This window comes from Polypterus senegalus, chromosome 6 (genome assembly GCF_016835505.1).
Source record: "Polypterus senegalus isolate Bchr_013 chromosome 6, ASM1683550v1, whole genome shotgun sequence".
Taxonomy (NCBI): Eukaryota; Metazoa; Chordata; class Cladistia; order Polypteriformes; family Polypteridae; genus Polypterus; species Polypterus senegalus.
This window is the reverse complement of record NC_053159.1, coordinates 48,489,844-48,561,932: the sequence shown is the minus strand read 5'-3', so window position 1 is coordinate 48,561,932 and position 72,089 is coordinate 48,489,844. Positions and strand designations below refer to the sequence as shown.

The 72,089-nt window shown below is 41.1% G+C and overlaps 2 protein-coding genes across 2 annotated transcripts; one reads left to right on the top strand and one right to left on the bottom strand.

Annotated features, from left to right (window-relative positions):
- Positions 1-20,277: 20,277 nt before the first annotated feature.
- b3gnt7l (UDP-GlcNAc:betaGal beta-1,3-N-acetylglucosaminyltransferase 7, like) lies at positions 20,278-22,206 on the bottom strand. The gene has a single exon (XM_039754949.1). It carries the CDS (start codon positions 21,934-21,936, stop codon positions 20,698-20,700), a length of 1,239 nt encoding a protein of 412 aa, XP_039610883.1. The 5' UTR covers positions 21,937-22,206; the 3' UTR covers positions 20,278-20,697.
- Positions 22,207-30,441: 8,235 nt separating this feature from the next.
- smim1 (small integral membrane protein 1) lies at positions 30,442-56,867 on the top strand. The gene is made up of 4 exons (XM_039754948.1): positions 30,442-30,507; positions 42,780-43,019; positions 45,317-45,435; positions 56,292-56,867. The coding sequence occupies exons 2-4, from the start codon at positions 42,945-42,947 to the stop codon at positions 56,416-56,418; spliced, it is 321 nt and encodes a 106-aa protein (XP_039610882.1). The 5' UTR covers positions 30,442-30,507; positions 42,780-42,944; the 3' UTR covers positions 56,419-56,867.
- Positions 56,868-72,089: the final 15,222 nt, after the last annotated feature.

Below are 72,089 nucleotides of genomic sequence, written 5' to 3'. Positions count from 1 at the left end.
ATATTGTTGAGATGATGTCTGAATCTTCAAAGGTGATCAGTACTGTGTCTGGAATAGAAATGTGTGGGAGGTGAGGAAAATCACGCAGGATCCTTTTAGCAAAGTTTCTGATTTGAAAGTAGTGGAAAAATTGTATTGATGAGAAGTTAAATTTGAAATATAATTGTTCATAAGATGTAAAGACATTATCTACATACAAATCTCTAAGTGTTTTAAACCAGGACATTTTCCAAACATTAAATACTGTATAGGTTTGAGAGGGTAGAAAAACACCAGCCTTAAGCAGGTCTACAATCTCGTCCCTAATATCCTTTGACAGCTCTTTGGTGTTGCCCATGGTGATTCAGAGGTTGGAATAGAAGAAATTGATTCTGTGGGCAGGTGTGCTTTATACACATAACAAGTTGAGATCAGGAGTATCTGTGATTGATTGATTGATTGATTGTCATCTGTGTGCCACATGGGCACACAACCAATCAGTGGGTGCCAGAATTCTGTCTGGGTTGTAGGGGATCAAATACTTATTTCTCTCAATGATATGCAAAACATTTTTTTCTGGATTTTTGTTTGATATTTGGTCTCTCTCCAATAAGATAAAACTACCATAAAATTAGAGACTATTCATTTCTTTGTAAGTGAGCAAACTTCCAAATTCAGCAGAGGATCAGATACTTATTTCCCCCCACTGGTGCCCAGCAATAAAATTGAAAGTCAGGCACTGCTATGCCCCCTTTAGCTTTAGTTTGTGTAGAGTTTCCATTTGGATGCGTGGATGTTTCAAACTCCAAATAAATTAATTTAAAAAGAACCGTTTTTTAATGTATATGGGAATGCTCTGAAATAGAAATGGGAGCTTGGAAAGGGTGTTCGTCTTGAAAGTATTGATTCTCCATGCTAATGTGAGATCGAGGGAGACCATCTGTTCACATCTTTTTTATTTTTTTCCATGCAGTGCCAAATTTTGTTGAAAAGAGATCTTTATATTGTGATGTGTAACCCTAGGTATTTGAACTGATCTGCTAAAATAACTGAGTAGGTGTCCAGTCTAGTATTGTTTGCTAGAGAGTTCAATGGAAAAAGCACACTTTTATCTAAAAGAAGTCAAATTGATCTATATGATGCACTTTGTAATAAGTCCTTATTTTTCTTTGGAAAGACAGTAATTCATGCTGGGGGAAAAGTTTGAAGCAGAATTTTGTTGTAGCTTCTATAAACATTGCTAGTAGTAGTGGAGCTAACTTATTTGAATTTTTTTTATAAAATTCCACTGGGTAACATCAGAGTTTATAACGTCTAGTAATTCTGAGAGTCAGAGGTTTGTCCATTTCCTCTGCATCAAGAGTATCTAGCTGTGGTATTTGTAATGCGTCGAAAAACTCATTAGATTGTGTCTTATCATCTTTAAACTGGGTAGACTTATAGTACCTTTTAAATGTGTGGGGTATATTTTTATAGTTATTGATTTTATCTCCTTCTGTGTTGGTAATTTCTGATATTGCATTGCGAACTTACTGTTTTTTGGATTTGTTGATCTTATTAGCATTCTCTCCATGTTCATAGTAATGATGTTGCAATTTAAAAATGAGATGTTCTGTTTCTTTAGATGTCAACAGGTTAAATTCTGATCGCAAAACCTGCCTCATGTGGACACCCGGCATATTCTTGATATATTCTGGTAATTTCATTGATTAGCTTTGGTGTCTTCTTGGTGTGCAATTGTTTTTGTTTAGAAAGATATTAAATAATCTGTCATCTTAAAAAAGTCTTCAGAGTTTCCCAGAGTATTCCTGCAGAGACCTCTGAAGATGCATTTGTCTCTAAAAAAAATATTCAGTTTGTTTACAGATGAATTCTGTACAGTTCTTATCAGCTAATGACAGGTGGCTAAGATGCCAGCTACGAGAGGAGTGTGTAAGGCACAGTGATTTAAGCCCTGTGATCAGAGGGGCGTGCTTGGAGATAACAATCACATCATACTTGCAAGATTTGATAGTGGGCAATAACTGATTATCAATAAAGAAATAATTAATTCTTGAGCAACCGTGATGTTCTCCTGAGAAAAAGGAATATGTTCTTGAGTTTAAATTTAAAAATCTCTATGGGTCTGATAAGTTATGATCCATTACAAAATGTGTGATTATTTTTGCAAATGTTCTCACCACTGTAGATGAACACCTATCAATGTTTGGATTTAAAACACAATTAAAGTCTCCAGCCATTATAATTTTATGAGTGATCACATTAGGAATAAATGCAATTACATTTTGGATGAAATCTCTGTCATCCACATTAGGCACGTAGATATTTATCAAAATCACTTTAGGTTGAAATAAATTACTCCATCACATATCGTCCTTCAGGATCAGATACTACGTCTGATACTGCAAATGAGATTGTTTTGTGTCTTAAGATTTCCACACCTCTAGTTGTCTTTTTATAGCTGGAGTGAAAGATTTGGCTAGTCCTTACGTATTAAGTGAGTCTCCTGTAAAATACTATCTTGGCATTTAGATCTGTTAGGTGAGAAAATACTTATTTTTCTCTTTAGATCGTGAGTGAGACATTTGACATTTCCAGCTTACAAAATTCACTTCTAGTCAAACAGACACTGCTTCTGTATTTTTGGGGACATTTTGAGAAAAGCCAAGCAAAATGACACCTTTTATTTGGCTAACTAAAAAGATTACAATATGTAAGCTTTCAAGGCAACTCAGGCCCCTTCTTCAGGGTTGCCTCGAAAGCTTGCATATTGTAATCTTTTTAGTTAGCCAAATAAAAGGTGTCATTTTGCTTGGCTTTTCTCTACATTCATAATGGCTAACACGGTACAACACCCTAGTACTGGGGACATTTTGTAAACTTAAGTAAAAGTAGAACGTTAATTTGATATAATAGCTTTAACCTCAATTTCATATTGTTTCCAAGTATTGTGGCTACAGAGCCTATTATCATGTTGGCACTTATACTTGTAGAGGTGAAAAGGATAAATAAGAAGAAACTTGCTCTCTTTCTCCCCAAGCCATCCCCTATTTTGCCTCTCCAAATGAGGCAAGACCAAAGTTCACAAAGTCCTAGTCCTCTGACATGCCAAGAGAAACAGCACATCCAAAACAAAACAAAACACCAGCAGTGGTGTAGTAAAGATTAAAATTAAGATATGATAATTAAATCCAGATGCAATAAACCTAGGGTTTGATGCTAAGTAGTCCCCTTGACATTTGAGATAAGTTGTGATAGCACACTCCAGATACAGTGTGGTATGATTTTAAATAGTCCCCTTAGGCAAAAGAAAAAAGTCTAAAAATACTGTAAATAACAAGTTACTTAGTTGTTACCAAAATATACATATATTTAATTGAAGAAATGTCAACATTGTGGTTTAAAACCGAAAAAATAGAAAAAGAAATCAAAGTAATAAAAAAGTGGCCAAAAAGAAATGGAATATATAGTTACAGCAAGTGTCACATTACAAGTAGACCAAGTTGCAGGTAGAATCTTCTTTGGATACGAAGACACAAGATGACTTATGGTCATGTTTTAAATGATGTCAGGATTAGTCTTTTTAGGTGAATATTGCATATTCAAAGTTAAGAATGGAAAAGTATGTGATGATTCAGATTTAGTGGAAGCTTCTTTAGCAGCATTACTCTCAACCGAAGCTACAGCTCTTACTCAGACCAGTGCAGCATTTCTCAATTACTTTGGCCTCTTTCTCTGTACAGAATGTTTTCAGTTCACGGTATTCCTTGTACATTTATGAAAATGAGTTACTTTAGATCCTGTCACAGCATTTAAATAGGGCTGAGGTCTTTAACTTGGCCTTTGTTAAATGTGGAATTCATTATGGTTAAGATATTCTGTCCATAAATTATTCTTTTATTTAGAATTTTGATTATGGTACATGACCCAGTTTCTTTTGAGCATCACAGAGTGATGCTGTGATGTTCTCCTGTAAAAGTTCTTGATACAACCAGGAGTTCATTGTTCCTTCAATATTCGTAACTGTTCTGGCTGTGAAGGAGAACAGCCGTCCCACATCATGACTGAACCATTCTTCGCAATCTGGATAAGGTTTTATTGGTATTATGCAATATTTTGTTTTCTCCATCTTTTACACTGTACTTTAGGCAACTTTGAACTCTGCTATCCACACAGTGTGCCTGTGAAGTGGAACAAATCTGCAGTTTCCTGTCTGGGAATCTTTCGCAAGCACTGCTTTTGTTTAATGTTTTTCTTATTTTAAACACCTGCACACAGGCGCTAGTAAACCAGAAAGGATGCCTGCAGATCCCTAGCTGCTGCCGCCTTAAGACTACTTGTGACCACCATTAGTATTGTACTGTCTGACTTTATAGTGGTTTTTGGGGGAACTCCTGCTCATGGGTAGAACAACAGCGGTACTGAATTTCTCCTGTTTGTGCATCTTAAACAGAACATGGACCTCAAACCCATTCCTAAATTACACGTCTTCAACTGGAACCCTTGTCTCCAAGTACCATTTTACCATTGTAAAACCTTGGATATTAAAACAATATATTCAATTAAAATATGGCAATGCCAAAGCAACTTTGTTTTTATATTTGTTTTTATAGCATAGATAAAGATCAGATTCTATTTTAGAAAACATTCATGTTAGAGTTTACAATTTGCACAAACATTTACTTGTGGTTGTACCTACAAATGGCGGATAAACGTTTTTAACATTCTGCATTAGAAATATGGTTAAGAGCCACTTCCCAAAATTTTGAGATGTTGAAGAGCTTCAACCAAAGCTGTGACCGGCAAATTGAGAAAGATGGCATTGCACGTTTTTTTGAGGGCATACAGGCACTTAAACATTAAATATGCATCATCTACATGCTTTTTGAAATACCTTGGAATTCTGCATTCTTGCAGAATTTCACACACTTAACTATACTGCTGCCTCAACCCCTGATCTTGGAATTATGTAACTTTATTGTCTATTTGTGATGTAGCACAATATGTTATTATTTATTATAATTTTTTAATAATTTGATTAATGTTACCTCGATTGCTGATGTGACATATACTGAACTTGTTTATCCTATTGTATAACCTACAATTGTATATTTTAGAATTAACTAAAATGGAATAAATAATTTATTTCAATTTATGTTAGTTTCTTATTTCAGGGTGCCTTTACTAAAACAGTTGTATATGAAGACTTTTATTTCTGGAAATCATGTAGTAATTATTGGTTATACGTATAGCTATAAATGTTTCATCACAAAACATCACTGTAGTGGTGCATACAACATTTTGCTGGAAGCATTTTTGGATTTAAATTAATGGCAAAAGTCACCGTTCAAGCAAGTGTTTCATTGAGAGTTCAACACATTTTGCAATAATCCGTAGGACATTCCGATTGTAAATAATACGTTTTGCTAGTGGGCACAACACTTTTTTGTGAGCAAGTGATACATTTTGCAGACATGATGTAGTCATGTACTTTTATACTTCTGCAAACTTAAAACCAGTTATGGTCAGGTTTCTATATGGATATATTTTTGTGTTATTTTAAATGGTCCTTTTCTACTTACACACCATTGTGCATATGGCCAGATATGAGGATTGTTTGCATCTCTTGGAATGACACAGACAACCTGTCTACAGACCCACATTGTATTCAAAAAATCATCCGAAACTTCAAAAGACTTTGCAGGACAGTTATCTTATCCAAAGATCTTGACCATACATTGTTCTTCTCTTTTGCTTAATGAACCTTAGCGTGAAGAGGTTTATTAGCCTCATCTTCAGTACTGTGTACAGTTTTGGTCTCAAGGCTACAAAAAGGACATAGCAGCACTAGAAAAGGTCCAGAGAAAGCAACTAGGCTGATTCCAGGGCTACAGAGGTTGAATTATGAGGACAGATTAAAAGAGCTGAGCCTTTACAGTTTAAGCAAAAGAAGATTAAGAGGAGACTTGATTGAAGTGTTTAAAATTATGAAGGGAATTAGTACAGTGGATCGAGACTTGTATTTTAAAATGAGTTCATCAAGAACACGGTGACACAGTTGGAAACTTGTTAAGGGTAAATTTCGCACAAACATTAGGAAGTTTTTCTTTACACAAAGATCGATAGACACTTGGAATAAGCTACCAAGTAGTGTTGTAGACAATAAGACGTTAGGGACTTTCAAAACTCGACTTGATGTTTTTTTTGAAAGAAATAAGTGGAGAGGACTGGCGAGCTTTGTTGGGCTGAATGGCCTGTTCTCGTCTCGAGTCTTCTAATGTTCTTCTGAAGGAGTGAGGTGTCAAGGAGGACTAGATCAGCTAAGACGTTAAGGAGTTGTTAAGCATTTACTTTGGCCAAAACAGGAAGGTTTAGCTCGTATCTGGAGTTGCTGTGTTGTTGGTTCGAAATAAAACATCCAATTCTGGTTTCCTCAAGTTAGTGTGTTTGTGTCATTACTGCTATCCCAGTTGTCATTATATTATAAATCCAGGTAAAAAATGTCTACCATATTTTTGGCAACACTGGAAAATGCAAAAATTCATCAATATTTCACATTAATTTAGATTACTTAAATTTTATTAATCCATGGGGAAATTCTGTCAGTTTTAGAAACTGAGCAGTCTGACTTTTTATTTCACATTAAAATCACATTAGCAATATATGCAGTCTAAATATGAGAGATAGCAACATTTAACAGCTCAGCTGACATCGCATGCAGATGCTGCAGAATCTCCAGTGGTCGTCTACTGTAGTGATGACTAGACATGACATTCTAGATTTGAAACCCTGGGTAGAAAAAGGCAATAAGCAAATGTGACACAAACACTTAATCTGCCACTGCCGCCAAACTTAAAACATAAAGTATTTAAACATAGAAATTAGATCACAAACATCATTTCTAAAGTGCCTTTCACCAGTACTGACTCCAGCTATACACTTCCAACCTTTTTTCTGTTATTTTTCTAATTTTAATTCTCTCTCTACACACTTTTTTGTTTTTGTCCTTGATGCACTAAAATGTGCTATGACGCTGATCTCACATTTTTATTCCCCTGATTTTGACACCCATAGCAGCAAAATGTGACAAAGTAGCAACAATTGGTGGAACAATTAATGATTGGATTTTTAATACACAAGACATTTTAATTATTTAAATGACTTTGTTTATATGCAAACCAATAGTATTTTTGGAGTTTTATTGCATATTATAGACCATTTGTCATCCCGTAATTCACAATGCTGTCTTCTGCCCATTTTTGCTGCCTTGTCTCTTTTTGAGAAGCCAAGTGTGGCCAGCGTAGACGGACCAAACCAGAGTTGCGCTAAACACGATAGTGATGCCAGCCTTTCAAAGCAGCTGCAGTAAAAACATCAAATGATGACCAAAATGGTGTCTTGTATTCTCAGTCTCTCTCGTTATCCTCATCCACAGTCTCAGGCTGGGTTTATACTTCATGCTCCAGCAGACGCGACTGCTACACAAGTGGTGTACTGTTTATACTTGCTTGCATACTTTGTGTAAATCTGGAAGATTCCACCAGGTGGCAGTGTGAGATATCATTACGGTGAGAAAAAGTTTGACTTCACTGTGTTGTGAATTGCCTGAAACATCAATTAAATTCCGAGGACACCTTACCACAATATCTCTGAAAAAGGTGTTTAATGATTACATCCATCAATCCAGGGATGCACTCATTCTAGCAAGCAAGGGATAAGACTGCCTACTGCGAAGCTACCGCTCTGCCCCTGTGCCACCCCCACATGTGTAATTATTAACAGTATTCATTATTTTAAATGACGTTAATAACTTATCTGTAAAATGTAACATACATACTTTAATGCATTTCATCATGAAAGTGATACCAAGTATAAATCTAAGGATTCTAAATGTGCAGAGTGCTGGAGTATCATAAATGTAATGTGTTCTGTGTAGTGATTGCTGCTGTCAGTTCAGGAGGAAACCCCAGAAGTGCATAACGATTAACGGCTGGGTCGGTTTTAAGATGACGCTTACAACAGTCTACTTTAATGATAAAGTAAACTACGAGGTCAAAGTGGACATTTCGAGATTAAAGTCGAGATTTCCACTTTAATCATAAAACAGACCTTTCCACTGTCTCCTTATTTTTTTTCTCTGTATCTCAAATACGCTGCCGTACATTCTGAAGCTGTTGTGAAGGTGCAAAAAAATAGATGGCACAGAAGATAGTACATGAGACTTTTAAAATGTATCGTGTCACTATGTTGGGGAATATGCAATGCTTGAGTATAAAAGCACCGAGAATGCATTTGTATGTCGGCATTTTGCATCACCACATCAAACCATTCATCAAACATCGAAGCACACACCTAGAGGATCCTCAAGACGGTTTTCTGTCACATGTAGATAGTAAAGAGAGACTCTGATGTCACATTCCGATTCTTATAACACAGCGCCCCCCGACTTTTTGCTGGTACTGCAACACACGAATGCATCAAGTTATTTTCTCAGGACATGCTCAGAGGCCACATCAACTGAACACTGGGAACGCACAGCAACCATGATGTGGGCACGTACGTATTCTGAGCATGAAGTATAAACTGGCCCTTAGTCTCGCAGTATCTTCAGTATGGAGGATGATTTCGGACAAAAATGAAAAAAAAATATTCAAGTAAATGTACTGTAATGACCCAATGGCAAGGAAGACTGCTGAAGAGACATCAGTAATTGTTGAATGCTTTCTTTATTGTATGCCCCGCTGGATTCTACATCACCATTTTGAACTCCCGTTATACGGTCATGGGAGATGCCGCCGCCAGTATTCAAAAGCCTATGTAGTCCAGTACCAGTCACGTAGGTCGACCCCAGGTAGCTGTCCTGGTCCCTTTTCATGCCACTCATCGGTCACAGCTCCACCCCTTCCTCAGTTGCTGTATGGACATCAACTGTGTGGTTTCCTCAGAGGTCTGGTATTACAGTATTATGAAACGTGGCAATAATTAATACAAACACAATTAAATTTAAATTAAATATGCCATGAATTTTTTATGTTGCTTATTTCTGAGTGTATTTAATTATTTTATCATTTATTTCAGTGACACTGCGTGCAACATGAAACATGGCTTGAAATGAAACTGTCATTTTCACCAGTCAGAGTTGAGAGGGTGGGCTCTAGCGAATACTGTGTTTTGATTGGTAAATCGTTGGTAGAGGAGATGCTCCCAGTCACATCTTTCCCAACACAGTGTAATTGCAGATCACAGTACCTATGAGGACAGTCATGTAATGCCCCAACATCACGAAACGCCCTCAATGTCAGTCACAAAACACCTATCACCTTACACTATGGTTAACATTAGGGCCCCGTTACACTATGGTTAAGATTAGGGTTGTGGGAAGGTTATCTGACTCAAACGGCGTTTCGTGACTGATGTTGTTGGCATTACCTAGCTTATGTCATATGTATTGTAGGCTACAGCTAGACCCTTCTCCATCTTTTCACATACTGTACCTTTCAGTCACTTGCTTCCCAATGTAAACAAAGCGCATGCCCAAAGTTCGTGACTACGCACGTTCGTGGTGGACACAGCTGCAAGAAAAGTTTAGCCAGAATGACTGCACAAAGCAGCTGCTTTAAAACAAGAACCACTGAATTTATCATCCGCTTAGGTCACACAATATCCGCTGATAAATGCTACACTTGATGGTGTTATGGAATTTTTCTTTAAAATAATGGATGAGAGTTCATTGACTGCTTCGACAGTAAGGTTACCCACAGTTTGCTTGTCAGCCGTATGGCTATGATGGAACATGTGGAAGTACAACACCAATGCTAATGAATGAAAAAATAATTAAAATTTATACAATAAAGAAATAAGCAACAAAAACATTTTTCATGGCACATTGAATTACTTATGCTCACGTTATCACTTTATTTTTATATTTTGTTGACACATTTCATAATACTTTTGTTTATTTGCATATGTATTTATTAATAAAGAGTAAATACAGAAATCACAATAATAAAATGTTGCAAACCTCAGAGCAGAATCTGCTAAAATGTTCAATTCACCGCCTTTTTCTGCCAGAAAGGTATAATAACAAATAAGCTACAACTGGAAAATCCAGCAAATTCCATTAATTAAAAACACTAGAAATATAAATAAAAAGCAAACAGCAGCAACAGAACTGGAGTTAAAAGCTAGGAAATGCAACAAAAATATAGCAACCGAGGGAAATGAATAACAATAAAAAGAAGCAAAGCAACCTGGACACCTCCGTGGAGAGGCGTTCCGTGCACGTCTAACTGGGAGGAGGCCCCGGGGAAGACCCAGGACACACTGGAGGGACTAGGTCTCTCGGCTGGCCTGGGAACGCCTCGGGATTCCCATGGAAGAGCTAGAAGAAGTAGCCGGAGAGAAGGAAGTCTGTCTCTGCTCAAGCTGCTGCCCCCGCAACCCGATCTCGGGTAAGCAGAAGAGGATGGATGGATGGATGAGAAGCAAAGCAAAAGAACACATGGAAGGATTGTAAATACGAACAGCATCTCCTAAATACGTTAAAAAATAAAAGAGTGCACAGTAGCAATTTATGAATAAATGCACTATAAATGTTTCAAAAATTCCTTACATTCCATGATCAGAATATACAGCTGAAACTGAAAATGAAAGGATAATTACTAAACAGATATGTGTAAGCACACTGTACTACACCATCAGAAAATGAGAACAACAGAAGCACGGGATTATTTGATGGGGAAAGAATTTTAGGAGAACGCTGGTGCTATTTTCTGTACTAAGTGGCGTGAATATGATATTAATGCCCAGCAACAAACGCACCCTTAAACTTCACACACACGGAAGATTATTTGCCAGTCAGTCATTCATTGTCCAACCCGCTATATCTTAACACAGGGTCATGGGGGTCTGCTGGAGCCAACACAGGGCACAAGGCAGGAACAAACCCCAGGCAGGACACACACACACACACACACACCAAGCACACACTAGGGACAAGTTAGGATCGCCAATGCACCTAACCTGCATGTCTTTGGACTCTGGGAGGAAACCCACGCAGACACAGGGAGAACATGCAAACTCCAAGCGAACTTGGGACTCCTTACTGCGAGGCAGCAGTGCTACCTACCACTGTGCCACCGTGCCACCCAAAGATTATTTGTGCCAAACTGAAATCCAATCTGTGTTACCTTTATTGCAATCCAATGCATACGCACATGGTCCATTTAAATTTGGCTTTGTTTTATTGTGTCATAATTAAAAACATATCAACCAAACAATCAATTGCTTTTCACTGCAGCACACAATATTCAAGTCAGATTACAAAAGTGTATTGCATTTTATTTCATGTCCATTGATCGTGTGACAGGTCACTTAGCAGCTGCTCCAAGTGTATTGCATTTTGATTCGAGACCACACATTAATCATGCCAAAATTGAAGGTAATGAAATGGCGTAACAACACAGCCGTGGCACTACAATGCCACCCATCGACATGTCAGTAGTACATGTTGCAGGCGTTGATTAAGCTGAGCAAATCTTAACCTGAGTGTCTTTATAGGCCTGTCTCTGGAGGGAGCATATTCACAAGTTCTTAAAAAGCAGCAGGCACATTGTGACAAGGCACAAAACCTAAATATAATAACATTTTAACTTCCAGGGGGACTTTTTTGTCATTTTTGTAGGTTTACAATCAAATTCCATTACCAGCATACATTTGTCCCATGTGCATTTGTCCCAGCACCCTTTTGTTTGCGCCTTTGCTGGTGCACACTTCTGTGTGTTATCACAAACTATTTTTTTTTTTGTTCTTTATTTTGCCATATACAATTTCTTGTAGTAGGAATTTGTTAGTTTTTGCATACCCCTTGGGGTCAGAGTGCAGGGTCAGCCATTGTACAGCACCCCTGGAGTAATTGCAGGTTAAGGGCCTTGCTCAAGCAGAGCAAAAGTAAGATCTCTTTGGCAGTGATGGAGATTTGAACCGGCAACCTTCAGGATACCAGCGCAGATCTTTAGCCTCAGAGCCACCACTCCGTCCCTGGTGAGCAAAAGATTAGCATCATCTTTATACAGTAGCTAGCTGTGTAAGCCCGTGCTGTAAAAAGCATGGGGTCCTAGAAACTATTGAAATCACCAAGTTGCCCATAAGCATTGTGATTTTAAAGACCTTCTCACGGTGTCCATGGCTGTTGACTCTTTTAAAAAACATTGCCATCCCCAAATCGCTCACTGCTTGGCGTGGCTGTAACGTCTTCTCTTTGTAGCCTAGGGTGTGGCCACAATAAAAGCAAGAGTGCTGGACTAGAAGGGTGGAAGACTTATCTGCATTGCAGTCTGACGAGGGGACTACGAGCCCAAGCTTTGCTAAGGATTAGCAAGTGCATAAGCAACAGAGAGACCATCTGTAAAAACCATGCATTCATTCAGTCTGCAGCACTTCTTGGTGAATGTGGGGGCCAGTCAATGGCATCGATGCCTTTGTCATCCAGGAACTGCCTCCACACTCTGGCCACATGAGCTCTGGTACTGTCCTGCACCAGGGTAAGGCCTGACAATGGCTTTGAGGATTTCATCCTAGTACCTAACAGCAATCAGGGTACTGTTGCCTAGCACGTGGAGTTCTGTGTGACCTTTCACGGATGTGACTGCCCAGGCTATCATTAACCCACTGCCAAACCAGTCATGCTGGATGATGTCACAGGCTGTATAACGTTCACCACGGCTTCTACAGACCCTTTCACATCCATCACATGTGCTCAGTGTAAACCTGCTCTCATTTGTGAAGAGAACAGAGTGCCAATGGCAGAGATGCCAATATTGTACGGGTCCCACTAGAGGACATTGGGCCCTCATGCCACCCCAAAGGAGTCTGTATCTGACAGTTTGGTCAGAAACGTGCACACCAGTAGCCAGATGGAGCTCATTTTGTAGGGCTCTGGCAGTACTCCTCACATGAAGGAGCAGATACAGGTCACGCTGCTGGGTTGATGACCTTCTACGGCCCTGACCAGCTTTCCTCATGTAATGGCCCATCTCCTGGCATTTGTTCCATGTTCTTGAGACTGTACTGGGATACACAACAAACCTTATTGCAACGACACATATGGATGCGCCACCCTGGAAGAGCTCGACTAACTGTGCAACCTGAATCAGCTGCAGGTACCACCCCATGCTACCAGTTGAGACAAGGACACTAGCAAAACTAGAGAAGAATGAGTCCCAAAGGATAAGGAGAGAGAGACTGTCTGCGCCCGCCACCTGCAAATCCATTCCCGTTTTGGGGTCGTCTTGCTGTTGCCTCTCAGGTGTACCAGTTGTCACTTTCCTGTGCACTGATGCTGGTGAAGCTGATTCAGAATCACTTAGGCTTCCTAACCGGACAGACTGATATCCCTGAAGCTGAACTGATTTGGGGTTAGACTGTGATGATGAAGTGTGTATCTTGCATAAGGTGTGCGGCTTTTATTTACTGCTACCATCATATTTTCATATTGTTTTTCTTTAGTCTTGTGCTTTTGCAGCTAGAATCATTTTTCAAACTTACGTTGTGCTTGCCATGTTTTTGTGCATAGTTTTCATGACTATTTTATGTTTCATTATTTATTCAGTTTTGTCTGGATGACTTTTTTTGTAACCATTTTGAATCTTCATACTTGTGGATTTGAACTGTGACCTTAATAAAATCTTTTTTATAGATCATTCATTTTTTTCTGGGGTACCCCTTGGCATCACCCAGTTATGAACTACTAGCAGAATGCTGTCTCTCACCGGTGGTCTGTGACAATGTGGTGGCTGAGTTTTAATCAAATCACCCAATGATGTTGACTTTCGGTTGACTGATGACTCTGAAGTGGGCTGGCATTAACGCGTGTGGGGTGTGCAAGGGGTCTACACTACGATGGACTGGTGCCCCATCAAGGACTGGTTCCTGCCATGCAACTTCCCATGATCCTGCAGTTAAATTATGAAAGCTGGGAAATTTCTGGAGAACATGTGCACCTTCCAGGGTTGCTGATACCTGCTATGACCTGGAGCTGACATGAGCAAGTCCAAAAAATGGATAGAACATGAAATTTGAAATGAAATAAGTAATATTTAAGCTATTTATCCACCTATCTAAGTCAGCAAAGCGCACAAAAGTTCAGGATGAACATGTCTGACTTTTCCTACATATCCCACCCCCCAGTGAATAAACAGTAAAAACCTGAAGCCTCCTATAATTTGTACAACGTCTAATATTTTTTACCTTGCCATGTCTTTCAGGTCAGTTTTGATCCACTGTTGACTTCAATGGCGTACGTTTTCTGAAAAGCACACAAAGCAATGGTTCCACACATAAAGCAACATAAAGCGCCTGTTGCTCTGTGCTGTGGCTGCTATTGGTGGCCGGCGGTGGCTGCACGGGGGCACCTCCATGGCCAGCAGGAATGCACGGTGGGCCGGCTGCCTGGTTGACCGTCACAGCATATGGGTGGCGGTGGCAGTCTCAGTGTGACGCAATATGGTTTGCACCTCTTGTCATCATAAGTGGTGGTCCTCCCAGGTAAACGCTGCCGTAGGTGCATCAGCCACACAAACGTGTTCAACACCACGATCAACTGCGGACTGATCAGCTGATGTTGAAACCCCATTTTTGTTTTCAATGTCCATCTCCTGATCACTTGAATCAAACTCCAAGTCCCAACAAGTCAGAGTCCGATTCAGCGATCATATGTAAAACATCCATGAAGTATTTAATCTCTTGCCGTTTTAGAGGTTGTTTGCTCTTTGCTACTCATGCAGGGAATCGAGTTCAAATAAACAAAGCTGCTTCACGTCCCTTCTAGCAAAGAGAGTCAAACTTAAACGTAAGGGTGAGTTTTGTCGCAGTTTACTCTACCTCTGAATTTTGATAAAAGTCGACATCAGCCCTGAAAGAGTTAAGGTAGTCTGCTTGTTCACAACTCATAAAACCATCGCAAATGTCACCTTTTGAGCTCAGAAATGTTAAGACCTTTAATAAATGTCACATGTTTCTAGGAACATTGGCATGTCTTCAGGTTAATTTTGACTGACCATATACAGGTGCTGGTCATAAAATTAAATCAACTCTGTCATGATATTCTATTTCAGTAATTCCATTCAAAAAGTGAAACTTGTATATTAGATTCATTCATTACACACAGACTGATGTATTTCAAATGTTTATTTCTTTTAATTTTGATGATTATAACTGATAACTAATGAAAGCCCCAAATTCAGTATCTCAGAAAATTAGAATATCAATTAAGACCAATGCAAAAAAAGGATTTTTTAGAAATGTTGGCCAACTGAGAGGTATGAACATGAAAAGTATGAGCATGTACAGCACTCAATATTTAGTTGGGGCTCCTTTGGCCTGGATTACTGCAGCAATGCGGCGTGGCATGGAGTCGATCAGTCTGTGGCACTGCTCAGGTGTTATGAGAGCCCATGTTGCTCTGATAGTGGCCTTCAGCTCTTCTGAATTGTTGGGTCTGGCGTATTGCATCTTCCTCTTCACAATACCCCATAGATTTTCTATGGGGTTAAGGTCAGGCGAGTTTGTTGGCCAATCAAGAACAGGGATACCATGGTCCTTAAACCAGGTACTGTAGCTTTGGCACTGTGTGCAGGTGCCAGGTCCTGTTGGAAAATGAAATCTGCATCCCCATAAAGTTCATCAGCAGCAGGAAGCATGAAGTGCTCTAAATCCTGGTAGACGGCTGCGTTGACCTTGGACTTCAGAAAACACAATGGACCAACACCAGATGACATGGCACCCCAAACCATCACTGACTATGGAAACTTTACACTGGACCCCAAGCAACGTGGATTCTGTGCCTCTCCTCTCCTCCTCCAGACTCTGGGACATTGATTTCCAAAGGAAATGCAAAATTTACTTTCATCAGAGAACATAACTTTGGACCACTCAGCAGCAGTCCAGTCCTTTTTGTCTTTAGCCCAGGTGAGACGCTTCTGATACTGTCTCTTGTTCAAGAGTGGCTTGACACAAGGAATGCGACAGCTGAAACCCATGTCTTGCATACGTCTGTGTGTGGTGGTTCTTGAGGCACTGACTCCAGCTGCAGTCCACTCTTTGTGAATCTCCCTCACAGTTTTGAATGGGTTTTGTTTCACGATCCTCTCCAGGGTGCGGTTATCCCTATTGCTTGTACACTTTTTTCTACCACATCTTGTCCTTCCCTTCACCTCTCTATTAACGTGCTTGGACACAGAGCTCTGTGAACAGCCAGCCTCTTTAGCAATGACCTTTTGTGTCTTGCCCTCCTTGTGCAAGGTGTCAATGGTCGTCTTTTGGACAACTGTCAAGTCAGCAGTCTTCCCCATGATTGTGTAGCCTACAGAACGAGACTGAGAGACCATTTAAAGGCTTTTGCAGGTGTTTTGAGTTAATTAGCTGATTAGAGTGTGGCACCAGGTGTCAATATTGAACCTTTTCACAATATTCTAATTTTCCGAGATACTGAATTTGGGACTTTCATTAGTTGTCAGTTATAATCATCAAAATTAAAAGAAATAAACATTTGAAATACATCAGTCTGTGTGTAATGAATGAATCTAATATACAAGTTTCACTTTTTGAATGGAATTACTGAAATAAATCAACTTTGTCATGATATTCTAATTTTATGACCAGCATCTGTATATACTTGAGGGGATTTTACTGTCTTTGTTTGCAGCCCATAATATCTGTTCTAAAACGTAGGATAATCTGTACTAGCATTAAAGATATTTCTTTAGGTTTCTGGTTAATAATCCACCACCCAGACCCCTAAAAAGAGGTGTCAGTAAGACCTGCAAGGCCCAGCACTGAGACAGCATTGGAAGACACTGTAAGGGTTAAATGTTTGTCCCACCTCACCGTAATGTGTAACAGTCCATGGCCTGCTGATATTGGAATGAGATGAGAGAGCCCTCTGAACAGTCTGTTACTGAGTCCACATACAGCCCACCAATTCACAAGTGAAGGCAGTCATTCTTGGCAGTTTCATGTTGTCAGCATATTACACATTGCTGAAATTAACCGGAGTGAAAACAACACAGCTCAGTCCTGGGTCTGAGCAGAAGAGGAAATGTGCCATTCCAGGAGAAAAAAAATGGACTCTGAAGTGCTAGCTGCCAATTTTCTTTATACAAGACGGATACGAGAATGACTGGGTGTATGGCGTGAATAGATTTAAAAATCCAAGGTAGTGACAGATGCCATGGCACCGAAACAGTTAGAATGAGAAACACTCCCGTCCGCCTTAGGGAAGTCACTCTGCTCACATTACCCTTTCAATACTTTGGTGACCTTAGTGTGGGAAAGGAAAAGAAAACATCCATCCACTTTCTGTAATTACTTACTCTTGATCAAGGTCGAAAACAAAGAAAAATATGGTCTGCTGAGTTGCACGACTCTTAAGGTGAATGACAGCAGGACCAATGGGAACTCAGACACGGCCCTTAGTTAGCGGCACATCATCGTGTCAGGGTTTTAGAAGATGCCTTACAGTTCGTTAATTCCAAATACACCTAACTCTGAAACTTTAGAAAAAGAAATAGCAACGCTTGCATATTGTAATCTTTTTAGTTAGCCAATACAAGGTGTCGTTTTGCTTGACTTCTCACTACATTCATAATGGCTAACACGGCACAACACCCTAGTACTCTAATTATGAGCCTGAAAATGGAGATTCTGATTCATACTGTAACAAAATCTAGAAACAAATCTTACACACACAATCCACTTTCCTTCCTTACATGGTCCTCTTAACCTGGGAGCAAAAGGATTTGCTAGTCCACAGGATTTTCTCTTACTATTTTAAGGCTGAGAGATTACATGCTTTTTGTAAACACATAAATATTTTCACCATATTTATAAATCTCAGTATTTCTTTGAGGAAGGTGAATGGTCGTCTGAAGGGACAGGTTTCACGATGTCAATCCAAAGAAACTACACACAGCTAAGTAACGAATTCTCCCGTTTCATGTCCGTCTAATGATCTGCAATAGGATCTTGAACAGTGATGGTGTGCAGTATGCAGGGATGTGCGGTGTGCAGGGTTTGTTCATCAATTTCCCATTTCCTCAGTTGGAGCGTTTTAGTCATATACCTCAAATATCTAGAAAGCTTTTCATTTTCTTATAAACGGCGTGGATGTCCGAAGTAGGAGTACAAGCAGACCTGAGTGGCCCTCTCCACCTGCTGAGCCCTTCTTGAAGCGATTTAGACTTGGAGGTGGTGAGGAGATCCGTCTTCCTGATTCCCAGTTGCCTTCAGTGCAGCAGGATATTCTCAGGCTCATAATAAAGAATCCATTCAGTAACAGTACACCCCCACAGCCCGCCGCAGCTCCTAAATACGCGTCTCTTTTTATACTACTGCTCACAATGAAACATAACAGATGTGCTGACGGACTGATGCAGTAATCTCCTCAACCGCTCCTTATTATATAATCTTTCAATTAAAGTTCAGCCCTGTTCATAGATTTTCGTTACTACCAAAAATGCGGGCACTCTTGATGTTTACTAAAGGTGGATTGGCTTTCTCTCAGTGCAGATTATTTTATTTATTTTCTGCACCGTTTAACATACCACTAGGACATCTGGCTAATTGTTTTTTTCAGTAAAGAATAAATGAGAAAACAGGGTGGCACGGTGGCGCAGTGGGTAGCGCTGCTGCCTCGCCGTTAGGAGACCCAGGTTCGCTTCCCGGGTCCTCCCTGCGTGGAGTTTGCATGTTCTCCCCGTGTCTGCGTGGGTTTCCTCCCACAGTCCAAAGACATGCCAGTTAGGTGGATTGGCGATTCGAAATTGGCCCTGGATTGTGTTTGTGTGTGCCCTGCGGTGGGTTGGCACCCTGCCCAGGATTGGTTCCTGCCTTGTGCCCTGTGTTGGCTGGGATTGGCTCCAGCAGACCCCCCGGGACCCTGTGTTCGGATTCAGCGGGTTGGAAAATGGATGGATGGATAAAAGAGAAAAGAGAACATAAACTGCAGAATGGGCTCGTTTCCAATGAGTGGCTCTGCTGCACCTACTGAAATTTACAAACTGCAGTGAACTGAAAATGATCAAACATTTTATTTTGTCCCTTTAAAGTGACTTCTAATGACAAACACACACCCACACCCTCTATGAGTAGATACACCGGTGGCACCATGGGCCACTTCACCCGACTGAGCTGGATCTTGTATTTCCTCGCCTTCAATGTGCGCTCTCCCCGTGTTTTTCTGCTAACCTAAGTGGATCCCACAGGCCAAAGACATCATTTTCAGTCAATATGTCACGACTGAGGGTCCCAGTGTAGGTGAGAACAGGTGAGACTGTTAATGGACTATGTAACGGACTGGCATCCCATTTAAGGCTGGTGCTGTCTTTTCATTTGTTGCCTCTAGAATTGACGTCTTCTGCCCAAGAAAGAGTGGCATTTGGAAATGGTTGGATATTTTTAAGTAATAATAAAATAAGGTGGGAAATCCCTAACAGCTCGACATTTACAAGGTGACAAACATCCATCCATTATCCAACCCGCTATATCCTGACTACAGGGTCACGGGGGTCTGCTGGAGCCAATCCCAACCAACACAGGGCGCAAGGCAGGAAACAAACCCGGGCAGGGTGCCAGCCCACCGCACAGGTGACAAACAGCAACCTCTCATTCCAAACGCCGATTGTGCTAATTTGCTGCAAGGGAGGATGAAATTATTGGGTTCCTGCAAGGGGTGAATGAAGTGCCAGGGGGCTGCCACGTTACGTTGGACATCCATCTTTTTTTCAGATGCTAGTGACACTCTGAACGTCATGTTAATTCTGTCAAAGAAATACCTAAACGGTGCCTACGTTTTTTTTCTTTTTGTTTCTACATGCTGATAACCTCTGCTAGCTGCTCCGGTTGTTTTTTTTTCGTGAACCTGGATTTTCTTAAATGTAATAAAGTGCATCGGACTGAATACCCCGATACACGTCAGACAGCCATTCATTTTGGAAGCCTTGTTCTTCTGTTACAAAATCATCTGTCCTGGCAGCATCACGTGTAAGGCAGCAGGGCGGCACCCACTTTCTCACAATCATCAATTAACATAACGGGCACACAGACAGAGAGCTGGCATGGCACAGGTCCAGATTACCACTGTGCCCCCCACAGACACTCATGCCAGACCAATTGCAAGTCACCAGTTATAATGCGATGCTTGTCTCTGGGGTGAGGGCGGACAAGTGGGCTGCACAGATGGTGTCAAGGAGCTGAACTTTAGTCCAGGGGGCATGAAAGCACCAATGCCACTGTGCCACCAGACAGAATACTGTCTAACAAAAAAACGTCCTGAGAAAAGTACAATGAAACTTTCTTTCAGAATCTTTTTCCCTGTTTATTTTAAAAGGGATTTCACTCCACTCTCCACTATTGGCGTATCATAACTTCAAACTGAATCATAAAAGTTAATAAATATTTTGTACATTTAAATGATTGCATCCATATTTAAACAAAAATAAAACAGTTGTCAAATTTTACATTTTGTATTGTCAGCCATCCAGGAGTAAATTGCAACCAGTAACTACTGACCCAAACAACGGGGTCTGCGAGCCCTCAGAATTGTACCCAGGTCTGCCACCCACCCTCATATGCAGCATACATTACCAGGTCAAAGGTTCTGTAAGTGGTGATGTTAATGAAATCCTGACATCTTTATTTAATGACACATCACAGCATCCTTTTTCAAAGTAAAACACTTTTTTTGGCACAAATTAGGTTTGCATCATGAATGGAATTCCACATGTGAAGAAGCTCCTGTGGGTTCAGCTTATGGATCACCAACAGGTGTTTATAAAAACAAGGGTCATTATTCATGGGGCTCACTTTATGTTTCATTATTCCAAATGTCCGGAACCCAGGGTGGTTCTCTGGAGTGACTTTCACTTTCTGAAGGCACATGCCCAAAAACACATCATCGATAGGGTAAAGCACCGTATCAGCACAAGCGATAAACAGTCTCTGAGCCAGTGCTCCTGACATAAGGAAGCCCCCGCCGCCAACATACGGTGGGTACGGTTTATCATAGAGCTCCCTAGGTATGAAATATTTACTCTTTCTGTTTCGAATGGGAATGGCTCTGTGAATGGTGTCACCAACAAACAGGCTGCGCATCCCAGGGCTGTCCCGCCTAAAACTTAACAACTCCAGAAGGTTATCTGGGTTCACAAAGACATCGTCATCTCCTTTGAAGATAAACTGAGTTCTAGGACAATAGATGTGAAACCACTTGAGAAAGTTCACCTCCTTGAGCGTGAGGTTGAAAAACGTATCCAGAAAATCCCACTGTAGGATGTCCCCATAGAGTCTGTCCTCAAACTCAATAAGCTTTTGGAGATTTTTTGCATCATTGTCCAATGATGGTGTCCCAAGCAGAAACAGAGTCTTTATTTTTTTATCCCCAATATTTCTTTCTTTACCCCAAGTCTGGCGAACTGCCTCTCGGCGGTCGTGGTGTTCAATGACGGACTTTATCACCATCAAGAGGTGGATGTCCCCTTTGCACTTCTCTGGGTGGTTAATGAGCATCGGGTAGTATTTGCAGTGTCTGTAGAGGACAAACCGCTGGAAGTGCTGATCCAGCTTTAAGAACCAGTTCATCTGCATCACTGCCGGGTTGGGGCTGCAGTCCACACCGCGAACATCCCAGTCCACCGGCGCCCCATTGTACCCAGCAGCCTCGAATGGACCTTCCTCGGGAGGCTCCTGGAAAGAAACGTTTTTGCTCTTGCCAGTCTTGACAGTCGGGACGCCGTTCACTAAAGCGGATTCTGGCCATCTCCACTCGGGGCTCCGAAGGGTTAGTCCCTGCTTGACCCTCTTTTCCAAATCGGCGTACTTCGGGATCATCACCAGGGTGCCGAAGGCTACTGCCAAGCTCAGTAAAGTCTTGAACACACGCTTCCTCCGTAGGAAGGGCTCCATGGATCCCAGCGTCCAAAAAGCGCTGAAGTTTTTCACAGCATCCTTCACGTAGGCGCCAGCAAGTCAGGGGCGCTCAGGGACAGCCAGCATTCAGTCAGGTAAAGGCAGACCGAGCAGCCGTGAACCGGAGTGACAACGAAAAGAAGGAGAACCGAGAAGGCGGATGGGGAGCGGGGCTTAAACTTCACGAGAGCACCGAGAAGGCGGCTCCTGATGTGTCTCGCTTTCGTTTGTCTAAGCATTTCTCTGTCGATCTCATCCCACCTCCACCCACCCGCTCGGCCGTCGGTCGCAGACGTCAGCTCAGACTCACTTGCCTCCCTTCTCCAAGTCCGACCCCCCAGCTTAATCTACTTAGAAGATGTCGTTAATGGAACTTATGACCAAATGGTTATCGTTAATTACCCGTTTTATAATAAAAGCGGTAACATTTAAAATAAGAAGAATGAACAGCAAGTCCGCGACAGTCCCGATGCACAGGTGGTTATCTACAGGTTGTACAGAGCGAGTTGTGCGTCATAAAAATGAACAAACGGAATCATTTTAACGAAATCAGTGTAACTGTGTAAAGAGACGAACTCTTCCACGATCTTGCCGAAGCTGATCCCACCCAAAGCCCCCGAATAAAAGCAGAGTCGATGGTGAAATTACAACATATAGCAGATCCGCAGCATTGCAGAATTGGTCTCAAGCTTTATTCATTCTTACAGCAACACTTGCACAGCCCAACTTATGGCAATGTCATTTTCAGCCATTGTCTTCCGTCAGTAACAAAAGCTTTGTAATTATAGACAACATAAAGTGTGCGTTTCATTTATACAACGATAGAGATTTACGGATTGAGGGGAGGAAAGGGAGTTCAGTCCTGCTTGTCACTTACGATCACTCCTTCCGCACGCTTATTCTCTTTATAAAGAAATCTTTTACATGTTCTGCCCGTGTCTGAATAGACGTTTGCTTGGTTAACGAACCCACAGTAACTGCCCTCTGATGGGCTGCCTTCCCGTTTATTGCCATTTCACGCCTTGCGCCCTGTGGCATCAGCAGGTCCGAGGCGCCCGTCCAGGTTAGGTCGACGGTGACTCGAACTCTGACCTGCTTGGCTTCGGAGAGGCCTTCGATTTTGCCCACCCAGAGCCAACCTTGCGGCCAATGCGTGATGTGTGGACTAGGCCAGTATTTTACGATCTTTATTCTGGTTACTGCTTTGCTGATAATGCATTGTTTTGTTAGGAGAACACTGGATTTATTTTTTAATTACAAAGCAAAGTAAACAGAAAGTCTTACAGTGGTGTGAAAAACTATTTGCCCCCTTCCTGATTTCTTATTCTTTTGCATGTTTGTCACACAAAATGTTTCTGATCATCAAACACATTTAACCATTAGTCAAATATAACACAAGTAAACACAAAATGCAGTTTTTAAATGATGGTTTTTATTATTTAGGGAGAAAACAAATCCAAACCTACATGGCCCTGTGTGAAAAAGTAATTGCCCCCTGAACCTAATAACTGGTTGGGCCACCCTTAGCAGCAATAACTGCAATCAAGCGTTTGCGATAACTTGCAATGAGTCTTTTACAGCGCTCTGGAGGAATTTTGGCCCACTCATCTTTGCAGAATTGTGGTAATTCAGCTTTATTTGAGGGTTTTCTAGCATGAACCGCCTTTTTAAGGTCATGCCATAGCATCTCAATTGGATTCAGGTCAGGACTTTGACTAGGCCACTCCGAAGACTTCATTTTGTTTTCTTCAGCCATTCAGAGGTGGATTTGCTGGTGTGTTTTGGGCCATTGTCCTGTTGCAGCACCCAAGATCACTTCAGCTTGAGTTGACGAACAGATGGCCGGACATTCTCCTTCAGGATTTTTTGGTAGACAGTAGAATTCATGGTTCCATCTATCACAGCAAGCCTTCCAGGTCCTGAAGCAGCAAAACAACCCCAGACCATCACACTACCACCACCATATTTTACTGTTGGTATGATGTTCTTTTTCTGAAATGCTGTGTTCCTTTTACGCCAGATGTAACGGGACATTTGCCTTCCAAAAAGTTCAACTTTTGTCTCATCAGTCCACAAGGTATTTTCCCAAAAGTCTTGGCAATCATTGAGATGTTTCTTAGCAAAATTGAGACGAGCCCTAATGTTCTTTTGCTTAACAGTGGTTTGCGTCTTGGAAATCTGCCATGCAGGCCGTTTTTGCCCAGTCTCTTTCTTATGGTGGAGTCGTGAACACTGACCTTAATTGAGGCAAGTGAGGCCTGCAGTTCTTTAGACGTTGTCCTGGGGTCTTTGTGACCTCTCGGATGAGTCGTGTCTCGCTCTTGGGGTAATTTTGGTCGACCGGCCACTCCTGGGAAGGTTCACCACTGTTCCATGTTTTTGCCATTTGTGGATAATGGCTCTCACTGTGGTTCGCTGGAGTCCCAAAGCTTTAGAAATGGCTTTATAACCTTTACCAGACTGATAGATCTCAATTACTTCTGTTCTCATTTGTTCCTGAATTTCTTTGGATCTTGGCATGATGTCTAGCTTTTGAGGTGCTTTTGGTCTACTTCTCTGTGTCAGGCAGCTCCTATTTAAGTGATTTCTTGATTGAAACAGGTGTGGCAGTAATCAGGCCTGGGGGTGGCTACGGAAATTGAACTCAGGTGTGATACACCACAGTTAGGTTATTTTTTAACAAGGGGCAATTACTTTTTCACACAGGGCCATGTAGGTTTGGATTTTTTTTCTCCCTAAATAATAAAAACCATCATTTAAAAACTGCATTTTGTGTTTACTTGTGTTATATTTGACTAATGGTTAAATGTGTTTGATGATCAGAAACATTTTGTGTGACAAACATGCAAAAGAATAAGAAATCAGGAAGGGGGCAAATAGTTTTTCACACCACTGTAAATAGGATAATAAGGTCAAATGTAGCATACGACGCCAATTCGGGGTGTGACAAGGTAGAAGTACATAAATGTGCAGTTGCGCCATATTTTTCAAATGTGTGCGTCAGTTTAAACGATTAAAGTCAATTATAATAGAAATGTGTCTCCCTTCACCCTCTGATAGAGGTCTCTAGCGGGCTTGATTACTGAAGGATCAAACATTATATCATATTCATAATCACTGACTTTGAAATATCCCATAAAGATACCCCCACATACTTGTTTGAAATGTGCCATTGCCAACCTCCTGGGGTGGCCTTTAGAGGGCTGGGATCACCGGAAAAGAGTCGTTTAAAAATATATATATATATTATCATCTTGGAGATCAGCAAACTCGGAACAGCATAAAACGAAAACACACATGCCTACACTATGGATCCCTATGGTAAGCCAAATTAACATTTAGAGATATCTCGAAATTAATTTCAGATATCTTAAAATGTAATTTACAGTTTTCTAATTTTTGTAAAAAGGAGTCATTTTGACCCCTCGAATCCTACCTGGAGTCGGTTAATGTAGCATACACAGCCTCTTCTGATCATTTGTGCTGAAGACACCTACTAGCTTACCTTTTATTAGAATGATTCAAACATGGCCTACATGAGTTTTTCGGGTACAGACGGATAAACTTTGGGGAGGCGCTAGAAACACAAAAAAGCTAAAATGATCTCGAAACGTTCGTAAGTAATTCGTATAAACACAAAAAGGCTAAGTCAGCGAGACGCGCATTCAGCAAACGTTACGCCCGTTTATTTGCCTCTCAATTGATCGTCGATTTGCAGAGCCCAGCGCCTCACGGGAGAGCAAAACGAAGCCCCTGTAAGCCCGAAGGTATTTATTTCCACGCGTGATCAGACCCCACACTCAGTCGGTAAGGTTTATATCAGCGGGCTGCTGGTTCAGCTCGGACTCTTTATCTGGTTTATAACGCTCTGTATTGTAAAGGCACCCATTATATCCAGCTCGGGCTTACGAGGGTCTGCGTTTATATCCCCCCTTAAAGGCCAACCTACAAGCCTCGGGATTGGGAAAACGGCCAAATACGACCAGACCTGCTTCCTAATCGGCCAGCCTAATTACCCAAAATAACTGTTTAAAATTACGATTAATAAAGAAACCGAAGGAAAAGAAAAGACATTGATTCCATTTAAAACTGACAAAGGAGTGGAAAACTACAAAGCAACAGACCCCAATTTAAACGACTAACAAATGTTTTAACAGTTAAATATTGAACTCGCAGACCCCCGTGACCCTATTCGGATTCAGCGGGTTAGACAATGGATGGATGGATGGATGGATGGATGGATATTAAACTCAAAAGGATAAAAGCAAAGTTCAAAAAGGATAAAACCAAAACTTTCATTTTAGCTCTACTCATAAAACAGCACTTTGCAGATACACAGAGCGCTATCCACTGATCTATTAAACAAGACCGTGATACAAATTCAAAGTCTGAGAAACTGCAAATTAAAAATGTCCGGCGAGTCGAGCCGCTGACACCGAATAAAACTCAGGCAGAGCCCACCTCGCCCGACCCCCGAGGCCTCCCATTTATCCGCCCTGGGTGTGCCGTCCCTATCGGTTAACTGACGGTCCTGCCATCTGCCTGGAGTCGCAATGGCAGATAAAGTTAGCCTGATGTTTAACATTCGAGTTTTAAGCGCATCACGTGGGTGTCTTATTGCGGAAAAGGGAGAAAACAATCAGCAAAAATGACAGCAAATGTAGAAGCAGAGACAGAGAGGCGGATCATCAGCAGGCCCACGACGGGAGCACTGGGCGTAAGGTGTCGGAGGGCACACTCACATGCCCGGTGTTAGCATTACACGTACTGTACTATTACTTCATGCAGTTGTTCTGTGAATGAAGGCAATCAGTTGACGTCTTGAATGGTATTGTCTTGAGTTTAAAAAGGTCATTGGAATTCCTCCCATTTTCATTGCTGACATTTCATGTTGCAAGAATAGTGGCAGCTGAATATATGAGCTCAATTTCAAGAAATGAAACTATTCGGCATGTAGCCTTTCATCCATCGAATTTTTAAACCTTTTCTTTATGGGGTCACAGACGGGCAGTATGCGAGTCGCCAGTAAAGCAAAGCAGCAATCAGCTGTGGAACGGTCCACAGGTTCATTTTAGGGGTACAGTATACGTAGTTTGCTTAAAACCCTACATCGCAGTTTACAACCCAAAACTAAGAATGATAAGAATCAGTGTAAGGGTCTGCGATCGTGTCTATGCGTTCTGTAAATCATTTCAACCTTATGACCCATTCGAGCAGGGGCGGATCTACTGGGGTGGCACGGGGTGGCAATTGCCACCCTGAAAAAAAGCCTTGCCACCCCATCAATAATTTTCTAGATCCGCCCCTGCATTCGAGGTATGTACTGTAAAACCATCGTCAGGGTTGGGAGGGCGTGATTGGGGGTTCTGGGGGGGACTCGGAGCATGTAATCCCCTCCAACAGACTCATTATGTTAATAAAGTACATTTCCAATAAGGGGTTGTTTTTTTACTCAAAAGTGTATTTTTAATTTTTAAGGCAACTGCTAAAGTAAATATGTTAATAATTAATGAATACAATAATTTAATCAAACATACCCGTCAGTTGCACGTCGCCTGTCCTTAACACTGAGAAACATTCAGTACTACATAACTTACGGATCAGTTTACTGTATCAAATTCAGGTTGAATTCGGTACAACTGCAGCATGGGCGCATTACTCGAAGCCGCCCCCGACAGTTACCCAGAAACACACCCACACGGGACAAGCTGGCAGACAGTTAACTTCAATGGGAGGCTTCAAGGTTTGATAAGAGTCTGATAAAACTTTAAGCAAGTATAAAACTCGACAAAGAGTTCTCAGCAGGGGTTAGAAACGGAAAACTGGAAATGTTCGACAGGAGGGCTCACCACTGCGTCACCTGGCTACCGCCCGTTAATCTCATATTCATATACGTACTGTGCTTGTCTCAGGCAAAAGCGGAGCGATGGCGTACAGGCGTTCAGCAGCGCAAGTAAGCGTTTAAAGCTGACAGGCATTGATTGACCTGATTGCATGGACTGGGCGTGCAGTGCCTTCCCCTGAGAGTTTGTTAATTTCCGGATCTTCATCAAAGCTCCAGACCAAAGATGCTGAAGGGAGGATGTGGCTCTGGATAGATTCGCAATGACAGGTTAAAAGCAAAATTAAAAACCTTTCCTGCAGTTAAAGTGGCCATTAAGCGTGATCCCGGAGACATCACTTCATTCGGTGCATTTAGCCGCACTCCTGGGAATTAGTGTGTGTAATGAAGAGCTTTCGGGAAGTTTATCGAGCTCTCCGGGATATCGCTCGTCTTGTCTAATTTTCCGTCTCCCTCCATCCTCTCCCCGGTTTCCTGGCCTCACAACTCGAAAGGACTCACGGGTGCCGCGATCGCTCCCCGACACATTGGAAGATGGCTCTCTCTGTCTCTCTCTCTCGTGTCGCCTTAGCGGGGTCGGTTGTCGCCTCGGACTGCAGTCTGACTGAACAAAGTCGTGTGCAGGGTGGGCGCCTCGTTTGCTGGAACTCTTCTGGACCCCCCGAAAGTGTTCACATGTGTAAGTGCACGTAGATCTCGCCAGACTTATTGGCCGAATAAAGGGTTTCAGCAGCACCACGGCTTCTGCTCTCAGATAACGCCATGAACGACGTCGTCTGACGGATATACTGCGAAGAAGTGGCACATCTGTGGGTCGTTTATTTATATCTGAGAATATGCTTAGAATGTGAAGAAGAGACATTTGCACTGAAATGTGAAGCGACAAAAGTGTGGACATTTTATCAAAGGTTTTGTGACACATTTATCAGTGCAACTCCAGAGGCAACTCTGAGCCCAGTTGACCTTGGATCTCCAGGACCACCAAAGTAGCTCTAATAAATTGGTAAACCACAATGATGATTGCTTCTGTGTCTCCCTATCAAATAAACACATCTTTATTTTATATGGCACCCTTTACAAAGAGTACCATCACAAGGAACTCACCCCACTAAATTCAGGGACAATTCTTAGACTACTCAGTATTGACTTGGCCTGGCAACTTGTATACATCATCTGTTGTTGCATTTGCTGTGTTTTAATTTGTCTTCTTTTGTTTGTATTGTGCTACTGTCATTAATCTGTGGGAGAGATGAAGTTCAGACTATGTAGGCTAACTGATGCCCTAAGCACAGTTCAGTGGTGCCCCCTCAGCCATTCCATTACTTACAGTGGTGTGTAAAAGTTGTGGTACCCGGATGGAGTTGGTACCCAGCCCGGGAGGCTTGTGCCTCCTCCAGACCTCGAGGGGGCGACCGCCCTGGGGTCCGCGGGTAAAGAGCTGGGAAGCTCGACCCTGTAGGGACCTGGGGTTACCGCCAGAGGGACCCCAATACCTGGAGGACCCTGGACCTCAGCACTTCCGCCACACCAGGAAGTGCTGGGGGGAAGAGGAACAGGGATACCCGGAGTGCTTCCGGGGAGACAGCCGGCACTTCCGCCACAATGGGGCGTACTGGTGGGAGATTGCCAGGAACACACCTGGAGCACATCCGGGTGCTTATTTAAAGGGGCCAAGAGTCGGGTGGAAGATTGGACAAGGTCTCTGGAGGAGGCAGGAGGCGGCCTGAAGAAGAGAAGAGAGAGAGAGAGAGGGCATTGGATTGGCCTGGACTGAGGGGTATTGGGGGGCTTGTGAGTACTGAACCGTGACAGATAATGGAAAATAAACGTGTGCTGGATGACATGAGTGTGTCTGCCTGTCTGTGTCCGGGGCAATGTTCAGAAAGTATTCAATCCCCTTGAAAGTCATCATAGTTTTCTGCATGACAAAAGGTTTATCCATTCAGTATTTTAATGTGAATTCTTATTCTGAAACACAAAGGACATTCAAATGTTAAACTTGCAAATGTGTAATCACTGCGTTGTAGGACAAAGTGAGCATTGCTTGCTAGGCTTTAGTGGCACACCAAGCCTGTTAAGAAAGCTGATTGAACATCCAGCTGCATCTTCCTCCACTTGAATTCCAAACTATAGGTGACTGAACTCCAGCTTGTACCAGGATCTGCCTGAGCTTCATCTGATAAATAAAGGTGTCAATCAGAGTTGCACTGACATCTTTCCAGAGGCCCCTCTTCAGACCTCTTGAGCCAGAAATGGACGTAAGCAAGGACAAAGACCTCTTATTCAAGGGATGACATCTAAGATGGACAGAAGACCTCACCTATTAGGAGACACTGAGTTTGTAACTGGAAGTGACTTTAATCTAATCACGAGAAGGTTCATCCTTCCTTTAAACCCACATGCTCCCAATCTCTAAACTTAAGCAAGAACCAGCATAACTTACAGGTTTTAAAGGATCTGCTGCTAATGTGTTGATGCCAGATAACACAGGACACCTTCAGAGGGCTTCTGGAGTCCATGCCTCAATGGGTTTGGGTGTTGGTGGGGCCTACACAGTTTTAGGCAGCTGGTTTTAATGTTGTAAGTGATTTGTGTATACTGTATAATCATTACAATGGAATTGACATTCACATTTGTTTTCTTAACAGGAAATATTTCAAAGTAAATAAAAGTAAAAGGTGATTTTGATCACTTAATGTAACACAGAGCACAAAGCTGCAGAGGAGGTAAGTCCCTCACAGGATACCACCCACCTTTGAAAACTGTGCATGTGGAGATTTCCCCCACACTTTTGGAGGACTTTACACAGAAAACACTCTAAGTGACAAGTGATCTGGGCTCGATGAGTAGTGAGGCAGCAGCTTACCATAACACTGGCAAAGAAAGTCAATTCTTTAAGAACAATGAATTTTAGTCAGAATAGTTACAGTCGAGGGCGGCACGGTGGTAGCGCTGCTGCCTCGCAGTTAAGGACCCGGGTTTGCTTCCCGGGTCCTCCCTGCGTGGAGTCTGCGTGGGTTTCCTCCCACAATCCAAAGACATGCAGGTTAGGTGGATTGGCGATTCTAAATTGGCCCTAGGGTGTGCTTGGTGTGTGGGTGTGTTTGTGTGTGTCCTGCGGTGGGTTGGCACCCTGCCCAGGATTGGTTCCTGCCTTGTGCCCTGTGTTGGCTGGGATTGGCTCCAGCAGACCCCCGTGACCCTATTCGGATTCAGCGGGTTAGACAATGGATAGATAGTTACAGTCGATCAGTCCGTTTTGGTTTCTACAATGTGTTAAAATCAGCCAGACACAGCCAGACAGGCACAGTGACACAGTTTTTATTTTTCTCCTTTGCCTTTTCAGCACACAAATCACCAACCAATATGCTCAGTCCCCCCTCTGTACTTTCTTTCAGTCTCTCTCTGTCTTTGCCGCCTCCACTCCTTTGCAAGTTTTGTCAACCTCCTCCTCCTCCCGACTCAGGCCCCCTGGACAGAATGAGGCGGCCTCCTTTATACTGAACCCGGAAGCTCTCCAGGTACCCTCTGACGATCATCCGGCAGCACTTCCTGGTGTGGCGGAAATGCTGCATGGGCACCCGGAAGTACTCCCGCTGCACCCGGATCCTCTGTCACAACAGATAAACCCTACAGCAGTGTTTCCCAGACTCGATCCTGTGGCTGCAGGTTTTTGTTCCGACCACCTTCTGCTTTTAATCGGACTCCTGGGCTAATTAAGTGAACTGTTATTTCCCAAATTCTGTGTTTTGGGAACAATATAGAAATTAGAAAACTAAGTTTGGTTAAAAAAAAATGTGACAGACGGCCGGGAGCCTTGCCCGGTTGGGGAGCCCTTCTGATGGAAGGACCAGGGGAGAGGACATGGCCACAACAATACCACCTCCGGGACATGTGAGGGCAAACCCCCTGAATTGCATCAGGGCCATGGGCTTGAAGCTTGGAAGCTCAACACTTCAGCCACACTCGGAAGTGTGGCCAAGAGAGGATCCGGGTGAACGGGGAGTACTTCAGTTATATGGGAATTAAGTATTTTTTTCTTTTTAACAATATTTTCATCTTGATTTTCATTCTACTTTTCTAGGTGTTCTAATTGTTTAATTAATCCATTATTTACTAATTAGTGGGTCTGGTGCAAAAGTAGCTGCAGCCTTTGATTATTCCGTGTTGTTTGCCTGGGTGTCTGCTCTGCTCATTTTTAATTGTCATTAATTAATAAGATACAACGAAGGGGAAACACTGCACAGAGAAAGGGCAAAGCATAATGAAATCAACCAAAGAGTTAAGCATTTAAATCTATAGCAAAAGCAGAAATATTTATAAATGTCTTATAAATGTAAAAATCATGCTGCTGTGCTTTTCTGAATGCAGAATAAAAGAAAAAAAAAAAAAATACCAGCTAATTAAAAGAGATCAGTGCTATAAGGTGTTGTCACTGATTAGGAATCTGGTTGGAACAAAAACCTGCAGCCACCGTGGACCCCCAGGACCGAGTTTGGGAAGCACTGCTCCAGAGCATGGGTGGGCAACTCCGATCCTGGAGAGCCACAGTGATTACAGGTTTTCACTCTGACTATTTTCTTGTAACGGCCGACCCCTTATTCCCAGCCGGCAGCTACACCTCCAAGACCTGTGGCCTGGATAATTGACTGAGAAACCTTTTCCTGTCAAGCCGTACTCCTACACAGATTAACTTTCCCCACAATCGACGGTTTGAAAAGCAAAGACAATAAGCAGAATGTAAAAGGAAACAAGAATAAATGTATTAAATGGGACAAGACACGCCACAAGACAAATGTACACTCAAATATTCCTCCACCCCAACAATCCCACAGCAAACCCGACAATATATATATATATATATATATATATATATATATATATATATAAATCCCTCCCTTGTCCACGTTACATATGACACACACCACACAAACGACAAATGGCTGGCAAACGGAATGATCATGAACTTGAGTCCGATACGTGAAATAAATGTCCTGAATACGGTACTGATTAATGACGATAGTAATGTTCGTATTTCCGGCGTTTGAATAACCTCACCGTGATTCCTCGGCGTGCGGCGAATGATGATTCGACCCCGGGGTCTTCAGCGGTAAGCAGGTTGAAAGGCAGTCCGGATAAATGAAATACAAACTGGGTGATAGCGCAATGGAATGAAACGGCAGGCAGGTTGTAATCGTGAATGCGTTATCGGTTGTTCTCCTTCTCTCTCCTCGTGCTGGTCTCCCTTTTCGTCTCCTCCTCTTCTCCTTAAATAATCCGTGACGGCAGTAATTGATTAATTGATATACAGGTGTTTTCCAGGTAAGTGATTGTGAACTCCTCCCATCATCCGTCCTCCTTTACGGGGACAACATTAACTGATACACACAACGCAGTCAATGGGACAATGAAAACGAGACACACACAGCACTGACATTTAAACACTATGTGGCACCGCTACATTCTTAATTAGTGAAAAGTTTTTGCCACTAATTAACTTCATTTAATTTATTTGTTATTTACGCCTCAGACCCTTTAAATTAGGATGAGCAGTGTCGGTCCTGGAGGGCCGCAGTGGTTTCAGGTTTTGATTCCAATCCAATTGCTTCATGAGAAGCTAATGATGAAACACTTAGTGCTCAAGTAACATTTTTCTGCTTCATTTTAGTTGCCTTGCTTGTTAAAATTTTGACCCCTTAATTGCTTATTTTAGTCTTAAACAATTGTATTAATTGTTTTAACTGCTCCTTATTAGCAATAAGATGCAAATGACAAAGGAACCAGCAGTTCTACATCTAACTTGTCTCCATTTCCACCGGTGTGTATTCATCATTCACTATTTGGTTTAGTTAAGCACTCCCAATGAAACTGAAGACAAAGTGAAGAACTGAAAATTACTCACCCGTTTTAGGCTTCAAATCACTTGGATGATATCATTAGATAGGAAAACAAAAATCTGTGATTTAAGAATGAACTGATCTGGTAGAGTTAAAATACTAACAAGCCATGAAATTAAATAAACTCTGATATTGGTGAGGATTGGATTCTCTTTAAGCAACTGAGTTGGAACAGAAACCTGCAGTCAGGATCGTAGCTGGCCACCAAAACTCTAGAGCAGGGATGTCGAACTCCAGTCCCGGAGGGCCGCAGTGGCTGCAGGTTTTCATTCTAACGCTTTTCCTAATCAGTGACCAGTTTTCATTGATAATTAACTCCTTTTCCCTTCATTTTAATAGCCCTGTTTTTAAGGATTCAGTCCTCTGATTTGATTCCTTTCTTCATTAAATGGCAGCCAAACAGAAATGAGATGTAAAATGAGCCAACAGATGACCAGCTAAACTGGGATTTCAAAGTCCAACCAGTTTCACTCCAACCAATCTCTTAATGAGAAGCTGGAACTCATTATTTAATTCCATGGCTCGTTGCTGCTCTCCTTCTGCCACAGCAGACATTTCCAAAACTGTTCATCTTCTCTTTTTCCTAAGAACACAGTCAAAATGTTTTGGTGAGCTGAGAGATCAATCTTACTGAGACCTTCACCTTTCTTTATTTTCAGATATTGTGTGATGGGCACAGGTGAGCTGGTCATGTGGCGGTTTGTTTTGTGTCTCATAATTGTTTGGCTGCTAATTAAGGAAAAAGAGGCAACTAAGGAATTAAAACTAAGGCAAAATAAGTTAATTAGCAGCAAAAAAGTGGTCACTAATGAAGAAGATGGTTAGAATTAAAACCTGCAGCCACTGTGGCCCTCCAGGACCGGAGTTTGACACCCGTGCTCTAGAGTTTTAAACAGAGAAAAAGGCTGTGGCCTGGTCAACATCTCCTATGTCAGTGTGAACTCTGACTGCATTGTATTCTGCCTACTTTCAAAATCCATAGAGCACGGAATGGACCATCGTCATCTACAGAAATAGAGACCTCATTGGCTATAGGGGGCCCTGCTTGAGCCAATGCTGTAGGAAGCTGGTTTGTTATTGTCACCTAATGAAATTCATAGATGACCACAGAGCCCTTAGTAAAGCACATTTCTGCTACAACACTTTACTTAGCTCTACTACAAGACTGCTATAACAATCCTCTGGCTTCCCATCTATTTCTGTTCTTGAAGAAAGGTCAGTCAGTCATTTTCTAACCTGTTTAGTCCTGATGAGAGTTGCAGGGGTCTGCTGGAGCCTATTCCAGTTAGCACAGGGTGAACAGCAAGAACAAACCCTGGGCAGGGTGCCAGTCAATCACAGGGAGAACACACACACACACACACACACCAACCACACACTAGGGCCAATTTAGGACCACCAGTTCGTCTAGTCTACATGTCTTTGAAGCATGGGGGGAAACCAGAGCACCCAGAGGAAACCCATGTAGACACATGGAGAACATGCAAACTCCACACAGGGAGGACCTGAGATGTGAACCCTTTGAAGAAAGGTGAATTTCTTTATTGTAGCATTTTAAATCAAAACAATTTTGCAGTCTAAATATCTTTAAATTGCTGAAAAAAGTAAATTTTGTCTGCGTATAAACACATGTACTCTTATTTTTTGAGTTTAATTGTCCTGTCACTTTCACTTTTACTTTTTATATCGAAGGATGGATTTGGAATTTGAACTTTGTACATTATGAGAATCCATGCAATGAATATTAAAGAAAATAATTTGTTTTGGAACATTTTAGAAGTGAACTGTTCACTGAATTATATGGTTATTATTAGTGCTGGCTTCTAAGTGGCAAATCTACTCTTAACATCACCTACTCAACTCCTGGCTCATTTTCATTTGCTTGGACTTGCTGATTTTAAGATTTTTTGACAAAAGATATGATTTGGATGTTATTTGAATATCGCTAAGTATATAGACTCTTGGTATGTTTATGATTTGTGGCTTTCATCTACATAACACATTAAATTTATTAATCATCCATCCATTATCCAACCTGCTATATCCTAACTACAGGGTCACGGGGGTCTGCTGGAGCCAAACCCAGCCAACACAGGGTGCAAGGCAGGAAACAAAACCCGAGCAGCCCACCCAAGGGAACACACACACACCAAGGACAATTTAGAATCGCCAATCCACCTAACCTGCATGTCTTTGGACTGTGGGAGGAAACCCACGCAGACACGGGGAGAACATGCAAACTCCACGCAGGAGGGACCCGGGAAGCGAACCCAGGTCTCCTAACGGCGAGGCAGCAGCGCTACCCAATGCGCCAACGTGCCACCCACTTATTAACCATTGACATTTAATTTTTTGTAATCTGGGTCTGATTCACAAGCACAAAGTGCTGTACATACTGTAAAGAGGAGACAAATAAAAGTCAACGTGTTGGGGCTCCACCCTGGTTATCCTGTTTAATTGAAATCAGGCAATAATGGAAAAGCATGTAACAAGTTGCAGCTCATGTCCTTTCAGACGTGAGCTGAGAATTGAACTGACTGAAAATGGCTGAACTTCTGGTCATATGGGTTCCAGGCAGGAAGGGGCAGGTCCAGGAGGGAGGATAATGTGTACATCTTTTTTGTTTAGATCTTTAGTGTGTCTTTCTTGACTTCAATGTGTTAGTGACGTTTATAGTTTAACTACAGTGCATCCGGAAAGTATTCACAGCGCATCACTTTTTCCATATTCTGTTATGTTACAGCCTTATTCCAAAATAGATTAAATTCATTTTTTTTCTCAGAATTCTACACACAACACCCCATAATAACAACATGAAAAAAGTTTACTTGAGGTTTTTGCAAATTTATTAAAAATAAAAAACTGAGAAATCACATGTACATAAGTATTCACAGCCTTTGCACAATACTTTGTCGAGGCACCTTTGGCAGCAATTACAGCCTCAAGTCTTTTTGAATATGATGCCACAAGCTTGGCACACCTATCCTTGGCCAGTTTTGCCCATTCCTCTTTGCAGCGTCTCTCAAGCGCCATCAGGTTGGATGGGAAGCGTCGGTGCACAGCCATTTTAAGATCTCTCCAGAGATGTTCAATCGGATTCAAGTTTGGGCTCTGGCTGGGCCACTCAAGGGCGTTCACAGAGTTGTCCTGAAGCCACTCCTTTGATATCTTGGCTGTGTGCTTAGGGTCGTTGTCCTGCTGAAAGATGAACCATTCGTTGCCCCAGTCTGAGGTCAAGAGAGCTCTGGAGCAGGTTTTCATCCAGGATGTCTCTGTACATTGCTGCAGTCATCTTTCCCTTTATCCTGACTAGTCTCCCAGTTCCTGCCGCTGAAAAACATCCCCACAGCATGATGCTGCCACCACCATGCTTCACTGTAGGGATGGTATTAGCCTGGTGATGAGCGGTGCCTGGTTTCCTCCAAACATGACGCCTGGCATTCACACCAAAGAGTTCAATCTTTGTCTCATCAGACCAGAGAATTTTGTTTCTCATTGTCTGAGAGTCTTTCAGGTGCCTTTTGGCAAACTCCAGGTGGGCTGCCATGTGCCTTTTACTAAGGAGTGGCTTCCATCTGGCCACTCTACCATACAGGCCTGATTGGTGGATTGCTGAGATGGTTGTCCTTCCGGAAGGTTCTCCTCTCTCCACAGAGGACCTCTGCAGCTCTGACAGAGTGACCATCGGGTTCTTGGTCACCTCCCTGACTAAGGCCCTTCTCCCCCGATCGCTCAGTTTAGATGCCTGGCCAGCTCTAGGAAGAGTCCTGGTGGTTTCAAACTTCTTCCACCTACGGATGATGGAGGCCACTGTGCTCATTGGGACCATCAAAGCAGCAGAAATTTTTCTGTAACCGTCCCCAGATTTGTGCCTCGAGACAATCCTGTCTCGGAGGTCTACAGACAATTCCTTTGACTTCATGCTTGGTTTGTGCTCTGACATGAACTGTCAACTGTGGGACCTTATATAGACAGGTGTGTGCCTTTCCAAATCATGTCCAATCAACTGAATTTACCACAGGTGGACTCCAATGAAGCTGCAGAAACATCTCAAGGATGATCAGGGGAAACAGGATGCACCTGAGCTCAATTTGGAGCTTCATGGCAAAGGCTGTGAATACTTATGTACATGTGATTTCTTATTTTTTTTATTTTTAATAAATTTTTTCAAGTAAACTTTTTTCACGTTGTCATTATGGGGTGTTGTGTGTAGAATTCTGAGGAAAAAATTAATTTAATCCATTTTGGAATAAGGCTGTAACATAACAAAACGTGGAAAAAGTGATGCGTTGTGAATACTTTCCAGATGCACTGTACATATTTTTTCCTCCAGTTTCCCCAGTGTCTCAGAGTAAAACCCCAGTATTACATGCAGAAACAGTCCAAAGTGTGCAGAAAGCTCAACTTGATGCATTGATTATTCCTACAGGTGGAAAGTTCACACTGCTGACCTGTGGCCAAAGGCCCTACCTTCTAACAATGTTTTGGTTCTCAATTTTAAGGAGGTCTAACCGTCTCCTCCTCCTGCATCTTGAGATCATTATGTACATACTGCAGTGATGGCACTAATATTTTCCATAAGGGACATGAATTTCTGTATGGGCAGTCCTCCTTTTCCAGACTTCCTTTCTCTTATTTCATCTTTCAGATTTTCACAGCTCCACACCCTTCAACTCAAAAAGCTGTTAAACATCTGGCCCTTGTTCCATAACTGATCTGTATACCCACTAACAAAACTGTCACTCCACTACACACTTCTGACCATTTTTTTTTTCACTTCTCTTTGCTCCATCTGGGCATGCCCCCCACTGCCCCCTCTTCCCTTGGAGTGGCCCCGATGGGTGTGTAAGAGTCCAGGCAGTCCTCCTCCGGCGGTCGTCCATTAGAGGGCAGTGGGCGCAGGTCTTCCTGTAAGTTTGCCCTGTCGTCGCTCCTCAGATCGGTGTGGCTTGGCAATCGGTCCCTGCGTCTTACACCTACCTCCTGTATTCTTCTTTCTGGCATGTGTGTCTCTCATCCTGCCTCTTCTTCCGCTACACCGATCTGGGTGCTGCCTGTGGCAGCGGGTGAGTGGGTGCCCAGTGGCATAGCTAAAGTTCGTGCCACTCGGGACTGGGCGGTGCTTCAATTTGCCGCCCTCCAACATATCTGAATATGTTAAACTATTTAAATAGAAAATTAAAATGACGTATAGAGAAAAATTAAGATAAATTTTGTATAGGTTTATTCATATATAGAGAAACAGCAATAAGTTTTCAGATATAATTATTTATAAGCATTTATAAGCATTAACTAGACAAGAATATAATATAGATGCACTGATAAGCCGTGTTCTTATTATTAGTTTAATATAATTACACTGCGAAAACCAGAACCAGTGTAGTATAGAAGTGATAGGTGGGGATGTTTTCTGCACAGAGCAAGAACGCATTTGGATTGATAACGAAATTAAATTATAAATTAGTGAATTAGTTTATTTTTGTTATTGCTGTGTCTGATACTGTCACAGAAGGACAGTCTAAAAATTATTTTTGAAGCATTTGTGGATAAAAATCAGAGAATTTTACTTTTTTCATTTATGAGTGATATTTTTCCGAACCCTACTGCTTACACATAAATTGTACTGAGCATTTTGGCCAATAACGCTGCCCCAAAAAACGCCGCCCCTCTCCGCCCACCCATAGCTATGCCACTGTGGGTTCCCACTGCTTTTAATCCCCGTCTGGGCTTCTTCTTCCCCATTAGGAGGGAGCGGTGCTTCTGTGAGTTTCTGCAGGTCTTTTCTTCAAGCATGGCTTCAGGGCCTGAAAAATGCGTGTGTGCGTGTGGCTGTGCTGCTGCTGCGCGTGAGTACCTTCACGCTGCTGTGTGCCTTGTGCGGCTGTGTTGGTTTGGGCCACAAAATTATTTAAGGGGCTCCTGCCAACAGACGGCCAGGAGTCCCATCTGGGATGCCATTGTGAGCCACCAGGGCATGTACATCCTCCATAACCCAGACACAGACAGACAGGAGCCAGATTTTGTCACACAACATCTGTTTATTTACAATTGGGGAGAGTTTCACCCTGCTCCCCACAGGACAGTGCATCAATCACCCAACAACACAATAAACAGTTCCTTCTTGCCGCCGGTCCTTCTCCCTCCACTCACTAACTGCACCAAGATTAGTAAGGAAGAAGTCCAAATGTGGATGCAGGAAATGAATCTTTAACAACATGTTGAACATCTTTGTTTTGTTTGCTTAAAGCATTTTGTCAACCAGCTAAACATAGTTTGGTGGTCTGCAGTTCCCTGAAAAATTCCCAACATCCTTGAATGCCTTCTCCTGTATACAATCTCTTCCAGACATGCTAGCAGATCTTCGAATCACTTGTCATTGATGATGTGCTTGATTTGTGGACCAACACAGACACCTTCCTTCCTTGGCATCAGTTATTCATGGAAATATCTCTGTCCTCTAGCCTTGATGCTGGAAAAGGCCCTCCTGCTCATGACCTTCTGAAGTTTTATGCTGTCTATAGACAGAGCTTATTGTAGAACAACTGAAAGAAAATGGAGGAAGTCAAATGCCTAGGCAGATTTGGATATTTGTCAATCTCTTCTATCTTCTTTTTCTTCTTCTACTACCAACACTAAGGGAAATTTCTTTTAAAACAGGATTAGCAACACTTCTGATACTCATAGTTTGTTCTCTACTTTCACATCTCTCCTCAACCCTTCACTGCCTCCACCCTTCACATCCTTGAATTTTGATGAATTAGCAAAACCTCTTACAGGAATAGGCGTCTTTCATCAGCAGTCAGTTGTCACCACCCTTACTGGCCAGTCTACTTCCTCCTGAACATACCATACCATTCTCCTCTTTCTCTCCTCTCTCCGCCACTGACATTTCCAGTCTTCTTTCCAGCAACCCCAGTACCTGTCCATTTCATTGCACTCATTGTCTCAAATATTCAAATCCTTCACCTTCTTTCATCATTTTCAAGAAATGTTTCATCAGACCAGGCTTTATATGAAGAGAAAGCAAAAATATCTGTGTTGAGGTGACAAGTGGTTTATGTGCCACGTTTTTCTGCGCTGAAAGCAAATGGTTATGGAGTGACCAGTTCTTTTAAATGTAATGAGACTCTTTAGTGTGGCTGTCTCATTCGCAGATGAAGAAACAGAATTTGGTTTGTCTGAGCTGCATTCCTAGTAACAGTGCCATTACTTTTTGATGACCACAGATGTTCCAATTGTAGTTGTTGTACTGTATATGTATACTTATGGAAGAAAATCACAAACATAGGGAATTGCAATAAAACAGATATGAGACAGGAACATTTTAAAGTATTTTTTGTGATTCATAAGATACAGAAAAATTGTTCAGGAAGCAAAATCTTTGTTGCCCAAAGGCTTAAAATTGTAATGACCAAGCAACACCCACTGTAGGAGGCAGAAGCTTTAGCTATAGGGAACTGAGAAATGATCTACCTTATGAATATTATGAATACTATTATCCCCAATGATCTCAAGGCTTGTTGTTTTAGCATGTCGTGCTCCTGTTAGTGGTGCCAGTGAAGATTTATATATTAGTATAATTAACAATAATAATCAACACTCAAATCCAGACTGAAGATTCACCTGTTCTCCCTGTTCTTTAATTATTGTCTTTTAACTGTCCATACAAGACACTGCTGCCACTCCAAACTGTTTAGTAAATTGGGCCGCTAACAAAAAAAAAAACTTTGGGTTAAGTTAACATCCAAAAAGGTCACAAAGTAAAAGCAAAATGTGAGTAATTGAGGGATACAAATTATACTGAAGCATCTCTTTATACTTATGTTTACTTATGAAAATGATGGACAGACCCATTTGCTCATTATTGTGCCAAGGCTGACTCCAAATTAAGACCTCAGTAACTCTGAGAGAGAGTTAAGATGTAAGGGCACATTTGACAGGAGCATCAGTGATGAAAACTGCTCATTTGACTGATATTTCATAGGTGATTCTCACCATGGAAGTTAGAAAGAAAGGTATTACCATCTAGAGACAGATTTGGATATAAATGCAGACTCCTTAACTATAACATTTGTGCAGTGATTCGCAATATAAGCAAAAACAGATAGCAACTGTGGACTGAAGGACTTCAGATTGCAATTTGATATGAGCAGGAATTTTAATCAAGCAAATTCAGTTGAAAACTTTGTCTGGTCAACATGCAATGTGTTGCCACTCTCAGGTGACATGGTTGACAAGTATTACTTTTATGGTCTGGTGAATTATCATTTCTGAGCAAGAGTATGAATATATGTTTGTCATGCACCACAAGAGGTCTATGGGCTTGGGCGCCACAGTGAAAGGTTCTAGATTTGATGTAATTTGCTTTGATTTAATGTAGAATGATTTATTCTCTTATAGAACAATATGAAGCCAAAAAATAAGATGAAATTCCCTTGGTGATGGAGCAATTCTTTCCAAGTAATAGCAGAATCCAAAACAAGTGCCTCCATTTGTAGGACCCTAGCTGTGAATTAATATTTGTAGGTCTGCATGGCAATGATGTTTACTATATGCCATGATGCCCAAGTCTATACGACTTAACTCATTCTGGAGTAGTTCTAGAGACAGTATTTTCTACCACCATCATCCAAACATCAGTTCAGGGTTATCTATGCCTTCAATAAATTTCTAAACATTTAGCACATTGAAACAGGTCTGGTGTCTGGTGCTGACTGAATGTCCTATTAAGGCAATTTAATGACTCTTTTTTTTATTTTGTCAATTGGTTGTACACTGTAAACTTATATTATATTTTTATTTGTCCTGCAAAGCATATCTAGGAGTGTTACTAGTGTTATATAGTATGAAATTGAATGTGTTATGTAATGTAAATTGGTAAGAGTCCCTACTGTAATGTCCTTTTCTTAGTTTTCTTAGAACAGATTAAAGATTAAAGTTGTAAGTGATTCCTTAATTCTACTTGTAAAGCATATTAAAAGGGTATGTGGAGTACAGAACTGAATATTTTGTTTTTGTTTCTAATTTATCTGCCCTAGTTTGGCTTAAGTGAAGACAGTGAGCTTTGTAGTAAGTCCAGCCTGTTTTCTTCTTTATTACAGAAAAGTAAAATTCCCAACTGTCTGTGCAAAGTCCTTCAGCTTTTTCTGCCCCTCCACCTCCACCTCCACCTCCTCCTCCTTGCATTCCTTGAATGACCAAGGATCACTCTTTAGTCAGACTGGCCCTCCTGAGTGATATGCAAGAATGAACCTTGAGCTCCTCACATGCTGGGCTGCTCAGCGAGGTGGCAGCTGCAAACCCGTCACTCTCTTAGACCCTTAACCTACGTCAATACTCAGGTAAGTGCATGTTTGGGTCTTTTAGACTGTATTTCTTTACCCACTTTTTAAAGTAACTATTTTTCTGTTTTAAATGTCATATTAAAATACCTTGCTGATGATTTTGAATGGGTGATACATCTAGTGATGGAATCTGATTTCACAAACAGGCAGAAGATCAGGGCTTTCATCATAATTTAGGAAAGGAAAACCAAAACGTTTTTATAAACAGAGAGATATGTGTGTATTCCAGTATTTTGATATACATAGAATGACTGTTTTTATGTACATATATCTAGCACACTCCTTTCGCCTATAGATCAGGTCATGTTCTCTCAATAGCATCATGTGGTTCCTGTAGATTTTTCAGTAACAAATTCTTAATGAGATACTCTTGTTGCGCCTCATCATGAAGGTGTTATGTTGGGTTTTTGTAAAGGAATAGTGCAGACCACAGGAGTAAACTAGAACTGGGTTGAGATGTTGTGTGCTTGTCACATTGTCTTGACAGTGGCTAGGCTAAATGGATGCTGAGCCATGCTGTGTTATTAAAAAAATGCTCAGTTTACATTAAGAAGCTTAATGATTTTATCAAAAAAACATTTCTCACATCATTACACTATCACCACCAGGCTGTGCAAATGACACAAGGCAGGACAGATCCTCAGATTTATGCTGTTAATGCCAACTTTGAACCATACCACCTGCATTTATAAGACTAGGCAATATTTCTCTGGTCTTCTATCATCCGTTTCTGGTGATGACATGCCTACTGTAGTCTAATTTTCCAGGAGTACAACCTTTATACAGTCTTCTGCTGCTGCATCCCATTTGCTTTAAGGTCCAGTGTGCTGGGCCTTTAGCAGTTCTATTCTGTACAACGCAATTATAAGGAGCCATTATTTCAATATTAGTGCTCTTCTGTTAACTTAAACATGAAAAACAGACTTCTCCTATTAACAACATGTTTTCATCCACAGAACAGCCGTACACTAAACATTTTTTTCTATTTATGGCACCATTCTCTGAGACGGGCGGCATGGTGGCGTAGTGGGTAGCACTGCTGCCCCGCAGTTAGGAGACCCGGGTTCACTTCCCATGTCCTCCCTGCGTGGAGTTTGCATGTTCTCCCAGTGTTTGAGTGGGTTTCCTCCCACAGTCCAAAGACATGCAGGTTAGGTGCAGTGGCGATCCTAGATAGATAGATAGCTAGATAGATACTTTATTAATCCCAAGGGAAATTCACATAATCCAGCAGCAGTGTATTCATACAAAAAAAATATTAAATTGTAGAGTAATAAAAATGCAGGTAAAAACAGACAATAACTTTGAATAATGTTAACGTTTAATACCCCCTTCCCCCCGGGTGGAACTGAAGAGTCGCATAGTGTGCGGGAGGGATGATCTCCTCAGTCTGTCACTGAAGCTGCTCCTCTGCCTGGAGATGACAATGTTAAGTGGATGAAGTGAATTCTCCATGATTGACAGGAGCTTGCTTAGTGCCCGTCACTGTGCCACGGATGTCAAATTGTCCAGCTTCATTCCTACAATAGGGCCTGCCTTCCTCACTAGTTTGTCCAGGTGTGAGGCTTCCTTCTTCTTTATGCTGCCTCCCCAGCACACCACCGCATAGAAGAGGGCACTCGCCACAAGCGTCTGGTAGAACATCTGCAGCATCTTATTGCATATGTTGAAGGACGCCAACCTTCTAAGGAAGTATAGTCGGCTCTGACCTTTCTTACACAAAGCATCAGTATTAGCAGTCCAGTCCAGTCCAATTTATCATCCAGCTGCACACCCAGGTATTTATAGGTCTGTACCCTCTGGTGGTGAAGCAGCAGCCGCTCCATGGTTCATCACATGTGACATCAGAGCCACAGGCCGGAAGTCATTCAGTTCACTAGAACGTGATGCCTTTGGGACTGGGGTGATACAAGATGATCCTAAAATTGTCCCTAGTGTGTGCTTGGTGTGTGGGTGTGTGTGTGTGCGTGCCATGTGGTGGGCTCGCACCCTGCCCAGGGTTTGTTTCCTGCTTTACGTCCTGTGTTGGCTGGGATTGGCTCCAGCAAAACCCCGTGACCCTGTTGTTAGGATATAGTGGACTGGATAATGGATGGATGGATGGATTCTCTGAGACAGCTGTTTCTAAGATGATGGAACCTCTATGTCTAGCACTTACTCACAAGTAGCTTAGATCATGAGTCTTGCCCCTTCTAATGTTTGGTTGAACCAGAACTGAAGTGTGCATGTTATATAAGCAACTTTCTCAGTATTCTCATGACATACCTGTACATACTGTATATATTTTTAATCAGAACACAGAACCGAAAATGGCAGCACTGGGGACAGACGTTCAGTACGTGCCGAGTAATGATACCCGAAACGATCAGGTCAGCTTTGGCACCATTTCAAGTGAGCCCTCAAGGATGATGGGGTAAGTTATAAGCAGTTTGATGAGTCTTGGTAAGTCTAAATCTTGTGCACTCCCCCTACTCACCTGGTGGGTACCAGTTTTTGTGGTGCTTGGCTGAAACCCTTAGTTTTCTTATCATTTCTCATATATCATCATATCTGTGACAGTAAAACAATAAAATGTGAGAAAGTATGGGATCAAGGGTGCATACTTCTTATAGCCATTTATTTACAGATATAAAGTACAAATTAAGCAAACTTTGTAGACTGTTCAATTATATTTGCAACTATATGAAAAAACAAATGATTCTTTACCAAACATCATTATAATGCATCTATCATGAATCAGTAAAACAACATCATTGATAACGACATGTGCAGTGTTTGCACTTCCACAGACTCCTTTAACAAATCCACTTGTGTCCATTAAATAGTTTTGTTAGCTTGAAGAACGCAGAAGTGTTGGTAAAACTTTGCACAGTTTGACAGAAAACTTACATGTCCGCTGATTAATGCCAGCTTACTGACCTACAGCACACACTGGGTGACAGTATTAAGCTCAGCCTCCATACTTGGAAGCCCCAGTCTGCGGTGCTGTTTGCTCTACTGCATTACTTGAGTGAGTATCATTGTCTTTACAGCTAAAAAGCACAGATACTTTAGAGGGGTGTATTTTGTCATAAGTAAGCAGTGCATTCATGTTTAACATTAGTGACTTCTTCTTAGTCATGGGTGGGAAAACACAAGAAGATGTATACTGGTTATGGAGATGCAAATCAAAATGGCAGTGCGGGAAAAAAAATTCTGACAGGAGTAGTAAACTGAGTATGTGTTCTGTTAGCTGTTCAGGAAGGAGAGGGATGTAGTAATGTTCTTTCAGGATCAGACATGTCAGGAGACCTCACAGGAACCTAAGATGCTGTCTCTATTTAAAGAGCAAAAGAGAGGCGAAGAAATGCTTTCAGGAGGACAGAATGCCAACTGGATGACAGATAACAGCACATTATCACAGGCTGGGATTATTGGGAACCTTCTCTTTTTAAAGATACTCAGGGACAACTAAAAAGGAGCTAACACGAGACTAACAAGAAGCCAGTCATAAATATCCAGTACATGAATACATTACTCCTTCCCAAAAGGAAGTTGTGAAATAATGTCACCTTAGGGAGGCATCTCTGAAAGTGCCTGTGAGACACAACCTCTAAATGGTCACAAAAGTCTCCTTTTATTTATTTATTTTTTTATTAATTTTATTACAATCCATACATAGCAATCAAGTTTTTACAAAAAAAAAGAATTATGTTAAGAACAGATCGATCCCCACCCTGAGAGAGAGAGCAAGCCAAACGGTGTAAAATTTAAGGCTTGTAAAAATACCTAAATTAATAAATTCTCTGTGCTTTATGAACTTATTTTAAAAATATTACTGATTAGATCCTGCCATGTTTTGAAAAAGTCTGTACAGATCCTCTAACTGAGTATTTGATTTTTCCAATTTCAAATAGTATAACACATCAGTTTCCCACTGACTTAAAAGAGGAGAGTTTGGGTTCTTCCAGTTTATCAGAATAAGTCTGCGTGCCAACAGTGTAGTGAATGCAATCACAATTTGTTTGTCCTTCTCCACTTTAAGCCCTCTGGAAGAACCCCAAACACAGCTGTTAATGGGTTAGGAGGGATTGTGAGTCCAAGGCTGTCTGAGAGGTAATTAAAAATTTTTGTCCAGAATAATGTTAATTTGGTGCAGGCCCAGAACATGTGACCCAGTGAGGCTGGGGCTTGGTTGCAACGTTCGCAGGTTGGATCATGCCCTGGAAACATTTTGGAGAGTTTTAGTCGAGACAGATGTGCTCGATATATAATTTTGAGTTGTATAATTGTATGCTTTGCGCATATGGAGCTCGAGTGAATTCTCTGCATTGCTACTTTCCACTCCTTTTCTGATATATTAATTGAGAGATCATTTTCCCAGTGTCCTCTTGGATCTTTGAAAGGAAGGGATTGTAAAAGGAGTTTATATATTGTAGAGATGGAGTCTAACTCCTTGAAATTGAGCAATATTTTTCCAGCGTGGATGAGGGTGCAAGATGAGGAAAATCTGGAAGGTTCTGTTTAACAAAGTTCCTGATTTGAAGATAGTGAAAGAAATTGTAGCTGGAATGTTAAATTTGGAATGTAATTGTTCATAGGATGCAAAGGCGTTGTCTATATAAAGATCTCTAAGCAAGTTAATTCCAAATTTTTCCAGATATTAAAACTGCATATGTTTGTGAAGGTTGAAAGAGGTGGTTCTCTTGCAGGGTGCCACAGAAGAAGCTTCTCCGTCTTAAAATGCTTTCTACATTGGTTCCAGATTCTAAGTGAGTGGAGCACAATTGGGTTATTAGTGTATTGCCCATAGCGTGTGTTTATTGGAGCACAGAGCAAGGAATACAAAGAAGTACTGCAGGATTTTACTTCTATTGCGGTCCATGCCTGTGTATGTTCTTCTATTTGTGTCCAGGTTCTTATCGACTGTATATTTGCGCCCAGTAATAAAACTGGAAGTTAGGTAGAGCCATGCCACCTTCTGCCTTTTGTCTTTGTAGGGTCGCTCTTTTGATGCGTGGATGTTTTGAATTCCAAATAAATGAGGTTATTGTTGAATCTAATTGCTTAAAGAATGATTTATTAATGTATATTGGTATGTTTTGAAATAAAAAGGAGCTTAGGAAGAATATTCATCTTAACAGTGTTAATTCTTCCAGCTAGTGTGAGATGAAGGGTTGACCATCTATGCAAGTCTTGTTTAATTTTTTCCATGCAGACGACGAAATTTTGTTGATAAAGAGCTTTATGTTTACTTGTGATGTTTACCCTAGGTATTTAAACTGTTCTGCAATGATAAAAGGTAGGGTGTCTAATCTAATATTATATGCTTGAGAATTCACGGAAAGAGTACACTTTTATTCAGATTAATTCTGAGACCAGAGAGCTTTTGAAATTCTGTGAGTGCTGCTAAGACTGCAGGCACAGAATTTTCTGGGTCCGATATATACAGTACCATGTCATCTGCATATAATGAGATTTTCTGTTCCAGTCCTTCTCTGCTAATCCCCTTTATCTGATCACTATTTCGACAATGTATTGCCAGTGGTTCAATGGCAATTGCAAACAGCAGGTGACAAAGGGCATCCTTGTCTTGTGCCACGTTCTAGTTTAAAGTAGTCTGAGCAAATGTTATTGATGCAAACTGAAGCTTCTGGGTTAGTATACAGTAATTTAATCCATGCACAAATGTTGGGCCAAACCCAAACTTCTCCAAAATAGTAAAAGGTATTTCCATTCAATCATGTCGAATGCTTTTCTGCATCCAATGATAATAATATTTCTGGGGTGTTTGATTTAGTTGGTGAGTATATTACATTAAACAGGCGTGAAGATTTGAAGATAAGTGTCGGCCCCTAATAAATCCAGTTTGGTCTTGTGATATTACGAGGGGAGCACTTTCTCCATCCTTCTAGCTATGATTTTAGAGAGTATTTTAACGTCGTTATTCAGAAGTGAAATTGGTCTGTATGATGCACATTGTAATAAGTCCTTATTTTGTTTTGGAAAGACAGTGATTAGTGCTTGGCGAAAGGTTTGTGGAAGAGATTGGTTATCTCTGGCTTCTGTAAATGTTGCTAATAGGAGGGGAGCTAGCTGAGCGGAGAATTTCTTGTAAAACTCTGCAGGGTAGCCGTCAGGGCCTGCTGCTTTTCCACCTTGGAGTGACTTTATAGCATCCAGTAATTCTGATAATGACAGAGGTTTATCAAGTTCCTCCACACTAAAAGCGTCAATTTGTGGTATCTGTAATGTATCCAGAAATGCATTAGATTGTATATTGTCTTCTTTAAACTCAGTAGTATATAGGGATTTATAGTAGACTCTAAAAGTGTACATTATATTTTTGTGTTCGATGATTTTATCTCCGTTCGTGTTAGTGATTACCGAGATTGCGTTGCGTACATCTTGCTTGTGAATTTGTTGCACTAAAAGCTTATTAGCTTTCTCTCCATGTTCATAATAATGATGTCTGGATTTGTAAATTAGATGTTCAGTTTCTTTAGTTGTCAAGAGGTTTAATTCTGAATGTAGAGCCTGCCTCCTCTTATGTAGAGTCTCGCTTGGTAGTCTGGCATGTTCTTCATCTATTTTAGTAATTTCGCTTTTTATCTCTGCTACTTTCTTCGCTTCGGATTTATTTCTGTGGGAAAGATATGAGATAATCTGTCCTCTTAAGAAGGCCTTAAGAGTTTCCCAGAGTATTCCTGCAGAGATCTCAGGGGATGTATTTGTCTCTAGAAAGAATTTGATTTGTTTGGATATAAATTCAGTACAATTCTCGTCAGCTAATAGAAGCGGGTTGAGGCGCCATCTGCGGGGTGAGTGAGTCTCCTTTTAGGCTAAATTCTGAGAGCAACTAGGGGGGTGTATTTCCCTGATATGTCAAAAAATGACAAAAGAAAGACCACCTCACACCCCTAAAGTGATTTTAGAGCTTGACAAGAAGAGACCACTAAAACAGATTTTGATTTTGTTCTGCTTCTGTTTATTTGTATTCTGAAATGACCGGCTTCTTTTTACACAAGTGACACTCCATTCACAGATCACCCCCCAACACACTGGGGTCCACAGCTTCAGAATGCAAATAGCAAGTCTTAGGCCACGGGTGGGCAAAGTCAGTCCTGAAGGGCCGCAGTGGTTGCAGGTTTTTGTTTCAACCCAGTTGCTAAATTAAAAACCAATCCTTATCAATAATTTAACTTCATGGCATGCTAGTGCTTTAACTCTGCCATGTCAAGTCATTCTCATATCGCAGATTTTGTTTTCCTTTCTAAGGATATCATCCAAATGATTTGAAGTCTAAAACAGATGAGTTATTCTCAGTGCTTCACTTTTTTTCTCTTTACTTTCCTTCCAAGTATTTAATTAAACCCAACAGTGTGCAATAAATACACTCAGGTATAAATGGTCCATCCATCCATCCATCCATTCCCTAACCCGCTGAATCCGAATAGGGTCACGGGGGTCTGCTGGAGCCAATCCCAGCCAACACAGGGCACAAGGCAGGAACCAATCCTGGGCAGGGTGCCAACCCACCGCAGGGTATAAATGGTAACAAGCTAAATGTAGAAATGCTGGTTTATTTTGTCATTTGCATCTTATTGCTAATAAGGAGCAGTTAAAAACCAAGACTACAGCTGTTTAAGACTAAAATAAGCAATTAGGGTTCAAAATCTTAACGAGTGAGACAACTAAAGTGTGTTACTTGAGCAATAAGTGCTTCTTATTAAGCAATTGGGTTGGAACAAAAACTTGCAGCCACTGCGGCCCTCCAGGACTGAATCTGCCCACCCCTGTCTTAGACAGTCAACTAAAGGATAACTCAGCCTGTTCAAGTGACCAATCAGACTGCTGGCTCTTCTTGTTCTGTGCTGCTGAGGGAGGTTGTGTCGTCATGTCATTTAAAAAGTGCTACTCAGATGTGGGAGATCAGTTTACCTGTTTTCATTTTTTTTTTTTTGCTTGTTTAACTTTCATGCTGTTTGCTGTCACCTAATGGACATTACAGGAAAAAGTGGGCATTCACTCAACTGGATAAGCTTGTATGAATTCAGGAAATTTCCCTCACAGTGTTGCCAGGTCCCTGGCTTTTCCCTGCCAGTTGTGCTATTTTTGATCAGTGTCTGCAGGAAAAGAAGGACTTTCACAGGATAAATTTTTATGGGCTACTTTTTAACAAGTATTACACTATAATTAGCATTTATTCATCCATCGAGAAAAACATTCTGAAGTGCATAATATATATCACTTCTGAACTTCTGGCTGTCTAATCAGTTAGTAATATAAATAAAATTTTGCACATCACTTAAACTTGAGACTTTAATGGAATTGTAATGAAATTTGGAAAATTCCTCATTTTCTACTCACAAGAAGACTCACAAGATAAAGACATTTGATTAAAATGTTCGCTGTACTGTATTCATGTGACAGTACAACTACCTCTACATGTCTGAAAATGCTGAAGCTAAGATAAAAGTAAAGATGAGTAAATAGTCAGACTGCTGCAACAAATCATTTGACGGGTAGAGGGCAGTTTTTTAAAAACAATGACAAGTCAAGTGAACGTGAGTAACCCCAGGAAAATGGCAAACTAAACTAAACACACACAGAACTGGTCTTATGACGCTGCTTGGCCACTCTGATAGGTCAGAATAGTTTCGGTGTGGCTTGGGGGGTAATTCACAACTCAGTGTGAACTCTTTTCTACAGGTCAGCGCAACCAATGTAATGAGCAATTGGACTTGACCAGCAATTTTTGAAACATGGCCTGATTTATCTAAAAGGCCACACCAGTAGAGAAGCACTTCCTTTGAGTATAATTTAGAGCCTTCATTTTCTAAAACCTTGTACCTTATAAATGAACTAGCAAAATACCCGCGCTTCGCAGCGGAGAAGTAGTGTGTTAAAAAATTAATGAAAAAGAAAAGGAAACATTTTAATAATAACGTAACATGATTGACAATGTAATTGTTATGTCACTGTTATGAGTGTTGCTGTCATATACATATACACACACACAAACACATATAAACATATATACATATACATATACACACACATACATACATACATACACACATATATATAAACATATATACACATATACATATATACATATACATACATATCTACATATATACATAAATATACACATACATCCGCATATATATACTGTACATATATACATATATATACACATATACACACATATATATGGTTGAAATAGTTTTTACTGTGAAATAATGTAAAAGAGTACGCAACACGTGTTTCAGCCTAATTATGGGCACATCAGGCGTACACACTCACTGCACTCTCTCTCGGGAATTGAACCTCAGGCATCAGCGGCGAAGCCTCTTACGTTGCGCCACAGCGTGTGGTTCATTTATGTGACAGTTTGTAGATTGGGGTAATTACATTCAAGGCATTTGTAGTCTGAATCACAATCTGACAGTATGGGTGGTCACCTACCAGGTAACACTTGTGGTTGGTCAGCAAGTTGGCTAACGCCACGGCATGTGGTTCGTTTATTTCACAGTATGTAGATCGGGGTATACTGTATATATATATATATATATATAGCAAAATACCCGCGCTTCACAGCGGAAAAGTAGTGTGTTAAAGAAGTTATGAAAAAGAAAAGGAAACATTTTAAAAATAACATAATCTGATTGTCAATGTGATTGTTTTGTCACTGTTATGAGTGTTGCTGTCATCAAGGATTTGATTATCATTATTTCTTTCAATCAGGTTCATATTTGGAGGACGTGTTGTTTTGAAGTTACATTCCGTGTTTGTCAACCGTTGTAAAGGTTTCATTCATTGAAGTGTTCACTACGCAATAAGATTGTTAAGCCTTATGATAATGTTCCCGCACAGAGGATTTAGAGAGATGCACTGGGAGAAGTATAATCTGAACCTCTCTACAGTCTCGTTTATTTTCGGGTTGTAATGTTCATCAAATTTACGTATCATCTGGTCCAGTGGCGGACCATGCATTTCACACCTAGGCCTTCAGTAGTGCTCTGTCTGAATCAACCCGCCCCTCAAAAACTAATTTACAGTTATAAAAACCATCTTAATATGCAGAAATACAGTATAAAGAGCCACTGCATCGCAGATAGATAACTCCTGTAACCAAAATAAATGCCTTTATTGAATAGACAAACCAGGGCTGAACAAGTTCCTTTCTACTGCAGCTACAGCCGCGACAGACATAAAAAAACATCAATAATAACTCATAAACTTGCATTATTTAGGAAAATCGCAACATTTTACTCACCAAAAATTTGGATTATTTGTAAACAAAATCCATCCTCCTCTGTTTCGTCAAAAACAGTTAAATTACTCTGTCGTACAGATTATCCGTGCGCTTCAGTTCCATCAAAAAGTCCCTTCCTATTGCCATCGAAGTTAATGCTGACAGTCAAACCTGCCCTATCGTATTTCTGGCATAAATTTTAATTCGCTTTAGGGCTGAAAATGTCCACTCGACAGAAGCAGTGTACATGGGAATGATCACCTCCAAATATAACAATGTGTACAGCTGCCCCATGCTCTCATTCAGAATTTTCTGATGAAGGAAGTCAAGGAGATCAGTGGGAGATTTTCCTGCAAAATCATCCATGGCATACATCACAGTCAGTTCTGTTTTTAGCCGAGACAATCAAAAACTGCTCCGTGGCTCTTGTGTTAAACTGGAGAAGACTGCATGTGGGAAATTTTTTTGTATTCCCAAAACTTCTGGGGGTTGAGGAGCGTGACTAACATCAATTTTTCGTGGTCTTGAAATCTGGTCTGTGTCTGGCAAATAATATTGTCCAGAATCCTGCCATGGAGTTGGCCGTAGTGCGCACGAGGATCTTGCGCTCTGACCGCTTGTGGTGCGTTCAGTGGCCTCGTAGAGTTCCTCATATCAGCTTCTATACAATCAATGGGTCTAAATACGGTGACGTTGCTGTACGCCTGCTAGAGGGCCCTACTGACACCAACTCAAAATCTGATTGGTTGAAGCAACAGTTTAATCAACATTTATTCTGTGTTAGAGGACCTGCACAATGGATTGTCAAGGCCTCTCTGCCTGGCAACAAACAATGGCTGAAATGTGATTGGTTAAATGCTTTAATACGAAAATATGTGTCTGGAAGCAGCACAACCATCGGATTATCTTGTGCGACCTTACGATGTCCACGGCTTTATTTAATTTTAGCTCAGACCCGGCACTTAAAAGTTTCTCTCGCACTTTCGCAGAGAGAGGGTTTCCACAGTAGCTGCACTTATGAATATGCTAAGCACAGTCCTTCACCCGCGAATATTGACCTTATATGGGCAGGCACTCAATTACGTGGGAGGCGTGATGATGCGAGACGCAAAACCGCATCACACGGCGACCGAGCTGGAGGCTATTACAGTATATGGATGAAATAAGGTTCCAGTTATGACCGTTACACGTAGAATTTGAAACCTGCACAGCTTTTGTAAGTAAGCGGTAAGGAACGAGCCTGCCAAATTTCAGCCTTCCACCTACACGGGAAGTTGGAGAATTAGTGATGAGTGAGTGAGTCAGTCAGTCAGTGAGGGCTTTGCCTTTAATTAGTATAGATACTTTTCAAGCAGTGTTTTTTTAAGCCCGAGGTATAACTGATAGGGCACATTTTTGTATTAATAATGTTATTATAAAGTCAAACTCAAGTGATTAGTTTCATAGCTTCGTGTTTCCCGACAAACCTTCAAGATCCAGGAGTGACCGTTTGTTATTGTTATTACTATTTTTGTTAACAGACAGTTTTCTTGGTTTATTTGTTTGTCTTCTTTAAATAGAATAAGTAGTGGATTGTTTAGATAGTTACTTAATTACTCTGAGACTTAACTGATATTAAGTTTAATAAACAGACTTTGAATTTCTTTTACCAATGTGGTCCTTTTTTTTTTGTGTGTGGTAGTAATCATAGAAAAACATAAGCATCAATGAATTTAAAACTCCTCTGTGGTGTTTGTTATAGTTTGTCAAATTTTGATTAGAACTGAGAAGTCAAACCTTAGATGAGGCAAAGTTCAAGTTCCTTGGTACTTTCTTATGAGTAAGTGTAAAGGCTATCAATGGATCAGTGCAGTGGCAGCATTTTACTGTTGTTGTACAGAATGGAGGAAGTAAAGCAAGAGCAAAGTCCTCAAGTAAAGCTTTTTATTTACCATTTTATCTGCAACCCCATCCTCCACTGTGGGCAAGGAGTCAATAGTCATTGAATGAATGAATTGGGAGTACAAGTAGCCAAAATGAAGTTCCTGCCCTGGGTTGTGGAGCACTAAAAAATACAGCAGACATTGCAGAAGCAATATCTTTCTGGAGTTAGTTGATATGGTCTGTGGGTCTATTTAGGATACCCCAAAGTTTCTTCCACTGGAGATGTACCAGTCATTGCCCACTGGGAGGAGACCAGACCATATAGCAAGTACGCTGGATGAATTATATTTCTTACCCAGCTTGGGGAGAATGTGGGTTCTAGAAGGAGCTGGAGAATTCCACTGCGTATAGGATGCCTTGGTCAATCCACCTCAGAATGTTGTCACCACAGCCCTCGCTAAGACAAGCAGATGAGAGCAAGTGAGACAAAACCAATAACAGGAACATAAAAGAGGAAGAAAGAGTACAGCTTTGAGAAGAAAGATTGTTAGACTGAACTTACAGAAGACTAGTCTTCAGGTGAACTCTTTTGAAATGCTAAATGTGATTTTAAAAATTGGGAAACAAGAAGATAAATTAAGCAATAAGCTAAACAGTACACACAGGTTAGATTTATTTTAGGTACTGATATGTAATGAAAACCTGCCCTCATGGCTACCATGGACTGAGTTGACCAGTCAAGGTCTAAATGTCATTTAGAAGTGCATTTTATCTCACACCTGCAACATTATTAAAGAGAACCAAGATTAAGAATTAGTCACAAAGAAAACATCTTCCTGCCTTTTCTAATCACCCTCATTTAATGTTCAAAATTTTCAGTTAAACTCGATGTGCTGATGTATGGTGGATGCAACAGACATTCTGATTAAAAGTTGTTTGGTTCGGCTGCTAGTGTACCAGGGCTCCCCTGAAGTGAACACTTTCCATCAAAAGCCCACATAGTCTCTAATACTCAAAGACTCCTCATTTAGCTCACCTGGCTTCTTTTCTATGCTTTCCAGTGATGGAGTATCAGTGTGGAAATCAAATGTGCATGATTGCTCTAAGCTGCTTGTAAAGTGAGGTTTTATTGCATTTGTCTAACTTACTTTTTTGTCTTTTTCCAGATATTACAACACAGTGTGCACGGGAACACTGGGCCTGGGCTTAAAGGCTGTTGGACTTATTGTTGCTATCATTTTCATTTTCATCATTGGATATATCACAGGATATTATGTACACAAGTGTCCATAGAAATTTATGAACTTGCTCAGATAATGAACCTGGTCCGGCTTCACTGGCTTCCTCTCCCAAACTGAATTGTTTTCAAAACCCTGCTACTGGATTGCAACTCTCTAGCAGATCTCTCATCTCCACCTACTTGTGTAAACTTTCCAGACTCCTGACATCTTTGGAGTCTCCTTCACCTTTATAGCTTGCTGACTGTGAAGGTCTCTGCCCAAGTATTTGAGTGTGACTCTATAGGCCACAACAATCATGTCTCACCTCGAAGCCTTCTTTCACTCTTGCATTTAATTCTGGACAAACTGAACCCATCGCTTTTCCAACAAACTGCCCATTTAATTAACTACACTGTACATTTAGCATACTTATTTTCATTCTTATATATTCATTATATACTTATCTGTTATCCTGTTTTGCTTACTTAGTGAAGTACCTTGTAATGTGATAGGCACTGTATAAAAATAAACACTGCTTGCTTATTTTTACATTTTTTTTAATTATTACTTTTGATGATAAATGTTATTAATATTTCCTAAAATAGGCCTTGCTCCCCCACAACAACATGGACTAAGTTGGTGGGTTTCAGCCTTGGGCTAAATGTTATAGGCTGAAAGTGAGCTAAATGAATTTACTGAATGGGAAGTTGGATGGAAATCACTAGTTAAACTATCCAGATATGAACGGCTTACTTCGACCTCTACATGAGGGGCATGCATGTAATGGAGAAATCCATCCATCCATCCATTGTCCAACCCGTTGAATCCGAACACAGGGTCACGGGGGTCTGCTGGAGCCAATCCCAGCCAACACAGGGCACAAGGCAGGAACCAATCCTGGGCAGGGCGCCAACCCACCGCAGTAATGGAGAAATCATTTTCATGAATATATGCAGAATTTCAGGGGACATTAAATACAAGTGCAAGCTATTAATTTGGTTGGCATAATGGTCAGCACTGTTGTCCCACAGGTTCTGGGCTCAGATTTTGCCCTGTTATTGTCTATGTATGCTCACCTCATGCATGAAAATAACTCTGCTCCCAATTGACTGATTTTGTTTAAAATTTCCACACTTGTTCTTCGAGAACGTTTGATAAGAAATTTTAATTTTTGCTGAAATATATTGAATACTGGGCACTGTACAATTTTGGTGACATTTTTACCTTGCGAGAAGCAACTTGGACCTGTAGGCCTTGGGGAGAGTGTATGCAAGCCACTGGTCCAAAATCTCACTTCACCTCCTGCTTGACATAAATTAAACAAAAAAAAGTCACTTATCTAGAAATGAATATAAGAGGACAGGAATTATGTAAGTTTTACTCCGTGAACAAAGAGTGTACAAATAAGTACTCTGTATTTATGCTAATCTAAAAACAACCTCATGGCTGCACATTTGAATGATTCAGTATTTCTCTGACATTATAATCTGTTAGCAAAGCTCCAGACCTGCTCTGAATTTTAACTTGAAATTTTAACAGAGATTTTAACTCTCCATTTTGTATTTCTGACAGACAGTCACAGATCCTCCACAACCAACAACTGGACTATTGGGGCTACATTTTTAATCGGCGATTCTGTAAAGTATTGTTAAAGGCATGTTATTAATATATTCTACAAATGCATTCTATTATCACTGTTATTTTTAAATATGATTCATGCCATGTAATTTTCTAACTTTCTTAATTCAGACTAGGGTTGTTGGGTGACTGTTTCCAATCCCAGCTAGCAAACCCTGGGCAGGGCTCCAGCCCATTGCAGGATGAACACACACACACACACACACACACACACACACACACACATCAAACACACACTAGGGCCAATCTGAAGAAATATAACTCACTGTTGTTAAAATATTTGACAAACAAAAAAGTAGCAAAGGTGTCTTTGATGAAATACCTAAAAGTATGTAAAATGCTCCAACTTTCAAATTAATTAATGAAAACCCCCAACGCATATGAGCATTACACCATGTGCATGTTTTCTAACTTGTTTTCTTTGCAGAATCGTACCAACACAGTCTTTCAATAATTTCCTTGGGGAGAGTCTACCTGGAACTCCATAAATGGTTATAGAGACTGGCAGGAACGTATTATGCTGTCGGCAAAGGAATGCCAATGTAGTTTTGCGTAGATGGCAGCTGGGAGCCACAGACGCCAAAGACTTATGCAGGAGACTGCACAGTTTTCCCTTTAAATTAAAGTTTTCTTTTGTCACCACATTGGCATAAGAATAGAGAAATTCATAAGATATTCTTGAACTGAAAGTTTTATTTAAATCAAAATACATATAAACAGTCGAAAAGGAGAGCATGGCTAAGAGTATGAAAAACAAAGAGAAAACGAGGCAAATCAGCCGTAGGCAGCACAGACTGGACTGAGAGGGGTGCTCAGCTCTTGAGAGCAGCCATTCAGAGTTGTCCATTGCTCTGTGAATGGTGGACTGAGGTCCAGTTCAAGGCCAGGTCCTGTCTTGTGGCTGATCCTGACAGTTTAGTTCTCAGCTCCTTGCTCAGAAAATGAATCTTTAGGTAGCTTATCTATAGTACTTTCAACTGCTTGTGAAGATTTTTTTTCTTCTGTTGCACAAATTTACCCTCAGTGCCCTTAAGGAAATAAAACTGATTTTAGTTTGAGACGCATTCTTGGGATAAGAAGGAAATGCAAGGAAATTCTAATCATTGTTCCACATCTAATCTTATCTAATACAGTGTATGCTGAACAAAATGAACTGCTTAAACAGAAATAACAGGTCTGTAACTATTTGTTGAGGGTTAGTTGTGTTGCAATAATCCAGGAAGCCTAATCACTCCAGAAAGATATAAAATATTTCCCAGTCAAATTAAAAGGAGGACTCAAATAATGACAGAATAAACTATAGAAATAAATACAGAAGCGACTTCTCTACCTGTGTTCCAGGTGACTCCAAGTAATATGGAAGTTTTGTTCCAGTCCACTTTGGCATAACTGATTCAACTAATCAAAAGCCTGAAAAGCAGCTAATGGTTTGGCTCAGATGTGCAGGAGGACTTGAAAAAGCAGCACGGGAACTGGCACGCTACATCTGAAAAGAAACATGTGCTTACTCTTTAGAGATGCAGCCATTTTTAATGAGCAGTTTAAATTATTTTAGCAAATTCAGTAGATAAGTTATAATTAGTGCAAAATGTGAGTCCATGAATTACAAAATGATGTCAGAGCACTGAAGAACAATATGCATAATACCTGATAAATGATTCCAGTCCATTGGATCTGGTGACATGATGTATAAAGACAGTGGCATGAAAAGAGAGGTATCCCACTCTGCATCCAATGGATCCAATGGTGCTGGGACAGACTCAAGCTTCTACTGAGTTTGTGATGGAGGACACAGATTCCAAAATATTAATGCATGGATAATAACTTGTTAATGTAATAAGTCATTTTCATTTTGCACTTCTCCTGATGCAAAGTATCCAATTTAAAACTTATTAGAATGATGATGAGAGTTGTTTTCCTCCTGAATCCCAGAAATCTTGCTTGGTAGTTTAAATGGCCCATTTTGAATTTGTGTGTGTGTTTGGTAATAGACTCGCTCCTCATCCTGGGCTTGCTGTTGTCAGGATCGACTTCAACTGCAATTTTTGTGATGGCTAAACAAGCTTAATAAATGGATGGATAGGTGGACGAATGAATGGTTTACATTTTGGTATAATATTGGGGCACCTTTACACGGCTGTGGTGGGCTGGTGCCCTGCCCAGGGATTTGTTCCTGTCTTGCGCCCTGTGCTGGCTAGGTTTGGCTCCAGCAGACCCCCATGACCCTGTATTAGGATATAGCGGGTTGGAGGATGACTGACCGACCTTTACACAGGATGTGCCACTATCGTTCTAATGCATTGTCTGGTTTTGGTTTATGGTGTTGTTATATTCAATTTATCTCTTGACTGTAGGAAACCGGTAGCCAAGCTCGACTCCTACCCCTTATTAGTATGGCAGCACTTCGAAGGCTTGTTAAGCCATTTTGTTTAGGATAATTAGTCAGACAGTCTTAATTTTGCATACACCGCCACAATGTAATGTTATGAATGAAAATAATAAACTTCTTTATTCTAGGATGGACTGGCATGCTGCCCCCTTCTGATTCTGCCTTGATGCTGCATATTAAAAGTAGGCATGGATAAAACAGCGATCATCTTGTTGTTTCTTATATCTTAAGTACCTCCTAATGTCCAGTCCAGGGTCGGTTCCTGCTGTGATGGACTTTGCCTCGCAGGAACACGAATTAGAAAATGCGGTTAGAAAATGGGTGAATGAATTTTCAATTCTGTTGAGCAGTTTTGTGGAAATGAAGAAAGTTTGGCCAGCAATTGGTTTGCACTTAAAAAGATCTCAAAAGGGCGAGACATGACGGAGAACACAAATGTAATCCAAGACAAGAAACAGATCCCTCAAAATTTGCCTCCTACCAAAATAAAGCATGTTTTACATTTTATTGTTATTACACAAATACTCTGGTTTCAAATCTAAAAAGCATGATATCAAATTTCTAAGACCTAATATCAAATTAAAAACGAATTGATATCGACATTTTGAAAGAGTTACATGTTAAAACGGCTTGCCATAGGTGTGTGCTAATCGCGTGAAGCTTGCATCTGGTGAACGACCAAAGTGCATAACCACCAGCAGTTAAGAGTGGACTGTACTCCACTCCACCTATGTTTTCCGGGCCACTGGCAATCACTCACGAACAGTGTCATGGGAGAGTGGCATGCACGCAAAAGACAGTGCCACGGGACAGCAGCGTGCGCTCATGGGCCAGTGTTTTGGTTCTACAGACCAATGTCTTGCTTTGCATGTATGCTGGGCTTAGGAGCAGCATGGGCCCCCTATTGATATAGTTAGGAGCCATTATGCAAGTGCAGTTGCCATTGTAACAGGTAACCTTTTTTTGTTCTTCTTCTGAAGATAAACAGTATTATAACACAGTACATAATGTTTGCAGCTAAACCAGACACATGACAAAACCAATGAAAATAAGGAGGTTACAGCAGCCTTCTGTACTGTTCCCTTTGTCCAGACCAATGCGCACCTGAATTTTTTTACATCTCTGTCCTAAAAAGGGAAAAGGATTCAAAATTTACAGTGTGCTGGGGGTGTGGAAGAGCTCTATTCATGACAGCAAGAAAATAACTATTGTCATAATAAGAACAGGCATGCTTCCTTATTCAGGAGAAATTAGGCTGCACGAATATATATTGTCACAAAGATGAGACATACTCAAGATAAAGATTTGGGGCAGCCACCCATATAATCTGGTAACCCAGCTGCAAAGTCGTTCTTTTTATGAAATACAGAGCACTGAAGTGCTTACAAACGAGCCCAAGACAAGACTGAGGGAAAAGGGAAAAAGGGCAGGCTTCTAAAGGGGAAGACAGGAAGTGAGGTCATAAGGATCAGGCATGTGTTCATCACTCATTGGATCGAGCCCGGACGTGACATCAGGGGGGCCGGAGCTGGTAAGGTCTATTTCCATTGGTTCGGTCCTGGAAGTGATGTCAAGAGAGCCAGGTGGAATCTCCCTGGAATGGTCTACAGGGAAGGGAGAAAAAGAGTCAGTGCACTCTGCCACATCCCGGCATGCCTCAGAACTGCCTTCACTCAAGCCCTTTAGCTGCCTCCCATGCGCACGTGTGTGACAATATATACACATAGTGGAAGACGGCTGGGGCTCATGTCCAGTCGGTATGCCTGGAGGATGGAAGGACTGGTAGAGGGGCAGTAGCTCCCCTAGAACACGAGAGGGCAGCTGCCCTGGTGGGTGTTGGGGCCATGGGAATAGAGCTTGGAAGCTCAACCTAGTGGGGACCTGTGGCCACCTCCAGGAGGCACCTGGATCGTTAAGAAGCCATGGTATGCAGCATTTCCACCACACCAGGAAGTACTGCCGGACCAGGAAGCAGGTACACCCGGAGTGCTTCCAGGTGTGGCGGAAGTGCTGCAGGAAGGTAATCAGGGAGCACCTGGAGCACATCTGGGTGCATTATAAAAGGGGCCTCCTCACTCCATTCAGAGAACCGAAGTCGGGAGGCAGAGGACAGAGCTTGAGAGTGGAGGAGTAAAGGCGGCAGAAGACATGGGAGAAGAGAAAAGAAGGATATATATATCCATCCATCCATTATCCAACCAGCTATATCCTAACTACAGGGTCACGGGGGTCTGCTGTGACCAATCCCAGCCAACACAGGGTGCATGGCAGGAAACAAACCCCGGGCCAGACGCCAGCCCACTGCAGATATATATACACCGTGTTCCAAATTATTATGCAAATTGTATTTAAGTGTCATAAAGATTAAATATTTTGTTTTTCAAATAAACTCATGGATGGTATTGTGTCTCAGAGCTCTTTTGATCACTGAAATCAATCTAGGACACCTGTGATAATTAGTTTGCTAGGTGAGCCCAATTAAAGGAAAAACTACTAAAAAGTATGTTCCACATTATTAAGCAGACCACCATTTTCAAGCAATATGGGAAAGAAAAAGGGTCTCTCTGCTGCCATTAAAAGCATGAAATAGTTGAATGCCTTGGACAAGGTATGAAAACCTTAGATATTTCACGAAAACTTAAGAGTAATCATCGTACTGTTAAAAGATTTGTGGCTGACTCAGAGTACATACGGGTTTGTGCAGATAAAGGCAAAATGAGGAAGGTTTCTGCCAAATACATCGGATTAAGAGAGCAGCTGCTAAAATGCCATTACAAAGCAGCAAACAGGTATTTAAAGCTGCTGGTACCTCTGGAGTCCCGCGAACATTAAGGAACAGGATCCTCCAGAGGATTGCAGTTATGCATAAACCTTCTATTCAGCCACACCTAACCAATGCTCACAAGCAGAAATGGCTGCAGTGGGCTCAGAACTACACGAAGACTCATTTTCAAACAGTCTTGTGCAACCCTGGATGGTCCAGGTGGATGGAGTGGTGGATGGTTGGTGGACGGCCACCATGTCCCAACAAGGCTGCGACGTCAGCAAGGAGGAGTCATGTTTTAGGCCAGAATCATGTGGAGAGAGCTGGTTGGCCCCTTTATGGTCCCTGAAGGTCTGAAAATGACCTCTGAAAAGTATGTGAAGTTTCTGACTGACCACTTTCTACATGGTACAAAAAGAAGAACCGTGCTTTCCGTAACAAAATCATTTTCATGCATGACAATGCACCATCTCATGCTGCAAGGAATACCTCTGCATCATTGGCTGCTATCGGCTTAAAAGAAGAGAAACTCATGGTGTGCCCCCCCCCATCCTCCCCTGACCTCAATCCTATTGAGAACCTTTGGAGCATCCTCAAGAAAAAGATGAGGGTGGGAGGCAGTTCACATCCAAACAGCAGCTCTGGGAGGCTATTCTGACATCCTGCAAAGAAATTCAAGCAGAAACTCTCCAAAAACTCATGTTCAATGGATGCAAGAATTGTGAAGCTGCTATCAAATAAGCGGTCCTATGTTAATATGTAACTTGACCTGTTAAGATGTTTTTTTATTGAAACAGCTTTTGATTTCAGTAAATATGACCTTCTAATGCTGCACATTCAACAAATGACCATTTTCAGTTCTTTACAACCTAGAAAATGTTTTGAAACTCTGTTGTACGTAATCATTGGGAACAGTGTATTTTAAGTTTTTTTTTTTATTTTTGAAAAACATACCGTTATCATTAGGAGGTTTGTTCAGTAACATTCGAATTATATTCTAATGGTTGATGACTCAAAAATTATGCTGACTGCAACTTGCATCGACTATTTAGGAAAATCAGAGAAAAATATCATTTGCATAATAATTTGGAACACGTCCATATACAGTATAAATATATATAATTTTTTAATTGATCTTATTTTTAAAAGTATATACATCCAGATAGAATTTATGCATCAAATAATTTCAATATTAATCTAGAAAAATATAAATTTTAAATATAAAAGAAAACAGAGATGAAACAAAACTGTTAGGATAAAACAAAAACAAAAATTCAACCCCCACCCAAGAAAAACAGAGGAAAGCCTGGAGCAGAGGAAAAAAAAACATTTCCCGTATATGTTGATTTTAAGAATTTTTTGATAAGGTAAAAGCAACATCTTAGGATGAAGAATAAGTGAAAGTTAGATGAATTTAAAATTTGAAATTTGAATGTTCAACGGGAGGTCAAAAACTTGACATTACACCTAATGGGACAGACCTAGTAGTTGTATTGTACTTGCTGATGTCTACATCCACACATTATGAAAAAGTCATACAAATTGCATGGTATGTACAAATCAGAGGTGCATTACACATAAACTATGTACCTATTCTAGAGCTCTGTGTACAGTTATGGAGTCCAAGCTAGGAAAAACACATAGCAACGCTGTAACAGACCTTCACAAATGATTGACTAGGCTATGACCTATGAGGAAAGACTGAAGGAGAGCAGGAGGTCATGTGATTGACATTCCCTTTTTAATTGGGCAAGGAATTAGTACAGTGGATTCTTCAAGAAATGAAGACAAAAGGAAAACCATTAAGGCTATAGATTTTGCACCAATGTCAGACACAATTAAATGTTATTTTGCAGAATTTAAGTGGAAATGACTGTCAAGCTTTGTTTGGCTGAATGGACTGCTCTCATCAAAATTGTTTAGTGTTTGTAATGAGACTTACTCTTTATCCATAAAAATTAAGAACTTTTGCTTTGTGAAGACTGTTACTTTCTTAGAAAATAAGCAGTGCAATGTTTTTTTTATTATTCGAATTACAGTATTGCCAGTATTTCATATCGGCACATTTAATAGCTGCATTGTTTGGCTGGAAAAAATCATTTCATTTGACATTTGTCACATCTGCCTGTTTCAAATCAAGTGACTCGGACTATTTTGTTCTTGATTCTTTACACCATTTTATGCTAAAACCGTTTTAAATGATGTGCACCATGCATGAACATGACATTCTAAGTGGATATCTAGCTTCAAAACTCTGCAACTTAATATTAAAGCAAACCATGTTACAAATCTAATGTGTCACTGTCATCTTTATATATATAATACGCTATCGTGGCTGCTCGCTTGTCTGTCCAGGATTTTAAACCACCTGTAGCTCGCAAACCGTTGAACCTATTGACCTGAATTTTCGTACACATATACTACGTGGCGTCTACTCTCCGCTTTCGGTGCGATGATTGATTCCAAGGTTATTTCTCTTTTTATTTTATTTTATTGTAGAATCAACTCCCGGCAGCGGCCGGCAGGGCGGCTCTGCGACGCATGTATACAGGTGCTGTTCTCGTCCCTACCACCTTTGCCGTCACTTCCTCTTCATATCTTAAATGATTCTTGAGGGAGATTGAAGACTCAAGTTCCAGCTTAAGTGCATAATTAAGGAAAACATACTAAGTAACTGAAACACAAACACTGACTTTATCAGTTTTAACGCGAAAAGATGCCGGCGAAAGAAGAGAAGAAGCGGCCGCTAGGGTGGAGAAAAGAAGAGCTGCTTAGGAAGCAGGAAACGCATCAACCTCTGATCAAACGAATGCTAAACAGAGACAGAGAAAGAATATGAACACAGTAAGTCAAGTGTATAACGTGCAGTGCGCCGATTACTGGTAGGCCTACTGTATATTTCTTAAACAAGGTTCAGCTATCTGTCATGTATAAAATGATTAATTGACTCATGCATATCTAATACTGAAACAACTTCACTGAAAATTACACTTTTTATTAAAGGGATAGATTTTAATGCCATTACAGAGCTAATATTATGAAGAATGTACTAAACATTTATAAATGTAATGTTCTGATTTTATCACTAGGTTCACCACAGGCATCAATACTTACCCATACACTTACCCATGTCAAGAATGATAAAGCAAACATCACACCCACATGTTTTACGTTGTCGGTGCTTTTATTTTAAAAACGAAATACATAAAAGAACTGTTGAGAATAAACTTCCGCAATGACCAAATGCTTTTTACATTAAGTCTTTTTCTTCGTATTAGCAAAGCGCCTCAAATTTGCGCAGCATGTTAATTGTGATCTATTAAAATATAATATAAAATACACAAATCCAACAGAAGACAATGACAATATAGCAAAATCCAGTTTACATTTTCTGGTTACATTTTTAAAAGTTAATGTTGGGAAGGAGCACTGGCCCTTGAGAGTCAGACGTAACAGTGCAGTAGAGTACACTATTCTTGAACCCCTGTAGCTGTTCCGTGATCCCAGCAGGCTGAAAATTTTGAAGACAATTACTTTAAACACTCACGCAAAAAGTGAAAAAACACCTTTAATGGGGGATAAGTTCTTGCAAAATTGTCCTACACGGCCCCTTGGTGGCAAAAAGGAAGGTTTTGGGTAAAACTTACAATGTAATTAACTGCCATACAGAACTATCATGCAAAACTTGGCATTGCTAATAACTGAAACATCGCTAATATTGCGTATTGTGGTGTAATGCTGTTTAAATCCAGAAGAATAAAAAAATGTGTTACAACGGCAACTGCAATCGGGTTTTATTGCCCCTGTCTATAACGAAAGTCCTGTGCGATTAGGGGGGCTCAGCCCGGTGTGTTATGGAGTGTGTGAAGGCTTCCTCAGTAACCTGTAATGCAAGTATAAGCCATTGGCCCGTAGAACTGAGGCACTGTCGCTACTGTCCGATGACGCTGTCCCGTGACACTGTTCGTGCGTGCGTGACACAGGCCAGAAAAATGTAACAGTACAGCACACTTAATGCTCTAGCCCACTCTGCGTATAAGGTGGCCCTGTGTAAGAGAGGGGACCCGTCACCCGTTAATGAAAAGCGCCTGTCCGGACGGTGTTTTGCTTTGTGTCCGGTGCTGCCAAGATCTGTCCTAGCCCGCCACCCCTCGAAAGTTAAGTAGCCTAAGCGTAACCTCCACCTTGACGGGCTGCTCGGTTTGTATTCGGTTGATTGATTTGTTAGAGCGTCACTGAGGTGCAATTGCTATGTTGATGGCTGCGTTCGAACGGCAACCCGGGCACCGGATGGAGTTTGCATGTTCTCTCGGTGTCGGAGCGGACTTTCCTGTTCATTGCGTCGACATGCCTGTACTGTATTTCTTTAACTGGCATCTGTAAATCGGATAGGTGTGGATTTGTGCCAGTATGTGCTATAGTGCTGAACAGCTCTTCCGAGGTTGGTTCCTGATGCCACCAGTTGTGATCCGCCACTTTGAAACCTTATATATTGAAATAAGCAGGATCATAAACCTAATTGATTAACAAATAATTGGAGACCAACGGTTGCATTGTTCAACTTTTGTTACTGCTTTTCTTTGTTAAAATCCCGTTTGCACTCCTACCTTGTTTATTGCGGCAGTGCACTTTGTTTCAAAGTTAGTTTTACATGCATTACTGCATCACTCCACCAGTTCTTGACAGTTTAAATTGATTATACAGTACTTCGACTCAGTTACAGGTGTAAATGAACAGGCAGTTAAAGCTTGAAAGAAATCGTACACCCCAGAGACGCATCGTCTCTTCAGTCTCCGTCGTACACGATCTTGATTGCGGTGTCCTGTTCCTCCTCAGGTGGAATAACAGTCCAAAGGTTTTTTGACAGGGAGAATAAGATGTCGTTAACATTTATGATCCACGCTTCAATTCTCTCGTTTGTGTAATAGTCTTCCTTGGGGAGCAACGTCTCCAACACCCCAAGTTGTAGGTGACCGTGCTTCTCGCTTCCATTCTCATAGTCTGAGTCATCGGGAGACTGTGTACCAGATGACATTTCACTCTGACCGCAGGGGACCTGGCGGTTAGCATCCGCTGCTTGACGGACGTCTGATGTCACTGGCACACTGGACTCAGAAACTCGCAGCGCGACAGGTCTGTGCAAAGCTATGGTTTTATTATGAACCGCTGGAGGCCTCGGCGACTTTGTACATCTCAGGCTCGCCTGTTTCCCTGTAGCTGTATGTACCGATCTTGACAGAAGACCCTCTTTGTGCTGCTGCTGGATCCGCGTGCTCTTTCTGAGCCCTCTAACCGACCCCCTGAAGAAGTTTTCTTTTCCTGGTTTGGAGTCGAGTTTGGAACATTCTACACTTTTGGTGTTTAAGCAGGGGGGCAGTTTGCATCCTTTGATCGGCGGCAGGGAGAGTGTTGGGCAGAATGTCTCTTTGTTAGTGTTACGCTGAACGCAGGTCGGTGTTTGTCTTATCATCAATGGCGAAGAGGTTGTAAACAACATCTCAGCGTTAGTCCATTTCACCATGGACTGAAGGATCCCCACAGCACCGTACTGGGACAGGTGAGCCGAAGTGGTCTCGTAAGTTTTGCGGAGGCGCTGGCTCAGGTCAGTTGATGTGACTTCATTGCCACTTCTAATAGGCTCGGGCCATGCCTGCCTAGACGTTTGGAAACGACGGGATGTCTTCATTGTAAATGTATTAAAAACTTTCTTTAGTAAATGTCAACTTGAAGAGCATTTTTTCAGGTCAGATCATTCGTAGGCATTGGTGCGCATTATTCCCATTCCTTTCCTGAACTACAAGGTCTTATTTATAAAGGACTCTCGGCACGATAAACTCCGCCTTCTCCGGTTGAGTCAGTGAGGCGAAGATCGCAGGTAACCAAACCCGACGGACAAATCTTCTAGTTCTGACTCTAGCACCGGCACGTCCATACCGGAGCTCTCATTCTCATCGCTTTAACATTACTTAGCAGAAGCCTTTAATTCTGATATCATATTGTTAAAATACCCAGCTGGTATCTCACTCTTCTACATTTTTAGTTTAATTCGTATGAATACTTTTATTACTAACTAACATTTAATCATTGAATGTTTATATAATAATATATTTAAAACAATATGTAGGTAAAGTGCTCCTGGTCACAACCGAATAAAAGCTTTTGTAAACGTTACTGAACAACATATTAAATAAAACCAGAAGATGACATCTGAATATACTGTATAAGCCAAGGGGCACAAACTAACTAACCCTTGGCCGGCCACAGAGGTCACTAAGACAAACAACACCCTAATTTAAAATAACCCGTTAACCTAATATTGCCATCTTTGGGAAGTGAGAGGACAACTGAAATTTCCGCAGAAAACTCACGTCCACGTCTGGTTCGGGTTTTGCACCCAGTGCCATCGGGGCAGGCTCGGTCTTCCCACGACCACTACAATGAAAGCATCGGGATCTGACAAAGATATTTATATTGAAAGGCTTCTTGCATTTCCTGCCTACAGCGCAGTAATTGTCACGGCATTCACATTTCAAACAGAAGGTCAGAAACCCTTCCCGAAATTACAACGAACAGAATCAAATAAACCAAGCAGACGGACGAACGTAACAACACGTCACTATTTACTGGAATTATCCATTCCGACCAAAATAGCGACAGACGTCTTCGTAATACCCCTCTTAAAATGTTTAATTCGTTAAGGCAGACGTGCAGGAAATTGATCAATACAATAAGGCAAATCAATTTCCCGTAATCTCTCAATGACATGCTTCATTTAAATTAAGCAATTCATTCGGCTATTAGGGTTAAGCTAATAACTTATTAAAGCACCTCACCGGATTTCTATTTCACAGACAGACGAGAATCGGAGAAAGGAAAGCAAGACGTCAGCAGGTTGCTTTACAGTACCTGCAGTGAGGACATTTAAATTCAAATTGTTTTCGGGAAACTGACTCTTCCTTTGCAGTGCTGTTAACCAAAAGCTCATCTTGTCCAATGTAACTGTTCAACAACCACCGGTCTGGCTTGCTAGAAAAAATACGTATTTAATATAGCACCTTTCTACAGAGAACGGGAGGAGCCATTTAAAAACAGCGTTTTCATATACTCAGTATATATATAACGTGTCGTTTTGTAACTTGAGCTCAAGGTAGATTGAGTTACGTTCAGAATTATACAGCGAAACTGGGGCGCTGAGTGAACAAACTGCAGTACGTTAACGACACTAGACCAACATGTTAAAACAATGCCATCTGCTGATTCTAAATATTAACTAAAAGCTACTATGTGCTGTGCTATTCGAGACATTATGATCGCACTGTATCGTTCATAATGCACACTGCGTCGGAATTGCATAAAGGGGTGGACCTAAAAAGATGTCTACATTTTGACAGTGCGCGCGAGATGTGAGCCCATTGCAAGAGTCACATCATAACATCCGTTATATTTTTTCACATATTTTTACGACAGCTGCATAGAACCGTTTTGGCGTTATTTGTAAGCTGTGTATTTATTTACAAAGCGCTGCCCTGCCTCTTTTACTTGACTTGACTTAAGTGAGCATTTTCAGTCTCTGAATATATACGAGTGAATTTGCCACCGATTAGTTTATAACCAAAAATGTATCTTTCAATATTCCGCATTTCATTCAGGCCCTGTATCTATTGTAGCAATTAGGCGCAAAGCAGAACGCCTTAAATTGGACACGTTGGCAGATAAATCAGAAACCGGGATTATCCTTCGACACATGGCGGTGGAGTGATTGCAGATTTTTCAGCACCCTCTGTAGTAAACTCGTGCTGGCAGCAACCGCATCGCTAAAGTTTGCATGACTAGTGGCCGGGATTTCACTAGCCATTCGGATATTACCGACATTTTACGTGTCCAAATCATAAGGAAACAGTGGGAAAAAAAATTGTTGAGAATAAAGTTGACATGACTTTATTCTCGACATTAACGTCGAGATTTCCACTTTATTTTCGTAGTTTATTTTGTCAGTAGAATGTCGCAAACTAAACTTCATCTTAAAATGAATGTTTAATTTACTAGATTTTCTCAAAACCCGTCATAAGTTAATGTAGCACATTAAATGCTTTGTGTTAAGTGTTCCCCGACTCAGTTGTTAATTACTATGCGCTTCTTAAACTGACTTCCTCTTGCACTGAGGAGGCGATCGCTGCACATTGACTTCATGATATTCCTGCTCTATGAACATTCAGAATACTAAGATACATATTTGATATCTTTTTCATGATGAAATGCATTAAAGCATGTATTAAACATGGGTGGGGCACGGTGGCGTGGCTGTAGTACTGCTTCCCTCGCATTAAGGGCTGGTGTTCTGACATTTCAGCATACTTTGTCAGAATAGCATACCGGTAGTGCAAACGGATATAGATATAGCTGATATATAGCTATCTACTGTATATAAAAGTTTCTATATCTAGTTTATATATATCTATATATATGTATATGTATATATTATATATATCTATATCAAAGTTTCTATATCTATATCAGCTATATCTATATCTATCTATCTATATATCAGCTATATCAGTTTTTAAGAGTGAACTGCTCTCAAACTATAGCTAAATAACAAATGGACTGTAAAAATGGTACAAATAATGCGCAATTACTTACCTTTAGTTGGTGGTATCCTGAAATGATAGACAAAAACAAAACAAAGTTTAGCGCATGTGCAAATAGCGTGTTAACGTTCTGCGCATGCGCATTAGCCCACATTATGCCATTCTGATAGGTATGCTGAAATGTCAGAACACCTGTTTATGCTTCACTCGCAGAACGGGTACGCGCCGCATCATGGCTGCCACGCGTTCCCAGCGTTCATTTAGCGTGTGCTCTGAGCAGGTCCTCAGAAATTAACCCGACGCAAGGTGTAGCAGCAAAAAGTCGAGGGGTGCAGTGTGCTAAAAGTTGGAACGTGACATCAGAG

Coding starts and splice junctions, on each gene's coding strand:
- b3gnt7l (XM_039754949.1), bottom strand. CDS start 21,936: ATGGAGCCCTTCCTACGGAGGAAGCGTGTGTTCAAGACTTTACTGAGC.
- smim1 (XM_039754948.1), top strand. CDS start 42,945: ATGCTGGGCTGCTCAGCGAGGTGGCAGCTGCAAACCCGTCACTCTCTT. Junction 43,020..45,316: donor TAACCTACGTCAATACTCAG/GTAAGTGCATGT, acceptor ATTTTTAATCAG/AACACAGAACCGAAAATGGC. Junction 45,436..56,291: donor GAGCCCTCAAGGATGATGGG/GTAAGTTATAAG, acceptor GTCTTTTTCCAG/ATATTACAACACAGTGTGCA.